The 72,089-nt window shown below is 47.3% G+C and overlaps 1 pseudogene; it reads right to left on the bottom strand.

The window, feature by feature from the left end:
• Positions 1–17,167: 17,167 nt before the first annotated feature.
• Positions 17,168–30,450, bottom strand: LOC147658879 (uncharacterized; annotated as a pseudogene).
• Positions 30,451–72,089: the final 41,639 nt, after the last annotated feature.

Below are 72,089 nucleotides of genomic sequence, written 5' to 3'. Positions count from 1 at the left end.
ACCTTCTCCTGTTTGAATAAAACGATATATCATATCTAATTGTTCGGGCATTCCTGGTAGTGTATCCAGAAAGTCTGCAACACGTCTTAAACGTAACGAAGCTAACATCATGAGTCCTGTCTTGCCAGGTACTGAATCATATCTACAATCTGTAAGATATTCTTTGAGTTTTTCGGCAGGGGTCGCTTTCGGGGTACGCAGTGTAGCCAATTCTCTCATTGTCAGTCGCTGTACTTGTGGCGGGGTGTGAAAGGGACCTCCTGTGGCACCTCCTGAGGCGGAAGCATGGGCATAACCTGACTGTAAGGTAGGTGTATGTAACGGAACTGAACCTTGGGCTCCATCTGTCGAAAAAGGATTAGGGGGGGGGACAGTAGGAGACGTGATAACAGGTGCGGGAAAATGCTGACGTGGAGGGGTCGTGGCCTGTGGTAATCGATCAGCAGGATTAGGCTGTGGCGGATTATTATCAGTAGGTCGTATGTTGGTATATGCGGGAGCTACATCGTCTAAATAGGAAGAAAGGAAAATATCTGCTGCGGTCTTATGGTGACGTGCTTTAGTCGGGATCAATGGAAGGGGCAAGTTACTGGATACTTCCGGGTTGGCCTTAGGCAGGCCCTCAGCAAGTACTGGATACATGCCTGTAATGAGTGCATTTCTTTTTCGGTCTAATTGTTCTGATCTGACTTGTTCTCCTTCCTCTAGTAACTCCTTTTCTTTGGCTTTTTCGGATTCTTCTCTACTTCTATCTGCTTTTCTGAGGGCTTTTTCTGTTCTTCCATGCGATTCTTTACGCCACAATTCTATGGCATCTTTCGGGGATTGTCTGGCTTTCTTTTTCCATAATGCTTCTTCTACTCTCATGATGCACTCGGCATCCCATGTCCCTGAGACAGGCCATCTAAACTGCTCTTCTAAATGCTTAGTGTAGTCCACCCATAAGTCTAAATACAACACAGCGTCTAAGCCGTGCTTGTGGTACATAAAATATCCTGGAGTGTCCCTAGGTGGGACAGGCACTGCTTCTTCAAGTATCCCTTTCCTAGTTCCTATCTGACGCAGTTTCGAGAATAACGGCATTTTCTACTGTGACACGAATACAATAAACACGGCAACAAAAAGCAAACAGTCATTCATACCACAACATGAAACGCATTAAAACATTTCGAATAGATACTGCCTAGTACATAGAACACAATACGTAGAATTACGTGGGAATAATACTAGAAGGCTTGAATCTTGAATCACAGACTTACTGGATGCACTGCTAAACAGTACAGACCGGTCCCATAAAGAGACACGTCATACCGCACTCACCTAAGTGAACACGTACGGACCAGGACTGTGTACCCAGACCGGTCTTTACCGGACACAAACTAATGCACCCGTCTAGATGCGTCCCTAGCAACGGTACTCACCGGGAGCAATACTTGAACTTGAACTTGAAGGCCTCGGACTGGACTGGACGTCTACTTGTACTGCTACTACGCATGCGCCTCGTCACATCGTAACAGGTGGGCCTCTGGATACCTCGGACACTGCTGCTCTCGGCTGGGCTCTGGTCGGGATCCTCCGCACTCCTCACCGCCTCGTCTGGATGTCAACCGCAGTCTCAGTCACCTCCGTAGGCCTGAGGGAGATACAGGAAAACCTGCAGATGCGCATGGATGTCCGTCACAGCTGTGGCAGGGGACAAGGCCTGCGACGCATCGCCGGCGCGTGGGGTGGGGGAGGGGTCCCTATTCAGGCGCCAAATTATGTGGCAAATAAAATTACCTGGTTAGTTTTTCCGTATAATTATCATTACAAGACAGCTCATGAAAATGAGAGGCAGAGTCCGTGGTATCTGAGTTTTACGGGGTTTATTAGAAAAACCTCGAGGTTGGAGATCATGTTCCGTCACCACTAGGGTTCGGGAAGGGAAAGTCAACGATTTATTTATTTATTTATTTATTTATTTTTGTGATTTGTTGAGCGCGGCGAATACCCGTGGGCGTCTCGGCGCTAATTGATTCCATTAAATTCCCTGATCGCTCATGGCAGGCTGTGTTGGACTACTGATCGAATAGCCAGGTTTTCAATAACTTTCGAAATTGCATAAGTGAAGGAGAGGACTTGATGCAGATCGGCAAGGAATTCCAGAGCTTTGAGGCCGCAACTAGAAAGCGACGGTCTCCCCAAGATACTGTCTTGGATCGAGGTACCACTAGATGATTCAAAGTGGTGGATCGAAGCATTCTGGTTGGTTTGTAGGGTATCAGATTTGCCTTAAAGAATTGGGGAGCTTGGTCATGTAATGCTTTATACACTATGCATAGAGATTTAAATTTTATGCGGTTGCGGATCGTTAGCCAGTGATAGTTTTTGAGGGTGTCAGATACTGAGGAAAATTTAGGTGTTCCAGAGAGGAGCCGTGCTGCAGCATTCTGTAATGACTGAAGTTTGTTTATAATCCTGGTTTGGGCATTTAAAAATAGCCCGTTGCAGTAGTCAAGAGAAGTTAGCACTAGCGAACTAACTAGTGTTTTTGCAGCAGTAGCTGGGAGAAAAGGAAGGACCTTCCTAATCAGCCTCAGTTTATGGTGGGCAGTTGCCGCTACCTTGTTTGCATGTGCCATGAAATTTAGGTCCACATCAAAGGTTACTCCTAAGTTCCTGACCTTGGGTGTTGGTTTTGGAGGCTCACCCATTTCCAGTGGCCACCAAGTTGATGACCAGTCGGGTCTGAGGGGTCCGAAAATTAGCACTTCCGTCTTTTCGGCGTTTAGCTTAAGACAGTTGCCAGCCATCCACTCACTGATTGCGAGCATTCCGCGCCGAAATCGGTCAGCCACCTCAGGTCCATTATCTTTAATACCCAGAACCAGCTGGGTATCGTCTGCATAGGAGGTTACGCTCATCCCATATGCCTTGATGACATTGGCAAGGTCCGACACATAGATGTTAAAAAGTGTCGGACTTAGGGATGAGCCTTGAGGAACCCCACATGGTAATGACAGATTAATGGATTGGTGAGGGCCGATGGTGACAGCTTGTGATCTGTCAGCTAGAAATGAGGCAATCAGTTTGCTCGCCGATTGGTGAATGCCCATCTTTTCGACACGGTCGATTAGAGTGTTGTGGTCGACCGTGTCGAACGCCGCCGACAGGTCCAGCATGACTAGGACTGCTGTTCCACCAAGATCTCGGATAGTCCTAATGTCGTCCGCAGCCTTGATTAAGGCGGTTTCGGTGCCGTGGTGTCTTCGAAAGCCAAATTGTGAGTCATCCAGTAGATGGTGTGTCTCGATGTACTCAACCAGCTGTTGATTCATGGCCTTTTCGACCACTTTGGCTAAGAATGGTAGGCTTGCTATTGGTCTGTAGTTCTTTGGATCTGTCTTGTCCAAGCTGGCTTTCTTTAACAGTGGCTTCACAATTTTATTTTTAAGGGATTCTGGAAAGATTCCAGAGCCTAATATTGTGTTACAGACTGAAGTGATCATCGGGATGAGAGTATTCATCACTGGGGGGAGGACCGAGAATGGACATGGATCCAGTATGGATCCTGTCTTAATGGAGGAGACTATGTTTGTGGTTTGTTCCATGGTCAGAAGTTTAAAACTCGTGAATTCATAGTCCGGTACTGATTTAGGGGGAGACGGGTTTGAGGGGTTAGAAGAGAAAGCCTGATAGATGTCATTGACTTTGGAATAAAAGAAATTAGCCAATTCATCACAAAAGGATTGAGAGACAGGCGGGGTAAGATCTGGGGCGTTGCCCGATAGTGTTCTGGTGATATCGTATAGTTGTCTGGATGAATTTTTAGCTTTGTCAATTTGTTCTGAGAAGAAAATTTTCTTTGCTTCCGTAATCATGTCTTTGTACAATGATAGTGACTCTTTATATTTCACTTTCTCGTCGGGATCATAATTTTTTCGCCATTTCCTTTCCCTGGTTCTGTTGAGCTGTTTTTGTCTCCTAAGCTCGTCAGTATACCATGGTGCAGATGGGGTCGTTCTGTTCGTGGAGACTTTTTTTGTAGGAACTAGGATGTTAGTGGCATTTCTTAGCCAATCATGAAATTGTTGTGTGGCAATGGATGGATCGGTGGAAAGTAATGGGCAGGAGCTGTCCAATAGATTGATTAATTCGGAATGGTTAATATTTTTCCAAATTTTAAAAGTGGCTGGGTTCGACGGCAAAGCTTTTCTCTTTGAGGTATCTGTTAGCGTCAGCTTATTAAATATGACATAATGATCTGTCCAAGGCAATGGCAGGATGTCAAGTATATGTAGGGTCTCAACATTAGAAAAAATACCGTCAAGAATGTGTCCAGCTTGGTGGGTCGGAGACGTGATCAAATGTGTGAGTCCTACCATGTCCAGATCCATAATCAGGGTCTGGGTATCCTTGTCTTCTTTCATATCCAGGTGAAAGTTCATGTCACCCAGAATTGTAAAAGATTCCTCCATGACAAGTGATTCCATGATTGTACTAAGCGTGTTTATAAAAGGCTTTCTATTTCCGGGGGGACGATATAAGAGTAGTCCTTTAAAAGTGTATATGGCTGTGAAACGAATGCTAAATTGAAGTACCTCACATGTGGTTTATTAACATTACACATTATATATAGTACAGTAACATAACTGAATCGAATGCAGTAGGCGTAACAGGTGGAAAAGAGTGAGATAAGAACACATGTGCGTAATAGGAGGCGTGAAAATAGGCGTACACGAAGGCGTGCACAGTACATGTCAGAGGGACGTCACAAGAATCGTCACATGTGGGTAGGTGCATAGAAAAAGTTGCGGAATCAGCAGAAAAGTGTGGATGCGCGCGCAGCTAGCATGACGTGACATGGATGTGGTAACTGGGGAGAACTTTAGCACTAGTAGAGGAGACAGAAGTCTGGGATGTCAGAACGACCTGGACCTATAACATATCTGGTATCTTATGTTTGGAGGATGTATTATCTGGAGTAAAAGGTCTCTCGGGCAGAGGCTATTCTATACTGTGGCTAGTGCGTGCATATGTGTCTACGTGTCTACGTGCAGGGCCATGGGCCTACTATGGCAACCGGAACTGTAAATTACTTGAATGGGGGCAGGAAGGCTTGCTCTTTGCTCTGCAGCCGGGGAGGTGTTTACCTAAATCACTAGACAGGAATGTATTTTCGAGGAGGCTGAACAGATAACTTGAAGGCAAAATACGGTTTTGGCAGGCAGGCCAGGTTGAGCCAGGCACCGCTTCGCTTGGCAGGAAGTAAGGCAGAGGTCAGGGATACGTGTCCATGCTGTAGCTTTCAGAGGCAGTAGGCAGAAAGGGCTCGGAGACAGAAATCAGGGCCTAGCTCGGCAGAGCCAGGAAAAAGGAAAAAATGTACCATGTAAAGACGTTGGCATGGTATGGTTAGGAACTGAATTATCGATCCATTCATGGTGGATCTGAAAGAGGACATGTTAACGTTGGACGCAAATGTATTTGCGTCTTCATATTCGGTCATGGAGGGAAATTACATGCACTTTAAGCACGTACATGGAGACGTTGGGGTACACGTTAGGGGACACTTGACCAAAAAAATGTCAATTACCTCAGCAGAGCGGAGTTGGCCAGCCCCTGCCTCCACCCCCCTATTCAAAATTAATTAGACATTAATTAAAGTAATAAAAAAACTCTTACCTGTACTCCGGCGTCCCCGGGCTGCCCTCTTCCTCTCTCTCCTACTTTGGGTGATAATTGCAAAAACTGCACATGCGCTGGCGCGCTCCCATGCACAGTTTTCCCAATTATCACCCTACGTAGGAGAGAGACGGCAAGGAAGAGGACAGCCCAGGGACGCCGCAGTACCGGTACGTATTTATTTATTGTTTTAATTAATGGCTAATTCATTTTTAAAAGGAGGGGGTGGAGGCGGTTGGCGGAGCAGAGTTCCACATAGTTTGTTCCCAACTCTGTGGACCCCGACGTACTCCCGCTCCGCCCAGGGTTAGTTTTTAGTACTGTTAATCATGGTTAGTGTGCACGTGCTTTATGGTCAAAATTTGGCTGAATAAAGTTTGTGTGACTTCAATCAATCAGAACATTTGTAGAGCGCACAACTCACCCATGAGGGTCTCAAGGAGCTGGGGGGGGGGATTGGGGGGGTGCTGCTCCTGCTCGAACAGCCAGGTCTTGAGGAGTCTCCTGAAGGCCAGCAGGTCCTGGGTCTGTCGTAGGGGATGGGGAGGGTGTTCCAGGTTTTTGTGGCGAGGTGGGAGAGTGATCTACCGCCGGCGGTCGCTCGAAGGATGCGGGAGACGGTGGCGAGGTGAGCGGAGCGGAGCTGTCAGTACAGGGTGTAGAAGGTGAGTCATTCGTTGAGGTACGCTGGTCCGGTGTTCTGGAGAGCTTTGTAGGCGTGGGTGAGGAGCTTGAAGGTGATCCTCTTGTTGACGGGGAGCCAGTGAAGGTCTGTCAGGTGGCCTGCGATGTGGCTGTGGCGGGTATGTCGAGGATGAGGCGTTCTGTATGCGTTGTAGACGTTTCTAGAGTTTGGATGAAGTTCTCATGTAGAGAGTGTTGCTGTAGTCCAGTCTGCTGGTGACAAGGGCCTGGGTGACTGTCCTTCTGGTGCCAGTGGGGATTCATCTGTCGATTTTGCGTAGCATGTGGAGGGTTTTGAAGCAGGAGGAGACGGCGTTCACTTGCTGTGTCATTGATAGTGCGGAGTCCAGGATGACTCCCGGGTTGCGTGCATGGTTAGTGGGCTTCGGTGCAGCTCCCAGTGCAGCCGGCCATTATGAGTCGTCCCGGGCGGAGGGGCTGGATCTGATGAGGAGGACCTCCGTCTTCAGTTTCAGGTGACTGATCGTCATCCATTCGGCGATGGCCTTCATTCCTTCATAAAGGTTGGCTTTGGCGGTGGTGGGGGCCTTGGTGAGGATCAGCTGGGTGTCGTTGGCGTATGAGATGATGTTGAGGTCGTGCGATCTGGGGATGTTGGCAAGCGGTGCCATGTAGATGTTGAAGAGTCTCAGGCTGAGGGACGATCCTTGGGGTACACCGCAGATGATCTTGGTGTCTTTAGAGCGGAAAAGGGGAGGCAGACACTCTGGCTTCTGCCAGTGAGGAAGGAGGTGGTCCAGTCTAGTGCTTTGTCGTGGATCCCTGCGTTGTGGAAGTGTGTGCTGAAGGTGTGGTGGCAGACGGTGTCGAAGGCAGCCGAGAGGTCCAGCAGGATGAGGGCCGCTGTTTCTCGGTTGTCCATCATGGCCCTGATGTTGTCGATTGCGGCTATGAGGGCTGTTTTGGTGCTGTGGTTGCTGCGAAAGCCAGATTGGGACGGGTCCAGGATGTTGTCCTTTTCGAGGAAGGAAGTCAGTTGCCTGTTGACGATCTTCTCGATGACTTTCACTGGGAACGGGAGAAGGGAGATGGTCCGGAAGTTCTTGAAGTCCTTGGGGTCTGCCTTGGCTTTCTTGAGTAAGGCGTTGATCTCGGTGTGCTTCCAGCTCTCTGGGAAGGTGGCCATCTCGAAGGAGCCGTTGATGACTTTGGAGAGATGGGGTGCGATGGTGGAGCTTGCTTTGTTGAAGATGTGGTATGGGCAGGGCAGGGGTCGAATGGTGAGCCAGAGTGGATGGTGTTCATGGTTTTGATGGTGATGTGGCTGGGGGCGGTAGGTCTGAGGTGTCTGTTTCAGTCAGGAAGGCCTGGCTGCTGAAGCTGTCGTGGATGTCTGCGATCTTGCCGTGGAAGAAGGTGGCTAGAGAGTCGCAGAGGTCCTGTGATGGTGGGATGTCATTGGAGTTGGAGCTGGGGTTGGAGAGGTCCTTCACGATGTTGAAGAGCTCTTTACTGTTGTGTGCGTTGTTGTCAATGCACTCTTTGGAGGAGGTCCTTTTGGTGGTACGGATGAGGTGGTGGTGTCTGCGGATGGCGTTCTTGTAGGCTTTGTTGCCGTCTGGTGTCTGTTCGTGGTGCCACTTCTTCTCGAGCCTATAGCAGGCCTGCTTGGATGCCTGGAGGTCGGTGCTGAACCAGATGGCTTTTCTGTTAGAGCATCTGTTCGAGGGTTTCTTGATCGGGGCGAGAGTGTTGGCGCAGTCGTCGATCCATTGCCTGAGGTTGAGGGCAGCGGAGTCGGTAGTGTCCGTTGGTGGGTTTCAGGCGAGGGAGGCGACCAGCTGGTCTTCGGTGACTTTGCTCCAGCTGCGCTGGGGGCCCGTTGTGTACGGTGATGTGTTGTCAGCTCCACAAAGGTAAAGTGGACGCAACGGTGGTCGGTCCAGCGGAGTTCGATGGTGTGGCTGCAGGGGACATGGTTGCTGGCTGAAAAGATGACGTCAAGCGTGTGTCAGGCAGAGTGGGTGGGAGTCGTGACGAGCTGTTTGAGGCCGAGCTTGGCAAGGTTGTCAAGCAGGGTGGTGGAGTTGCTGTCGTTGGTGTTCTCGAGTTGGAAGTTTAGGTCTCCGAGGAGGATATAGTCCGTGGACGCAAGGGCGTGCTCGCTGACTAAGATGGTGATGGAGTCGCTAAACTGTGGCCGGGGACCGGGTGGTCTGTAGATGAGGGTTCCTCTGAGGGTGGTGTTGGGGTCGGTGTGGATCTGGAAGTGCAGGTGTTCAGCGGTGGTAAGCGTGTCGTTGGTGCTAGTTGAGATTGAGGGTGTTTCTGTGGACGATGGCGATACCGCCTCCTGATCCTTTGGTGTGGCCCCTGCGGGTAATCTTGTAGAAGTCAGGGATGGCTATGGCGATGTCGGTTGCCGAGGAGGGGTTCATCCAGGTCTCCGTCAGGAAGGCGACGTCTGGGGAGGTGGCGTCAGTAGGTCCCATAGTTCATTGGCGTGTTTGCGGACGGAGAAGGTGTTAAGTAGAAGGCATTGGAGGCTGTTGCGACCTACCCTGGTGGGCGTGATGGTCGTTTGGAAGCTGGTGTAGTGGATGTTCCGGCAAGAGAAGGTCCATGGGTCCGCTTCGGGGAGGCCTGGAAGCAGATGTGGGATCGGCCGGTGTTGAGTGCGTGGAGGCTGCTGGTGTCGTAGAGACGTTTCGCCAATCATGGGGGCCAGGGGTTCTGGCACTGGGCGCAGTCCAGACGCAGAAGGGCACAGACGGGCTTGCCTTAGGTGTGCCTTTGGCGTGCCCGCTGCGCGTGGCAGCCATTATAAGAGGAGAGGGGAGGGAGGAGCAGCTGGGAGGCGGAAGGGGGAACAAATGGCCAAGCAGGGGGGCGGGGATGCTGTGGTGGGAAAAACAGGTGTAACACGGGGAACGGAGAGAAGAAAAAAGGCACAAAACAGAACAGAAATTAACAAATGTAAATACCAGAGGCACACAACCCAGGCTGAGGGGCCTAAGCCAACGGCGGTGTCAGAGCAGAGCAGGGGGACACGGTCACACAAGTGGTGCTGTGCACCGTGGGAGAGTGATCAACCCGAGTCAGGGTCAAGGGTCGCTTGAAGGGACTTGGAAGTTTCTGCTCAGATGGAAAGTCATCAGGTCACTAAACGCCTTCCTCCTTCACCTCAAACATTACCCCTTCACATATAGCATGAGTTCGAATAAGATACCCATTTAGTGCCAGAACTGAAGGGTGAAAAACCCCGGGACCAATCTTGGCTTCCCTGCTAGACCAAATTGTGTGATCTTAGGCAAATATTTTATGTACCTGCGCCTCCTTTTTCTTCATTATTGCATATAAGAGCATCTTTGAATATGCAAGATGAGGCTGTGTCACATCAACTTGACTATCAAGTTGCTATATGAATATAGGCCAATACAGGGTGTACATGACAACTGACTTGCCTCTTAGTTCACTAATGACACTGTTATCATGGCCGGAGGATTGACTGTTTCTATGTTCATAATTAAAAACTGTCAGTTGTATTAAATGATTTTCAATGCAGTGAATTATTCTGATTTACTAAATGGAAATGCTTCCGTATGTTAAAGAAATATTCTTTCTGGAATTTTGGAGACGTTCTCATATTTTTGTATTACGGTTGCTGCATAATTTACACACCAGACATTATGAGGACTAGGCTCGTGCAAAGTCTGTTACAGCCAAGCAATACACTTGCCTCAGACCACCTTGTTGACCTTTACACCTCTTACACTTCACAGTAAAAATCTAGACAGCTATGTGTCTCCTTTGATCCAAATGGTACAAATATGACTATCACACTGTGCTCTACAGAGAGGAAAAAGATTGCATGAGCATGCCATCTGAACACCTTAACGACCAGCGATAGGCACTAGGAGGCACTGGGGAGAGGATGTAGCCTTCCGGCTTGAGCAGTCGACGTCCAACCTGGGCAACAGTGTTCGAGTCTCGGCAACAACGTTCACCATCCTGTGATTCTGGGCAAATCACTTAATCTCCCCATGCCTAACAAAAATGAATGTGTCCTCATGTAACGAAACTGGTGCTAAGTAAAGGGCTCTGATACTCGCTATCTTCTGGTCTAGTTTGTGCTATATAAAATTCTAATAGTCCTCTGCACACACTAGATTAGAGTGTAACCACAACCAAAATCAAAAACTGGATCCCAGATACTCTGATTTGAGGACGTAGAGCAAGGAAATACATCTGTACGCCTAGCAAGGGACATTGGAGCACCCTGTTGGGATGGCAATCACCCCCCAAGACTTTCCTAGAAAAGACAAACTGGCAGATGCATCAAGCAAAATACCTCTCGTTAAAATACTGAATCTGTAAAACAGGCCGATACTGAATGCAAAACCAGAAAATGCAATGCATCAACCTCAAATCGGTAAAAAATAAAGAATCGCTAAAAATACCCCCCGGTAAATTACCGAAACACGAATCAGACAATCGGAAATAACGAACACCAAAGCTGACCTCGGAAATACCGAATCGCAAATAAAGAATCGCAATGGAATGTATAAAAAATCGCTAATACCGAAAAACGCAAAAATCGCTATTTAGCATGAGCAAAATAAGGGGAATCTCAAAAAGGAGGTAAAATTATTTGAAGGATAGGAAAAAAAAGAATTCTACTTCGCAGCAGGTGCTGACAATCAGTAACCCTTCCCAAATGCCCTGGGAAACCACACAAGTCTTCCAAAATGGCTGCCCTCTACGTGCTTGCTAGGAGGAGGAGGATCAACGCCCAGGCTCAGCGCAGGAGGATGATCCAGGACAGGGTCTTCAGGGTGCGCATCACTTTGCTGGGGCAGACAGAGGAACAGGTGTAGGATAAGTACAGACTCAACCATGCCATGATCATGCGCCTAATAGCAGATCTGGAACCAATACTGCAGCACGGGACCCGTAGGACCAACGCCATACCAGCCCATGTCCAGGTCCTATGCTGCCTGCACCCGCTGGCGTCTGGAAGCTTCCAGGGGGTAATAGCTGAAACTGGAGGCGTGTCGCAAAGCGCATTATCACGCTTCTTCCACCGGTTCCTAGAGGCCATGCTGACATTCATAAATCGCCACATCACCTTCCCCACAACCCCCCAGCAGCTGACCCGCACCAAACGGGAATTCTACCAGGTGGCACAATTCCCCTATGTGATAGGGTGTGTTGACTGCACGCATGTCCCCATCTGTCCTCCATCAGCCACCGAATACATATACCGCAACGGGAAGTCATATCATTCTATTAATGTGCAGGTCGTGTGCAATGCTAAGTACATCATTACGGACCTTGTAGCCCAATTCCCCGGGAGCACACACAACGCTTACATATTCCGTCACTGTGGCATCCACAGGCGCCTGATCAACGGTGAATTTGGAGAGGGACACCTACTAGGTACATATTGATGCATCATCGTTCACTCCATCCCCACATGTATAATTGCATTCATGCTGATGACCATTCTCTCCCCATCCTGCAGGTGACAGCGCTTACGCATTGCGCGAGTATCTACTCACTCTCTACCTCAACCCAGCAACACCGCAAGAGCAGCGCTACAACAGAGCACACATCAGCACAAGGAATGTGGTGGAGCGTACATTCAACATCCTCAAGAGTCGCTTCCGAATACTGCACAAGACTGGAGGTGCCTTGCAGTACAACCCAGTGACCTGCTGCCAGATCATAGCTATCTGTGCCATCCTGCACAACATCGCCACCCGCAGGGGGATACCCATAGAGGTGGACGGAGAGAATGAACTACGTGCACAGCAAACCCCCCAACACCAACAGGCGCATGTGCCCAACACATTTTGGGTGGTTGGAGTGACAACCAACAGCCTGGCGTGGGACATTTTGGGGTGCTGTACTCTGCTCCGACTCCATCTCGTGCAGGGAGGGAACATCTGCCCTGCGGAGTTGTCCGCACTGGTGGTGGTGGTGGTGTCTTTGTCCGCATGGATGGTGGAGGTGTTCTCCGCGGTGGTGGTGAAGGGGAGGACATGGCTTCATGTCCCTGTGAGCACTCCGCATCGGTCAACACTGGTGTCTCAGAGATGACGAGGCGGCCACTGTCGTCTGAATCCATGGGGGATGCATCTGTGTGTGAAACAGTGCATAGTTAATATTTAGTTGTTTTATGTGGATATTGCATTATTGTCTCTATATAAAGCTCTTTTTTGGACAGACATTGGGCCCTTTGCTTCATTCACCTCTGGGGTCAGACATGCACTCATTCATGTATTGACTACAACTCCCATGGTGCAACACTGTGGTGAGGGTATGTGTTTTTGGCACGGCTACATGTGCACTGGGTCTGGCATGGGAGTGTGGGTAGGGATTGACTACACGCTACATTGCTACGCTGCCATGCATCTTACCTTGTCCTCCTTCCGCAGCACCAGAGGTGTCCAGGTGTGTGACCTCCACAACAGCTTCCGGTTCTATAGTAGACTCCACTAGGTCCTCCAGGGCTGTGTTCGGTATCACATTGGATGTGCCCCCACCTGTGCCTGCAGCATCCTTGACCCTCAAACGATCCTCTCCTTGGCCCTTTTACGCAGGTCATACCAGCGTTTTTTTAAATCGTCAATGCTGCCGTGGGTGACTCTGCAGGCATTGACCTTGTCCTTGATGCGCAGCCACATCTTTCTTTTTTCCACCTCAGGCACCTTCAGCGACAACTTCCCAAAAAGTTTATCATTATTGCTGGTTACACACTCAATCAGGATTTCGAGTTCCTTATCTGAAAACTTGCGCTTTCTCTTCCTGTGTGTGTCCTTTCCCTGCTGGGGGGCCTCCTTCTCCATCTTGACCTGCTTGCCTAGTCCTGGTTGCTGCTGGTTCAGTCTGGCTCCTCAGCTCCTGTGCTCTGCCTCCTCCTCTGAGCTCCTCGGGCACTGAATGGAGCATGGGCTGTCCTACTTCCTGGTTGTGATGTCATCAGCCTGCTTCCGATGCGTTGCGTAGTTTTCCCGATTTCGCTATTACCGAATTCGCTAATACCGGATTCACTAATACCGAATCAGTATTTGCTAATTTGGTATTTGCTAGTCTTGCTAACGTACTTTCGCTATTTGATACCGAATTTTACCGATTCTATAGCTGTCTAGCAGCTCCACCAGGCATCAGCCCTGTTGCTCAGGTCTCAGTGTTCAGGAAAAGCAGGTTATTGGTGTCAACGTATAGGGTGGTACTTGCAAAATCATATAAACTCAACTGTACAGGCTTAAAAAGGAGTAGGATATTTTAAAACCATTTTCTACAATGATAGCCATGGCTCTGAACATCTGAGACCAGAGGGCGCACATTTAATCAGGCTAGATTACACCCGATTAAGTATAATATGCTTTCCAGAATTGTAAAAAACAAGCTTGGTCATAACCTCTTAAGAGTAAAGGCGAGATCTCAGAACCAAGCTCATACAGTCCAGTTTCATAGATATAGATGAAAACTAAAACACAAATATCTTAGATCATATAAATGAATAGCCATAAGAAAAAAAATTCTAAACCTAATGCAAGGCAGCTTCAGAGGTGGTCTATTGACAATCAGTCAGATGTTCAATCTCCAACATTCTTTCTAGGAGTTTTCCACATAGAGAAAAATAACCTTGTATAGTGCTTTTTGGGACTTTTCACAGAGTTTTAGTCTGATCTTCCACATCCACGCTTAGAAATAACAGCCAAATTCTAAACCGGTTCTAAAGCACCTTCAGGGTAGGCCTAATGGCACAGGATGCACAACATTTGCACAGACAAAAGTACTCAACCAAGGTTGCATCTTGATATTCTTCTGTTCAATTTCTATAGGAATGACATGCATAGCAAACTGCTTACAGCATTTCCTGATGTCCCTAAGAATAAGCAACGCAAGCAATCCACTGTTATTCTATGTAGATGTCCCAAGAAATCTCTGTATATCAAAATCTATAATCATGATCTGGGAATCAATATGCAGGACGCCATGCAAACAATTTAATTTAAGTAACCAAAGATTAGAAAACAACAAAGACTTTTAGATAACTGGTTTGATAATGTCCAGCCATTTATCTTGACGCAACGACGTGGCTAAGGCCTTAGCAGAGGAACGGCTAAAAGAAATCTACAAGCTGCTAACAGACAAAACCAAAAAGCCTAAAAACATGTGACATGATTGATACCTGTCAGCATTATGTCGACTAAAGAGGAGTTTGTGGAATAAATTACTTGGCTTCTTCCAATCAACAGCCATTTCCGCATTAGAAAAAGATCTAGGCTATGCATAAACCGAAGAGACACAAATGCACACCTCTTCTAGGCCGAGGACATCTCATCCACTTTGTGCTACTATGTAGAATTTGACATTCTGCACACAAAAGTTCAATATGGCTGCTAGTAAAAAAAAACTATGGTGAGGAACATTAAATGAGCAATGATGTAATGTTTGTTTAACGTATCAGAGGAAGCTGTGAGAAAATCCTCCCTTCATGGCAGAATCTGTCACTAGTCACACTGGAGAAAAATCAAGTATTAATAAATCTAAAATGATTTAAAAACAAATTGTTCTCAGTTCTGTTGAATAATGACATGGGCAGATTAGCCACATTTTGTGGAAAGATTCATTTTTGTTATAACCACTGTCGAACATTTACCAAATGTGGGTCAGAAAGCATGAGTGCCCAAATGTAATCATACTTTATTCTTCTTTGAATACTTGTCTATGAAGTGTCTCAAAGTGTTCTTAATACAAATGTCACAAACTTGTGTATAATAAAATGCGATTCTTTTTCAGAACTATTGGTGTCTATGCTCTAGTCAAGGGCAACAGTAATGCTGTTTCTACAGCAGCAGAACAGAATGTTCCTTCACATCTCTCAGTTACATCTGATCATATCATTGCCAACATCGTCATACACATTAAATAACCGTTCAACAATACTGTAGCTTTCATATCTCTTTAGCACCTTCTCTGTAAACTAGACCTACTCTCCGCTTCCAAGGCGGAGGCATGTACAAAGTACAAAATATATCGGGACAAGGATCTTGTAGTGCATCTGAGGCGGTTTTAAGTATTACTACCATCTTGCCATGCTCTTTGAGATGGGCTGTTCAATTTTATTACACTAACCACATCTAAAGGCGATGACTCACAAATTTTCAGAACAGAGATGGTCTTTTTGTAATTCTGTAAATGGCAGATCTCGAGAGAAACAATTGTCAAAATGCAGTGATGCAATAAATAACAACAAATGCACTCAGGAAGGGTGGCTGGAGGGAATTACTCAGTTTAAATTAATTTCCAGGATCAGATCTGTCCCTTTGTTTCAGATTTCTTGGTCCCATATATCTTTCCTCGTTGTGTACCTCAGATCCAGAAGTGGCCTTGCAAATGAAGGACTCTAATGAAGGGAGTCACTTCAGATCCACTTAAAGGGTTCATGCTAATCCAATAAAGTCTCCTCTAAATTAATTCATGTTCACAAAAATATATGTAGCACCTTAAAGTAAAAAGCTGTTTCCAGCATTCTTAAGGTACAGAGATGTATTATGTTATATATTTGACTTCGCTTAGCTACAGAATGTGGTGGTTAAACAGCAGTTTAGAAATAATTGCAATTTCATAATTTTCTCTAGCTCAGTGGTCCCAGTGTTTCTGCCATACTGTAAACTGTACGTTATGAGTAATCTATAATGTCTGGGTTTCATTTTGACTTTTCATAACCACATTTAACTGTTTATGCCTGTACTTCAATCAGTATGATGTTTCTGTAGTACCTTGTACTTTTCACTTTATGTTAAATTCTGCCCAATTGTCTAGTTTTCTTCTGCTTGATCTGTTGCTTGAATGGTTATTCAGTTATTCTGCATGTATTCCTGATTTCTCTTGGTTTACTGGATGTGTTCTAAAACAGTTGTGAAATTTACATTGTATGGCCACATGAAATTATGATAAGAGCACTTACTCTCATCTCCCCATGCTGTACAGTATTCTGAACATTTGGGTCACTCCTGTTGTCATTACCTCTGTGGATGAAGGATGGTTTACTGTACACATGAAAGATTCCTTACTATCCAAGCCACTGTCAGTTATTTTTCAACTGGATTCTTTTTAAAATGCAAATTATTTACAGGAGTGCCTCATTTGCCTGTTCTGGACTTCCTGAAGCAATGAGAGAGGACTTTTTTACTTGAATTTCTTACCACGTTTAGAACATGCATGCGGTTTCTCCTGTGTATTATTAGTGATATCTCAGTAATTAATATTTTGCTGAATTCAAAGTATTTACACAATTTCCATCTACGGTGACTGTCATGATGACCCTATGTAGTTGAAGACTTTAACACTTAGAGCTTGAGTATGAGCTGGTTGTAATTTCCTGACCCATGTTCCAACACCCGTTTACTCATAGGTTGGAATTACGAGGTTAAAGGTATTCAACGCATCTGATATTTATTGGATGAGTTAAACATCTCCCCCTTTGTTAAATTTCAGCAGGTCAAACCTGCCGAAAGTTACAATGGGAAAACATACGGTATTTACTGTATCATATGGTTTAGGTGTGCTAAAGACCAAAACATGCATGTTATTCCCCATAAACTTGTAATAGGTGTACCTTATGGCACCTGATAAATAATGTACCACATGGCATCAGTATTTATCAGGGGCAATAAATAATGACTCAACCCGTAATCAGACCCTTAGTATATTAATATGATTTCTTTCCTTTAGCTCTTCTCAGGTGGGGTGAAAGATGATACTTTTCCTTGAAAGCGTTGTCACATTAAGTGAATGTACATGCTTTCTCTGTTGTAAATTATCTGAATTGTTCCTGGATCTACACATTTAGTGAAGGTGTTTGGCTTCTCAGATGACGCAACAGATGACCTTTTCGATTGAAAGCTTTATAACATATAAAACATTTATATGGTTTCTGTTCACTTCGAATCCTCTGATGTACCATCTGGTTTCTCTTTGTAATGAAAGCCTTGTCACATTCAGAACATTTATATGGTTTCTAAAAGTATGGATTTTCTGATGAACTGAAAGGCTACACTTTTGGCTAAAAGCCTTGTCACACTCAGTACAATTATATGGTGTCTCCACCGTGTGGATTCTCTGATGTGCGCACAGATGATCATTTTGACTGAAAGCCTTATCACATTCAGAACATTTATAAGGTTTCTCTCCAGTCTGAGTTCTCTAACGTATTGTAAGCCTTTAGTTTATAACGTATGACTTGTCACATATAGAACATCTGTAGGGTTTCTTTCCAGTGTGATTTCTCTGGTGTACTAATAGTTCAGTCTTCAGAACGAAAGCCTTGTCAGTCAGTACACTTATATGGTTTCTCTCCAGTGTGATCACTCAGATGGCGCTTGAGAAGAAATCTGGTTTTGAAACCCTTATTACACTGAGAACATTTGATATATCCTTTTTTTTATACTTTTTTTATTGTTTTCTTTTGACCATACAATACAATAGAAAGGATCTATGTTGAGATACAGTACGAGATAGCAAGGTACATTCCATCAAAGTCATTCCAATTACAATGATCGGCAAAACGTCAGCAAAAAAATCTTTACATAACCACCTAGCAATGAAGTGCTTCGTAGGACAGCGGGCTCCCAGACAGGCAGAGGCAGGGGAAGCCAACTCAAGGAAGATGGAGGCGAAAGGTCAGCCGTGAGGGATACAATGGGGTGCTTAACACAAACCAGCACCGGCAGCCGCCGCGGACTAAAGGCCGGAGGGGGGCACGGGAGAAGCACCGTCCGGATCTGATCCGAAGCGGCCGCTCCCCCCACGCTCACTCACTGGCCATTGACTCGACCACGCTGGTGTCTGGTATCGTGTGCATTTCAGCCTATTTAGCGCTCCTCACCAGATTATAGCGCCTAGCATCGCGCTGCAATCACCCTTAATAGCGCGAGTTTGCTGTTGTCTGTAATTGCTGCATTTGACTATTATACATTGTGCGCTGGGTCTCTGAATGCTTGTCTGTAATTGCTGCATTTGGCTATTGTACATTGTGCGCAGGGTCTCTGAATGCTTAATTTCTAAGCTATCTGTACTACTTTGATAATATTTCCCTGCTGTTGCTCGGACCCTTAATCCTCCTGCCCCCCCGTTTCTTGACTTTCTATCCCGCCCTCCATTTCCCTGTTGTTCATTCCCCTGGCCCACCTACCCTCCTCGCTACCGCCTCCCTGCTGCCCCTCCCACCCACAAACAGAGAGATCACCTCCTCCTCTCTACAGCTGTGACCGTCCGGATCTGATCCGAAGCGGCCGCTCCCCCCACGCTCACTCACTGGCCATTGACTCGACCACGCTGGTGTCTGGTATCGTGTGCATTTCAGCCTATTTAGCGCTCCTCACCAGATTATAGCGCCTAGCATCGCGCTGCAATCACCCTTAATAGCGCGAGTTTGCTGTTGTCTGTAATTGCTGCATTTGACTATTATACATTGTGCGCTGGGTCTCTGAATGCTTGTCTGTAATTGCTGCATTTGGCTATTGTACATTGCGCGCAGGGTCTCTGAATGCTTAATTTCTAAGCTATCTGTACTACTTTGATAATATTTCCCTGCTGTTGCTCGGACCCTTAATCCTCCTGCCCCCCCGTTTCTTGACTTTCTATCCCGCCCTCCATTTCCCTGTTGTTCATTCCCCTGGCCCACCTACCCTCCTCGCTACCGCCTCCCTGCTGCCCCTCCCACGCTCCGCCCCCCCTCTCTCCATTTATGACCAATGACCCAACTCGCAGCGTCCACGCGCTTCGGACACGCCGAAGGTGCGCCAAAGGTAAGCCCGTCTACGCCCGTCCGCGCCTGGACCGCGCCCAGCGCCAGACCCCCTGCCCCTCGCGCTGCCCAGCCCCCCCGTATTACCCATGATGCCGCCACCCTCCTAGCCCTTAACCCCGGTCGCGCCCCCAACTGCGTCCAAGCCGCTCCTGGTCACACCCATGGACCTTTCTCTTGCTACTCCTGCAAATTCGTCGGCACTGTCAACATCTCCGCTACGCCCACAGCACAGATCCCCGACCCCAATCACCTTCAATGCATCCTTCTCAACACCCGATCAGTCCACAGGCATGCCATTGACCTTTGGAATCTACTAGACACCATTTCTCCGGACATCGCCTTCCTGACGGAAACATGGATGAATGCTTCCTCCGCACCTGACATCACCATTGCCATCCCTGAAGACTATAAGATCACTCGCAAAGACCGTACCAGCCACACAGGAGGAGGAATCGCTATCGTCCATAAGAAATCAATCCGCATCTCAACCAGCTCTGACGCCAACCTCGCCAACTCCGAACACCTCCACTTCCAGATCCACATCGACCCCAAAACCACACTCAGAGGCACCCTCCTCTACAGACCACCAGGACCCCGCGCAAAATTCAGTGAAGACATCACAGACTTCATCACCCCACACGCGCTCCCCTCCAAAGACTACATCCTTTTGGGAGACCTCAACTTTCACCTTGAAAAGAGCTACGACCGCAACACCACCACCCTCTTGGACAACCTCGCCAACCTCGGACTTAAACAACTAGTCACTTCCCCCACCCACATCGCAGGTCACACACTCGACCCCATCTTTACATCCAGCAATCATGTCTCCTTCAGCCACACTACGGATCTCCTCTGGACTGACCACAGCTGCGTTCACTTCACCTACAACAAACCAAAACCCAACATCCACCTCCAACCTACCCTGCAAAGAAACTGGAACAAAATCACCACGGACCAAATCTCCGCATCGCTCCTTCGAAACTCCCCAGCCCTCTCTTCTAACGCTAACGAAGCCGCCGCCAACCTCACCCAATGGCTATCCAACACCGCCGACACCTTAGCTCCTCTGAAAAAACGTCAAAGTAAACCTGGCAGCAAGAAGGCCTCATGGTTCAACGATGATCTCAAGAAGTCCAAGAAACTCTGCCGTTCCCTCGAAAAGGCCTGGAAAAAAGACCCAACCACCAGCACCAAGGACGCCTTCAAAAGCGCCACCCGCACTCACCACCAACTGATCCGAAAAGCCAAGAAAACAGCATTCAAGGATCGACTTGACAACAACGCCCACAACAGCAAGGAACTTTTCAACATCGTCAAGGAATTTTCCAATCCCTCGGCCAACTCCAACGACATCACCCCCTCTCAAACCCTCTGCGACTCCCTAGCCTCTTTTTTCCACAACAAGATTGCAGACATCCACAACAGCTTTGACAACCAACCCGGAAACCATCCCACCCCACCATCTGCTGACCATCTTCCCCCCGTGAACACCCTTAACGCCTGGAACCCAATCTCCACTGAGGACACCATCCGCCTGATGAATTCCATCCACTCAGGATCACCCACAGACCCATGCCCTCACTACATCTTCAACAAAGCAGACTCCGTCATAGCACCGCACCTCCGAGACGTCATCAACTGCTCCTTCAACTCCGCTACCTTCCCAGAAGACTGGAAACACGCTGAACTCACCGCCCTTCTGAAAAAACCAACAGCGGACCCCACCGAACTCAAAAATTACCGCCCCATCTCGCTTCTTCCATTCCCGGCCAAAGTCATTGAGAAAGCCGTCAACAACCAGCTCGCCGCCTTCCTCGAAGCCAACAAATCCCTCGACCCCTCACAATCTGGCTTCCGAGCAAAACACAGCACTGAGACCGCCCTCATCGCAGCAACAGACGACATTCGAACTCTACTGGACAATGGAGACACAGTCGCCCTCATCCTCCTCGACCTCTCTGCAGCATTCGATACAGTCTGCCACAGCACCCTTCTACAACGCCTCAATAACATCGGAATTCAAGGAAAAGCACTTGAATGGATCACCTCGTTCCTCACCGGAAGAACCCAGAGAGTCCGCCTTCCTCCATTCAAGTCCGAGGCCTCTGAAGTCATCTGCGGCGTACCCCAAGGATCCTCACTCAGTCCCACCCTCTTCAACGTATACATGAGCCCCCTCGCGGCCATCGCACGCCAACACAACCTCAACATCATCTCTTACGCGGACGACACTCAACTGATCCTTTCTCTCACCAATGACCCCAGCACCGCCAAAACTAACCTACACGAAGGAATGAAAGAAGTTGCCGAATGGATGAAACAAAGCCGTCTGAAACTGAACTCAGACAAAACAGAAGTCCTCATCTTAGGTACATCCCCCTCTGCTTGGGACGACTCCTGGTGGCCGGAAGCCCTCGGAAAAGCACCCATGCCGACAGACCACGCACGGAACCTTGGCGTCATCCTGGATTCTTCACTCTCAATGAACAGACAAGTCAGCGCCGTATCCTCCTCCTGCTTCAACATTCTTCGCATGCTCAGAAAAACATTTCGCTGGATCCCCTCCGAAACAAGGAAAACAGTCACCCACGCTCTGGTCACGAGCCGACTGGACTACGGAAACACCCTCTACGCAGGTACCACCGCTAAACTCCAGAAGAAACTCCAACGAATCCAAAACGCCTCAGCCAGGCTCATATTAGACATCCCACGCAACGAACACATCTCTGGTCACCTTAAAGACCTCCACTGGCTACCCGTCAATAAGAGAATCACTTTCCGACTGCTTACCCACGCACACAAATCACTCCACGACATCGGACCAGATTGCCTCAACTCTCGACTGTCCTTCTACACCCCCCCCCGCCAGCTACGTTCTTCCGGCCAAGCCCTCGCCACTGTACCTCGCATCAACAAGACCACCATGGGAGGCAGATCCTTTTCATACCTGGCTGCTAAGACTTGGAACTCACTCCCCGCTTACCTTCGCCTCACCCAGAACCACCTAGCATTCAGAAAGCAGCTTAAAACGTGGATATTTGACAAATAATCCTCCTCCCCTTCCTAAGCGCCTTGAAACCCTCTGGGTATGTAGTGCGCTATACAAATTTTTTTGACTTGACTTGACTTGAAAGGGAATAAGAAGGCAGCGCGGGTAAGGGAGGGGAGCAATAGAGGGGTCTCACATCATTCATCTCCGCGGCCGCCACTGGCTCGGAGAAGAATGGGGGCGCAGGGGAGGCAGCTTCGCCAGGAGGGGAGCAGGAAAGAAGATAGGTGACTAGGGGGCCCCAAATGTCAGCAGGCAGCGATCTGGCAAGCAGTAGATCCCAAAATTCAGTGAGCAGCGTCTGACAACAGGAGGCAACCGCAGGCCGATGGCCCCAACACATAGCAACCCTGCGCCTGGCGAGTACCAAGAGCATCGCAACCAGCCGGCGCGAGGCGCCAGCGCAGGGTTTTACAAACCCGAGGAAACAGAGACGAGGGTCCGGACAGACCGCGGCACCAATGATTTCAGATATAGTAGAGCAGACCTCTAACCAGAACGCCTGTACCTTAGGACAAAGCCAGGCCAGGTGGCAAAGTCTGTGGCCGAAGCAGAACATCTCACACAGGTGTCATCAGGGAGAAGCCCCAGATGCTGAAGGCGCACTGGGGTGCGATAGAACCTGTGCAGAAACTTAAAATGGATGAAGCGGAGCCGATAGTTCGGGGGGAGTTTTATGGTTTGATTGCAGCAGTAAAGCCAGTCGGCATCTGAGATGTCCACGCCAAAATCTGCACTCCACAACTCACGAGCGCGAGTCAAGGAGATTGGAGATGATCCCAAGGCAAGAGCATATAATTTGGTGACCAGCTTATGTTGGGATGCAAAATTATAAACAAAATCTAGAGCTGGGGAGGATGCGGAAAGGTCGGGTGCAACTTCCGACAAGTGGTGAGAGCTCGACCGGTCAAGCGCCGAAGAGAAGGTGACATTAAACCCCACCCCCCCCCCACCCCAGATCACGGCCGCGGGATCCGATGCCAGACATTATGGAAGAACTCCGGATCATCAGTGTTCGGACCATAGACCGCAGTGATGGTGACCGGTTGAGCAAGCAAAAGACCATGCAGAATTACATATCTGCCCTCTGGGTCAATGAGGGCGCAGGAGGTCTGCCAACGAATGCCGCGGCGCAACAGGATCAAGACCCCCCCCCTCACATAGGAGAAATAGGTGGATGAGTGGGATCCCCCCCAGTAGCACGCGTGGAACCCTAGAGATCGAGCTGGGGAGCAGGTGAGTCTCCTGCAGGAGATGGGCATGGGTCAAGCAAGCCTTTCGGTGATCGTTCAAGCCGCGGACATTCCATGTCCTGCAGGTTAAGTTAGCCATAGGAAAGGAGATGGGGGAGGGCACCCCGCCAGACAGGCGGCAGAGGACACAGTCGCGCCAGACAGTGGAATGCAATAGGGGGAGCAAGAACCCTGTATGGGAATGCAGATTTAAAGGCAGCCCAAGGGATGATGTGCCATCCTAAATTGGCCGTCTGTGCGCATAAGTGAAGACAGGTGCAAAGGGAGCCACAGTCAAACCCCCCAGGATATAGCGGCATGGATTAGCAAAATTAGCGGCACGAAAAAGGAAATTTAGCGGCACAAATATGGAAATTTAGTGGCAATTATACGGCATTTTTTGGGACATTTTTCCTACAACAAACACAGATATCTTTGTTTTTGAGTTATTTAGCAACATGAAGCTATGAGACTCTATTGCTGCTGCTTTCTGTCCCGAAGGGAGACAAGAGAAGACACGAGCGTACGGGAGATGGGCACGCGTACGGACAGGAGATGTGCATACCATATGCATGTACATCTCCTGTCCCCGGAGGCTGGCAGCGCCTTCAAACACATTTATGCAACAAGACTTCATTTTACTACACAAAATGAACCCCTTCTTCTCAGGTTGTACTGCCCATTCGTCTAGGTGATGGAACAGTATTTTTGGATTTCAAGGCTATTTGTGAGTCCCAATTAGGGAATTTTAAGAAATCGCAAATTTTTTAGTGATTTCTTCATGCATAGCATTTTGCTATTCCTTATTAGCGAATCCTTATTTTTCGCTAATAAGGAATAGCAAAATGGGTGCTTGATGCATCTGGGGCTTAGTTCTTCCTACCCTTAGATGCCCCTCAAATATGGTGGCAATAATGGATGGTTTTGTGGTGCAACAAAGTTGTATTTAAAAGGCGTACAAACCCTCAGCCACAACAGGAGGCATGCTTTATCAATGGGTTTGCTGTTGTGTGAGAAAATGTATTGACCTTAGCCATCTCATACTTTTTTATTTATATAAAGTTTTATATAGCGCGGATATGACCGAGGCGGGTATCAAAGCGCTTTACAGATCATCAAGGACAAAAAGAGATAAGCCAGTTGGTCAGTAACAGCAACAGTGATAAGCAAGATACTGGAGAAAAAGATGAACAAAGTATAGTGACATTGTGTAAGCAAGTTCCTTTCACAAACTTCACCTAACAATTAATCCTATTGGCTAAAGTTCTGTAAGGATGGGTAAAATCCACTTTATTCAGAACCTTCCCCTCTCCGAATTAAAAAGGGTAGGGGGTCATGTATTAGCCCATTTTATGTCATGATGTCAGCGAATTTCTGCACCTTATATTGCAAGTGCCAATTGCATTCTTCAGAGAAAAACAAAAAAAAGAGTTATGGTGATTGTTATTCCATTAATCAATCGGGACAACATAACTGTTTAGTAACAAAAACATTTCTCCCATGACTACTCTTCCCTTGTGACTCAGATTGGGTCTGTAGCACCTGTGGAAGGTAGGAAAGAAGCCCAATCATTTTGCTGCATAGCCTTAAACCTTAAAGTACACATTTTTTTTTCTATGTCATTGGACAATATCTTTTAAAAAAAAGCAGAGCATGTAGGTCCTTTTTGCCTTTTTCCATCTACACTTTTCATCCGTCACAGGGAAGTAATGCTCTGTTTTACCTCTAGGAAATAGTACACGTTGCGGTATTATGCATTCTTCATTATCTCAATCCTGTAGCATTGCACTTCTGCTTTGAAAGACTGGGAGTGACTATAATGTGTTGGTATCCTCTTGTATAAGCAAAAAGGAAATAGAAAACACGGCAATATTGTGTGCATTCAGTTATTGTTGTTTTCAGTTTTCTTCTATTTCAAGGTATATTCACACACTGAATTGCAAAGGAGAATGCTTAAAACTATAGCAAATCAATGAATCCATTCTACTGCCTCTGTGGCATATTGTCCTGAAGCAGTGGCTAGGTGCGAGAGAAACAAATATTCTTCAGCCCCCCCTCCCTCCCCCAGAGTGTTTGTGAGCCCGGGCTGAGACAGCCCCGGGCTGGCGTCTTGTCTTAAGGCAGCTGCAGGGGGGGGGGGGGGGGGGGGGGGGGGGAGGGGGTGTCAAGTTCCTACAGCAATAGGCAGAGTGGAGGGGCAGGGGGCTCGAAGGGGTGAAAACAGAACAAAGGCTAGTTAACAAGTGAATGGTCTTTTACAGACCTATTAAGTACAGCCAGCCCGGGGCTGTCTCAGCCCGGGCTGACAAACACTCCGGGGCAGGGAGGGGGAGGGAGGGAAGCCTGCCACTGTGGGTAAAACATGCATGCCTTCAGTGTTTTGGGCACATTTTCTAAATTTCGCGGCCAGTTTTGTAAAAATCGCAGCATTTTTACAAAACTGCTGATTTCGCGATTTTTTTGCAAATCGCGAAATCCTGGAGGGTCTGCACAGTCGGTCCAGGGGATGACAGCCGTCAGAGTGGAGAAGGAAAGGAGCACCGTCAGTAAGACGAGTACATGACGTGTAGTAAAGTACCTTGCATTAGGATCAAGTACACAAAGTATGAAGCAGTTTAGGGATTCACAAATAACAACTTGAGAAAACAAAACAGCAATAACCCGGGGCCATCTCAAGTCCAACAAGGTGACAGTGTGAAGGCAGAAGATAAAGTACAGCAATGGCCCGACGGCAGAATGAAGCCACCTCTTCGGTAGAGGACACAGACAACCCCCAACCCTCCTCCCGCCCCTACCCACACCAACCATTTCCTATGCCACCATCCCGAACCACCCTACACCCACTCCAACCCCCCAATCAGGCTGAGCATGCCACCCCACCCTCCCCAGGGACCCACAACTAGGAATTAAAGGACAAAGGGAGAAATAGGGAATCATCCAGTGGGGGCACAGCATGGCCCAGCATACTCCCCTGTAACACAAGCAGGGTGGCCAAGCGGCTGAGGACAGAAGAAGACATCGATCAAAAAAGGAACTCTACTCGGACAGTTAGTGAACAATGCACTGCTCAGTCATTCTCACCGAGGTTGCCGGCTCCATCAGACTGGGGCGTGGAGGGAGAAGAGCGGGTATTCCTGTCCAGTTTTTTGGCAAACGCCAGGGCCTCCTTGGGGTCTGGGAAAACCAACGTCTTCGCTCCTTGACGAACTCGCAGCTTCGCCGGATAAGCCATAGAAAAAGAACCTTCATGTTCGTGGAGGATGCGTTTAGCAGGAAGAAATTTCCTCCGGGCAGCCTGCACTGCGAGGGTGCAGTCATGATAGAAGGATAGGGTGTTACCTTGGTGGGTGATAGCGCCCCTATTGCGAGCCGCCCGAAGGATTGCGTCCCGGTAGTTTAAGATCTTCGCTATAATGGGACGCGGGGTAAGCCCAGGGCATGGGCGAGGCCCCAAGGAACGGTGCACCCGCTCCACAATGAAGACCGTGGACAAAACTTCCCCAAAGAGCTCCCTAAGCAGTTTCTCCACAAAGTCCTCCATTTTTTAAATGCTCGTGGACTCTGGAAGGCCGGCGATTCGCAAATTATTCCTTCGAGAGCGGGCCTTTAAGTCCTCATTCTTGTCCCTAATTAAGGCTAGTACCTTATCCATCTGCAGGAGCCTCTGTCGGTCCTGGGTGGCAGCATCCTCCGCACCCGAGACCCTAGATTCCACGTGTAGAAGTCGGATGTCATGGGAGTCCACGTGGGCCTTATCCTTATCAAGACGAGCCGACAGCTGGTCCAACTGGGCGGCTATACCAGTGACAGTGGACTTAACATCAAACATGACGGTTTTTAGATCATCCTCGTGGGACAGTGGGGCCTCCGCACTCCCAGCAGCAGAGTATGCCCCCCTCCGCACCCGCGACATCCTGCCGGGAGGAGCAATCTTAGGCTGTTAGGGATCACTCTTCCCCATCTCAGGAATCACCGGTCAGCCACGACCGCCCGGGAGGGAAAGCGAGGGCAGCTGATGAAGCTTTCGCACAGCCCTCCACAGAAGAACGAGGGCAGGAGAGAGGAGGCACGGGAGAGGGGCGAGAGCCACTAGCCTGCACACAAGAGAGAACAGAAGCGATCCAGGAACAACCAGGGGTGGCATAAAGCGGCCAGGGGGAGTCCGGGTGCCACAGAGTAGGTGTCTGAGCACTGCAGGCTAGCGCTTTGTCGTGCGCGCAGCGTATGACCAATGGGTGTGTGGCACCAAGTAACTCAGGTGTGAGGCCACCGCCGCAGTCCACCAGTTCCTAACCTCACAAAGACCTGACAGTCTCAAAGAGAAGAGACAGCGCAGCATCCAAAGGGGCTGGATCCCAGCAGAGCACACCAAACCCACAGAAGAACCCCTCCAGAGGATTGCGGCGCTGAGCAGGACGATCGGGCACACCAGCCATGGTGCAGAGCACGGGCAGGAGACAGTACAGGGGCCACCCCCGGAGCAGTCTGGTGGGGGGCAACAGTGCAAGGGTAGACAAGATGTGGGGGCCAGTCCAGGAAGCCAAAGCAGACCAATTGGGATAGGAGGCCACCCAATCAGGAGCCAGCAAAGGAGGCGGCTGAGAGCAGGGACGTTCCTCCAGAGGCGTGCACACAGCTGTAATTACGAAGCCCCCCCAGGACACAGTCTGCCAAAGCCGTGAGGAGCGGTGCCCGCAGGAGAGCGGAGAACAAGCAGGCAGCACTAGTGTGGGGAAGGCGGGCCGCCAGAGAAGAAGCCTGGCCCAGGCCGCGCGTACAGCCGGTCCCCAGAGGCAGAAGCAAACCCCCCCCCAGGTGGTTAGGTCATGCTGCAGGCAGTGTGGTCCCTAGTAGCCGGCTCGTAGTCCAACAGTATTCAGCGGGCGGCCCGCCCAATAGCAGGCCCAGGAGTAGCACAGAGGAGGCAGCAGGCAGGTCCCAGGTGGCACCGTCGGGAGTGGAGAGAGGCAGGTCTCAGAGCCCCCGGCCCCCTGACATCCGCGCCCGCCACAATAGGAGCGCCTAAAGAGGGAAGCGCAAGGGTCCTCCACAAGCACGGCCAGGCACTGGCAGCGCAGCGGCCCGCTAGGAGGGCGAAAGCGAGGAGTTAGGCCCACCCTAGGCCGCAGCCCACACCACCCGGACGCCCGTCAGGCGGCCCCCACCCCCACAGGTACACTCTAAAGCAGCAGCACGACTCACCGGGGAGCACGGGTGAAGATCGGTGGCGTCAGGGCCCAGCAAGCAGCAGCAGGACCGCCCACAAGCAGCAGCGGTCCTAACGAGGAGGTGGGCAAGCAGCAGCACAGAAGCCCCGGCCTCACTACGAGGCAAACAGCATCGCCCCACGGATGCCGGATCAAGCCAGGTAGGTGCGGGGCAGCCTCAGGAGGGAGGAACTCAAGGAGCAGTGCCCAAAAACATACGATGTCCACTGGATTGTGTCGGATCTTTGCGCTTGGCCGGCAGAGCCCACTCAGAGTGTGGCCATCTTGCAGCCGGCCAAGCCAGGCCCCCTAACATTTGATGTATCCTTAACAATCCATTAGTAATGAAAGCCCTCTCACATTCAGAACATTAGTAAGGTTTTATCCCAGTGTGAACTCTCTGATGTATTATCAGCTGTGACTTTGTACTGCAAGCCTTCTCACATTCAGAACATTTATATGGTTTCTCACCAGTGTGAATTCTTTGATGTATTATTAGCTTGCCCTTCGTGATGAAACCCTTGACACACTCAGTACATTTATGTGGTTTCTCGCCAGTGTGTGTTCTCTGATGTCTTTTCAAACTTGCTTGTTGACGGAAAGCCTTATTACATTCAGAACATCTATATGGTTTTTCCCCAGTGTGAGTTCGCTCATGTGATAATAATTCAACCTTTTGCTTGAAAGTCTTGTCACATTCAGTGCATTTATATGGTTTTTCACCTGTGTGATCATTCTGATGTCGCATTAGTTGAAGTTTGGTTCGGAAACCCTTGTCACACTCAGAACATTTGTAAGGAGTCTCTCCACTGTGAGACATGTAATGCATCCTTAAATTTGTTTTTATAGTGAAAGCTTTTTCACATTCAGAACATTTGTAAGGTTTTGTCCCAGTGTGAACTCTTTGATGTATTATCAGTGGTCCCTTTGACCTGAAAGCCTTCTGACATTCAGAACATTTATATGGTTTCTCTCCTGTGTGGATTCTCTGATGAACTAAAAGACTAATCTTCTCTTTGAAAGCCTTGTCACATTCAGTACATTTATATGGATTCTCCCCTGTGTGGATTCTCTGATGTACATGCAGAGTATCAATTCGCCTGAAAGTTTTATCACATTCTGTACATTTATACGGTTTTGCTCCAGTGTGTGTTCTCTGATGTGTTATCAGACTTGCATAATGACTGAAAGTCTTATTACATTCTGAACATCTATATGGTTTTTCCCCAGTGTGAATTCTCTCATGTGATGATAAATCCCTCTTTTCCTTGAAAGCCTTTTCACATTCAGAACATTTGTAAGGTTTTGCCCCAGTGTGAACTCTTTGATGTATTTTCAGCGGTCCCTTTGACCTGAAAGCCTTCTGACATTCAGAACATTTATATGGTTTCTCCCCTGTGTGGATTTTCTGATGATATGAAAGACTAATCTTCTGCTTGAAAGTCTTGTCACATTCTGAACATTTATATGGTTTCTCTGTAGTGTGATTTCTTTGATGTAGTGCTAGTTCACCCTTTTGATTGAAAGCCTTATCGCGTTCAGAACATTCACAGGGTTTCTCACCAGTATGAGTTTGTTGATCCATCTTCAGCTGTGCCTTTGTAATGAACGTCTGGTCGCACTCACTGCATTTATATGGTCTTGGTTCAGTGTTGCCTGACTTTTGTCCAATGAGAGAGACATTTGTGAAAGAATCTTCACATTTGAGATAGTGAAATGTTTTTTCTTCTGTATGATTTTGTTTGCCTGGCATTAAATGGCTTTTTCTAACAGACGGCTTGGTAAACATTGCAGATTTATTTGTATGCTGATATCTCCTTGATGTTTTCCTAATGGGTACTTCTAGAAACCTCTGTCACATTTAGAGCATTTGTGCGCCTCCTCCATAAAGAACACATTACGTTTAAATAATTAATTCCTTCTAATAAAATCCTAGAGACTCTGGCTAAATGAGTGTAGCTTCTCTAGTGTCAGTCCACGTTAGTACTTTCAAGTTAGGTGCAGTTTACTTACACATTTAGATGAAAAATAACCTCTCTACCTTTCCTGGAAAGATGTACCACATGCCATACATTTCTGTGGCCTTTCTCCGTTGTGGGTCCATTGATGGATTAGAGTTCATGAGATAATCCTTACTCCTTTCTTGTGTCGTACTATGTCCCTTTCATGAGGCATCCATTGGTGTCTGCTACCAATTTCAACAGAAAAGGTTTATTGCGCAAAAAGCGCATATGGCTAACAATTATATAGAGATTTTTTAGTGGAATAAAGTCTCCAAAAACTGTTTCGTAAATTTCAGTGGGCTACAGTCTCAAAAGTTGAATTGCAGTTCCTGGTGTCCACGATATTCCTTTGACCATTGCTTTTTTCTGGTTTTCTTTCACTTAAGGGGAAAAAAAATATATATATTAGCATTTCATGAGCCAAAAAATACAAATATCAGCATTAAAAAATCAATTTGTTTCTATTCTGGATATGAAGTAACAAAAGCCAAGAATACTTCTGTAAGGTATAAAATGCATTAGCATAGAATTAGTATAAAGAATCTGGCGACCTGGGTATGTTACTCATTTATTAACCAAAAGATTTGCAAATTTGTAATGAGATCCAAAGCACATGGTTAGTCATCCACTAACAATGTTCACAACACAAACTATAATGGACACTGAGATATCTGTAATCCGATTTCCAAACACATAATAAGAAACATGGGTAAAATTGATAAACATGACTGCTGACAAAATGGATTAAAACAAAAACTTGAATGTCTTATCCAATAAGTACAGCAAGAATTGACAAAGAAATTATCATTAAATAGTGATATCAACAGAATGTATTTGGATGAATAAGAACACTTCTAAGACATTTAGTCCAGTTATTTGAGGAGCATAGCAATACCAACTACAGTTTTCTAGTCTTTTGTACAAACATCAGGGATAGAAAGGAAGAGAATTCAACAGTTTGGCAACAGTGACTAAAAGGCACACACACTTTGTTGGGATTTGCAATTGGAGGGCTGAAGAGGAACGAAGAGTTCAGGTTAGAGTACGAACACAACAGCTCCTTGATGAATGTTTCCATGTATATTTTTGTGACAGATCGAAGGTCCCAAAAGCACAGTATAAAACACTAATAATGATAAAAATGTGATCTAAATTGCTGAGCGTGGATATACCAAAAACAAAAATACCTTCTAATCCATTGATTAGAGCTTTAATTAACACGGAAATTAAGGGCCTGATCTAGTGAACTACTTTCTGCCAAACTTAGAGATCACTGCCGGCCATACAGTTACAGTCAACATACTAAAGGTTGGTGGACAGCCACTGTTAGTTCTAGCATTCATTCACCAAAATGTATTTAAGTTTTTTTTTTCAAAAAGTGGGAATATGTGATCAAAAACAAAAAACTATTCACCACCATACGCAGGGATTTTTTTCCCCTCAGTGTGGGAGTCATTATGTGGTTGTTTTGTCCTTTCATTGCCAAGTTATACTGCCAGGTAACAGAGACAAAAACACATCACATCGTTTACCCTAAATAAAATGGGTAGTGTTATGCCCTTCGTCGACGGCCCCTTCTCTTTTGTGTTGCCTGAGGGTGCTTTCCGTCAACAGAGCCAACGGGGGCTTTGTTCACAGAAAGTTGTCAATTCTCCTGACTAATTAGGGTGGGAAGACCGTTGGGTTGGGTAAAAGCATACTCCGTCACTTTTGTGACTAAATAGTTTTCTTCCCCAAACTATAAAATCGGCCCACAAGATGCCTGTGATCAGATGCGCACAAAACTGAATTACACAGAAACTAAGATATCTGTAATGTAATTACTGTGTCAACAGCAATTACTCCTAACCTGAACATCTTATGACTCCGTAGCACAGAAATTGAATTAACGTTTTATTTATTAATGGTTATATGAATGCTGTAACTATGCTTTTATGGTTTCAACTGAAATAAAGTATATGATTGAAACATAAAGCCGTAAACAGATTAGCACAAATTCAAGTCTAACATAAACAAATCCAGCAACAATGTAAAAAAATAATAAGCATAGCCTTAGTAGTTGCCTCTACATAAGCTTTTATCACACACTGCAACCCTCTGTGTGATCCAAAATTGTATTCCTTCATTGGTGTTGGTAAAATATGATTAGTGTTTTTAGTATTAAATGTTTTTTATTGATAGGTTTTGCAGCATACCTCTAATAAAAGAGAGGGACCCAAAGTACCAAAGGGGTAGGGTACCACAAGACAGTCTGTCATCAAAGATAGTCCCCTTTGGAACGGTAATCAACAATCAAACACACTTACATGCAGCGCCTTACTAGTTAGAGCAATATTCTAAATATTCTAAATAAGAGGAATGCTGAAAAGATGATGCAAAAATTAGTCAGAAATTATAAAAAGTACACAGTTTAATAGTTTAAAAAAAAAAGTTTTTACATTAAAAAAAGGACAAACCATATATCCTAATACAATATATGCAGAAAATGATAACACGGTGGGAACAAAAGAACAACACAATGGTTAAAAGATAAAACAGGGATACAGTAGTATAGTCTTCTATAAATCATATTCCAATTTTGTAATTCATATTTATCCAATTGGAAGCATAGTATAATCCAATGATTTGGTGTATCCCAATATACAAGGGCATCGACGCGTTTCGGTTTTGGCAAATTAAATTTTCAAGCCAACACCTTCATCAGGATGAAATTTATATAAAAAGTTCCCACAATATAAGATATATCTGCAGAGAATATAAAAGAATACAATATCAAAACACTGGCACTAGTATACTATTACCAACCAAATACAGCATCATCATAACATAGTTGCTCGAAGAAGAGGAAATACCTAAAGAAATACATATTCATCTCTAAGACACATACATATTCATTCGAAGCAGAATCTTCAATATGAAGAATATAACGAAATTTATCATACATTGAAATAAGATGGTTATGACTATTCTAGATATGTCAACGCTTATACATCAGACATACGATATGATCACACCTTACAACAGTAAACACTAATACATTGATCGGCTAGGGGGAGAAAGGTTGCCACATGGGTGTCATTTGTTACCACATAAACCCATCCACCGTATATTGAACAGGAATTACCTCATATAGTAGGTATCCACAGGCCAGAATTTTGGTCCTTCCAATATTGGGTCACAATGTAGGAGGTTGTTACCAATAAAGCAACGTGATATCACCTGCGAAATTATTACATATTATAAATTAGCCACAGACGATTCATTCTTCTTTTTATTGGCATGATATATATTAACATCAGGATGCTCACCCGTGAGGACTGGATGATATATTTAGTCTCTCAAAGTTTGGCTTGTAACACCTTAGCGAGGTAGAAGACAGCTTATCGTCTGTCTAAAGATAAATTGCAAATTGCAAGTTGTCAGAATAAGAATCTCAAAATAAGGCATATCACTAAGCCAGCAGCATATACACAAGAATCCCGACACGTTGATAGTTTATATAAAACAAAGGGCATATGGTAAAGCAAGAGAAAATACCATAGGCATCGACTCTCACGCAAGTAATACTTAAGGTACATGCTTTGCGCATTATACGCCTGTTGACAGTGGGGCAATGTGTAAAATATGCCGATGGTGTTTTCTCTTGCTTTACCATATGCCCTTTGTTTCATATAAACTATCAACGTGTCGGGCTCATATAGATGTCGCCTGCGATGCGCTGTAGATAAAAGGGAACATGGTGATATGAGCACTCTGTACTCTAATTAATGATGTATGATAAATTTCGTTATATTCTTCATATTGAAGATTCTGCTTCGAATGAATATGTATGTGTCATAGAGATGAATATGTATTTCTTTAGGTATTTCCTCTTCTTCGAGCAATTATGTTATGATGATGCTGTATTTGGTTGGTAATAGTATACTAGTGCCAGTGTTTTGATATTGTATTCTTTTATATTCTCTGCAGATATATATCTTATATTGTGGGAACTTTTTATATAAATTTCATCCTGATGAAGGTGTTGGCTTGAAAATTTAATTTGCCAAAACCGAAACGCGTCGATGCCCTTGTATATTGGGATACACCAAATCATTGGATTATACTACGCTTCCAATTGGATAAATATGAATTACAAAATTGGAATATGATTTATAGAAGACTATACTACTGTATCCCTGTTTTATCTTTTAACCATTGTGTTGTTCTTTTGTTCCCACCGTGTTATCATTTTCTGCATATATTGTATTAGGATATATCGTTTGTCCTTTTTTAATGTAAACACTTTTTTTTTAAACTATTAAACTGTGTACTTTTTATAATTTCTGACTAATTTTTGCATCATCTTTTAGGCATTGCTCTTATTTAGAATATTGCTCTAACTAGTAAGGCGCTGCATGTAAGTGTGTTTGATTGTTGATTACCGTTCCAAAGGGGACTATCTTTGATGACAGACTAAGTTTTGCAGCATATACAACAGAAATACTTGCAAGTGTGGGCATTGTGTTATCAAACAGAGTAAAAACCCAGTATTCTAGGAACCAAGCTAAGCTCATCAGCTCTAAAACAGACGTGTGCCGCAACGAGGAAGTATTGTATATGCTATAGGCTCCTAAATAGAACAACACCCTAAGAACCCACCAGCCACCCGTGTTCTAAGTCCACCACCTATACCTTCTAGGCTATTCACGCCTGCCAACCCTATGTCATCTACTCGGAGAGACGCAATAATCGGAGGTATCGAGGGTAAGTGACTTCCCGGAATTCAGAGGCCAACAAGAACAAAAAGGGCTGCTACAGATCTCTATACTTAGCTCCCTCCTCTGCCATAGTCAACGTAAGCTTTTCCATTCCAAGTATCTGCCACAGAGCCAGCCACTGAATATCGGAACGTGGGCTGTCCGCCAGTACGTAAGTATATTTTGCACAGCTGCGCTCAGCGCAATTGCTATCAGGCGGCCTCTGCGGGATCGTAAGGGATAAGTTAGAGGGTTTGGGAAACCCAGAAGGACATATGAGGGAAAGCGTGAAATCTCTGTGTCAAAATGCACATCTACTTCATCTAGTATCTGTTTCCAATATGCCTGGAGGTGAAGGCAATCCCAAAGTAAGTGTACCAAAGTACCCACCTGTCCGCAGCCTCTCCAACATGTCACGTCCTTAGTGTGGTCCATGGCATGGATACGTTCAGGAATGTAGTACCAGTATGTTGCAATCTTAGTAAGGGTGTCTGTGAGCCCCATGTGATAACAATGTCATGCTCTATAGTATATGCCCTCCCACTCCTTATGACTAAGTGACCTGGCCAAGTCCCTCTCCCAGTGTGCCTTCCCGGAGCTACAAGTGTGAGCGAACTTAACCTGCAGCATCTTGTATAAATAGGATATCAGCTTCTTGTCTGTCTTGCGTGTAATAAGCAAATGCTCATAAGGAAGGAGGTGTCTATCAGCCGCAGTGCGGACCTGGTCATTAAGTGCCCAATGTCGCACTTGCAAGTATCGTAGCTTCTCTGACTCTGGCATCTCATAGTCTTGCTTGAATTGGGAGAAGGGGATAACTCCTTGGGCTGTATACATGTGGTAGAGGTATCTACACCAGGAGGGTCGCCATCTCGCAAAAGCCACTGTATCCATACCCGGATAGAAATCTGGGTTGTCCATCAATGAAGTAAGTAGGGACGGGAAGAGGGTAAGTTCGTGTTTAGTATTGGTTTGATCCCAAATGTCCATGGGGACCCTTGTGATATATGAAGCCTGTAAATTAGGAGGTCTATGTTGCTTGCGGAGAAACTGAATTTCCTGCAATGGTCTACCAGCCACTGCCTGATCTTGTAATAACCAGTGTTTCTCTGACTCCCATCGGCTCCACTCTACCAGGAGTCGCAATTGGGCCGCTTGGAAGTAAAGCAGTAAGTCTGGGAGCCCGAAGTTGCAAGCACTTGGGCAGTGTGCAACTGGGGTGCCGAAACAGCCAGATTAAGGGGCATATCCTCTGTGTCTTTTTTTACAGCACGCCATATAATATAAACGGGGTGACTCGGAAACGAATTTCTGCATACATCAAGTTTTAGTCGCTGCACAGCCAGTATCCGTAAGTTTACTTTGACATGTGATGTCTTAGTTAAAACGACGAGACTTGGGATCACATATAGTTCATATCCTTTGTACCTTTCAGGATCGACTATCCTGTTGGTGAAAACGTGTTCACGAAAGACGTTACTTGTAGTTGGTAAGAATATTGCTATACTCCCACACACAACATGGTTGGGCAAGCATGAATAAGGGTACTTGTCACTTTTTATCACATTCGGGAAACAGAATGCTAATTATCACTCACGCGCATCACTAGAGCCGTACTTAGGATAAGGATCACGCAGGGAAAGCCTCAGGTCAACAACATTTTGGTTATGTGCACAATCCATTAATAATGTATGATGATCTTTGAGCTGGTGAAAACGGTGTAACTAAATTCGATAATACAGATGCCTTTTGGAATGGACATTGTAAAAGAAAATCTTGTAATGAATTTTCATTTCTGAATGTATAGCCATGATCGTTTTATGTTATTTTGACTTTAACAGTGTTCCCCTGACGAAGGGGCAATGCACCGAAATGCATTGGGAGTCAATTGAAGCACCCATTGAACACGTGGAATTTTGGAATATTATGTTATTGATTTTGGAAGATTGCAATACAGATAATGAATGCATAAATTGTCTGAAGCCCTAGTCGGTTTTTGTAAAGTATTTTTGAAAAGCATTTCCTTAACTTTTGTTGTATATACAAATTATGTTGAAAACATAATTGTGTTTGTATATGATAACGCAAATTACAAGTTATATTGACTCATGATATTAAACATGAAATTTTGTGAAGTATTTAGATAATTCAAAAGAAGATGTTGATAATTATATACTGAAGAAAATGAGCACCTTATAGGGCAATTTGAACAGTGCACCCTAGCACTCAAATACATTTGTGTTTGACGAGATAGGCATTTACTCAGGTAAATACATTACAAGCGTTAGTGGAGCACGGAGTCTGATACTATCGAGGCACAAGGCGCAACAGCTCTAGAACCCATAGGACAAGTCCCTACGCTAGCCCTGCAAGTCAGGTGGACAAGGAACACTGAAACCCTCCCCCGAACGACCCCCCCACTTAACAAACGCACAATAAGAAAAAGGGAAAACCAAAACATATTGTCCATCATCCGCAGGTGATCGGAAAAGTAATGAAATTGGGTAGTCTGTCAAAGTCTGCAAAGCCCCCCTCCCACCAACAGCCTGGGGCAAAAGACCCAAAGGATCCGTTGGCCGTATGATAACGTGATGTTCAGCCAGGTTGGATAGTGGACAATTCCGTCGACGCTGCCCCCAGTGCGGCCTGCTGCCCCTTTACAATCTCTGCTGCAGGGGGCCTCCGAGCTTGACGCCTCCGTCCCTGTTGGCGCCACCGTGGCTTGGAGCTATCCATTTCTGCTGTGGGGCTCGCTATGTCATTATCCTCGGCCGGAGGGTCTATGCCCAACAATCGACAGGCCTCCTTCAGGGATCGGAGCTGATAAAGTTTGTTGTCCAGTCGGAACACTAGACAAAACGGGTGACCGCAGCTGTAGGAGATGTTGCGTTTTTGTAGGTAAGCAGTGATGGGTTTAAAGGTTCTGCGCTTCTGCAGAGTGAGAGCCGACAAATCCTGATATAGTACCGGCTACTGATCCCGAAATGTTAGTGGATGCAACTGACTGGCTTTTTGGAGGATCTTTTCCTTGATGCGATAGTCCTGCACACAGACCAAAATGTCCAGTTGTGAAGCGGAGGAGGCTCGTGGGGGGCCCACCCTGTGCGCTCTGTCCAGGCGGAGCTCCGATTTCAAGGGTCTCCCTAAGATGTGATTGAAGAGCTCCTTTGTGTATTTGGAAAGGTCTGTCATGTCCTCTTGGATTTTCACTCCACGGATCTGTACATTATGGCGCCGGGATCGATTTTCCAGGTCTTCAAGGTGGGCCTGGAGATCAACTTGCTGATCTTGGATCCGGATGATTTCCTGCTGCAGTGCGGCTATTTCGGTGTCCTTCCCATCACTTAAGTCCTCGAGCTCTGCCACTCGCTCTCCTATGCTATCCACATTTTGACGGACCTCCTTTATTTCCTCAATGAATTCTTTCTTGAGAGTGTGAATGTCCTCCATCAGTGCTACAAACGTTGACTCCAAGAATGCCTTGGTAATCGGCTCTGTTCCATCCTCCCTCTCAGGTACAGGCCGAGCAGCGCCAGAAGCCATACCAATAGGCTGTTGATTGCCTGTGCCTTGGCAAACAAATCTTTCAGAGATTTATCTCTCCGTCCTCTGGTCTTGGACATTCCGCCCTCCAGACACCACAGGATATGCAGGCTGGACACTCTCTCGAACCACAAGGCCAAAGCCTCCGTGACCAGCAACGCTATCGAACCTGACTTGTCCCACTTAATCTGCGTTAGTGAGTGAGCAGGGGCCACGGTCTGTGGGGCCAGAAGATCCAAAAAGCATATTATTTGTCAGCTTGGGGTCTCCCAGTGAATCCACTCGCCTGACCCAGTCAGTGATCCCGAAGTGTTGATCCACTCACATCTCAGCCGTAGTCTCAACCTTCTCATCAACAGGCACCTTAAGTACTGGCTGCTCACCGCCAACCAAATCTTCGGCTCCTGTACCTACATCGGTGTCCCGAAAGGCTGGTCTTGCTATCTCACCTCCAAGCAGCTCCCAAGGGTCTGTCAGTAGGCATCCAGTGCTCCCCCTCCAGACTTTCATTCAAGGCCTCAGTCTGCCTCACAGGTTGTACCTCCCCCTCAGGGCTTCTCCCAGCCAGTTCTCACAGGGTTGTAAATTTCGCAGGGGGCACAATGCATTGGAGTCGGGCCTTCGTTTGCGTCAGTTGTCCCCCTTCGCTACCAAAAACAGTCCAGTGCCGCCCTCCGTGCGATCTGGCACACAGTCCGCTAGGTCTCTCTCCAGCGCTTACGCTCCCATTCGCGGCTTCTGGACTGGGCACAGGCTCGAACACTGACCGCCCTGTCCTCCACCTCTCAATGCCAACAGGACCACACCCAGCGTCTCTCTCCCCACACAGTACCTGGCGTGTAGGAAGTACCTTAACCGTAGATAGCTATGAGAGGATGGCCCATTCACTGTAAGGCCTCCTGTAGCAGCCGCCTGGAGTCGGGTCTGCACAAGCACCAACACAAAATGGCGTTCTCGCGCTCTCATCCACCCTCCACTTCCCGGAGCTCCGAAGCTGCTCCACGGTCTTCCTTCAGGTCGCAATCACAGCAGGTGGCGTCTTTCCACCCTTCATTCCCAGTCTCTCTATCCAGCTGCAGTGAGGCCGCCAAGGTCGTGTCAGGTCTCCGATTTCCTTTCCCTCAGCAGCCTAATCTTGGTGCTACCAGCCACAACGTAACAAAGCAGCCCCCCCAACACTCACCAATCTGATCTTCAAATTTGGGTCAGAGGCCGCCCGCTAGGCTGTGCATCCTTCAGCCAGCTTGGGCGGGAGGGGGGCGCATGCCCGGCCACCGTCCCCGGCTACTCCGCGCAGCACACTCTGTTCTGTGTATGGCGCAGACCCCGATCTCACCGCCACACTCCAGCCGTTAGTAGAAGTCACTGTCACGCCTTCCGCACCTCTCCCCTAAGGGCGCCGCAGACACCGAAGAGCCCGCTCGCGCCCCGAGTCAGTCTGGGAACTGCAGACTCAAAATGGCAACCTATAGAAGGTACGGGACCTCAGAATCAGCAGACGCACCTGCCAAACTATACGGGCCGATGGGCCGCTCCCCAGGCTACTTGCGGCCTGCCATTAGGCCACTCAGGTAGGCCTCAGCGGCGCGTCTGGGTCCGCTTCACTGTCGGGAGGAGTACGGCTGCCCAGCCATCTTCTCAGCCTTAAAGGAAACTCACTGCATTATCAGGATGGAGACCACTGTTGAGACATCGGCCGACATTATCTGAAAACGGCCAAGAAGCCGGTGCTTTGGCAGGCCGTCGGCGGGAGCTCCGGAGCAGTACGTCTGTTCACGCCGCCATCTTGGCCACGCCCCCTGATTAGTGTTTTTAAAGGTGTTCCACTTTACACTCTAAAATGACATGCTGCTCATGATACAACTAGTAGTCTCACTTCCCTTCAATTCCTCTAACAACCCAGAAACGTCATTAAAGGGAGCTGAACCATGTACTGAGCATGTGCAGAAGTCCCTCAACACATATGCAAGGGAGTGACTCTGGTGTACCACAGGCAGGTCTGTCTGTGCTTGTAAATCAAATCGTAAATCATACGTTCTTATATAGCGCCTTTACCCGTAAGGTCTCAAGGCGCTTGCTTTGGGAACCCGTCCTGGCTTTTCCCTGCGAGATAACCCCTAATAGGCATCCCCAAGGTGAAAGCCAGGCATCCCATCGCGATGTGGCCGTAGTGGAGATTAAGCAAGCTATTGCCCAGAGTTGCAGAGTGTGAGCCCATGATTCGAGTAGGCACCGAGGCGCGAATTATCGAGTCCGTGGACATTTTGAGCTCAAGACCCTGCCGCGTCGAGGATTGAACCCTGGTCCCGGGTCTGACCTCTGCATCAGGGTATGCCTCCTCTAACCGGTGAGCCACACTTCTCCACAAATGCCACTAATTACCGCTTGAAATGCTGCTTTTTTTCTAGAAGGTAAGCTGGCTTTTCTTACTTACCTCTGAGGAACTACATTCACTGGTAAGCGCTGTCCACTCCCATTCTCAGATGACTGTGCCCCATTCAATTTCCCCATCATCTGCCCAGCATCATATTGTCATAAAATTGAACACCAACACACTATCCACATACCTGAAAATTGTAATATCATAATAACCAACAGATCACATGGGAGGCTTGGTCGCCATTGCCTACCGTTCAGACCTTCAAATCCTTCCCTCCTCATACCCAGACTCTCTACTTCAGGATGGCCTGGCAAGTTCATTACACTGGAATAATAACTCTGTACAACAAATTCTGCCATATCGCCAATTAAACATTGTAATTTCCAAGCTCCATGAACTATACGGGCAACTAAACGTTGCTATTTCCAAGCTCCATGATTTAAAAATCTTCCTCTTCAAATTAGTCATCAATAAAGACCTCATTATTGTGATTCAGGACTTTAATTTGTCGTGTGTCTGAAATTTTCTACACCACTCTAAATATAGACAGACCTAAACTTAAATCTCAACAACCCTCACATTAAGAAGGTAATTTCATGGATCGCCAATTCAGTACAGACTACCGTGTGCACATTTTAAAGGCCCTTCAAGGTCTCTCGTCAGGTCATTTTACTGTTACATTTGAAGTCATCTTTCATCCTTCGCAAATAATATTACTGTTCCTGTCCTAAACCTACTGGGACCTGGAAAAAAATTGGGATGCCTCTCTTTTTAAAACCCTCCTGGAATTAATTGAAAAAGAAAAGTAATTTCCAGTCAGACATGGACTGCAAATGGTGTGTATGCTTTTCCTAAAATGCTTAAGGAGACACTAGCCAAAATTCTTAACCTTCATATTCTCTTACAATTCTCTTCCCCTTGTTGGACAAGCTACTTACCTTCTGTCATGCCTTATCTGGTATAGACATGATCTAGCCACAGATTCCTTACCTTTGAAATTCCAGGCGTCAAGCTGGGTCCGGAAGATTTTTGATAGCAGCATCCCTGCGTGCCGAAAGGGGGGCGTCGGCAGACTCATGTTACATTGTAGGCATCGGGTTTGTCATGACATCAGCGTCATCTATATAGGAGCCACCCAGGTGCGCTGACATCAGTACTTTTCATGACTTTTCATGCCAGAAGCCCGGAGCCATGATGTGACTGACCATGGTGTGCCAAAAACAACTAGGGCCCTGAAGGGGAAACAGCCCTAACACTAAGAAACCGATGTAAGAAACCGGAACACCACACTGGAGAGCCATGGTGGCTGCTTATGACCTGGTAGAATGGGCTCTAAGGCCTTCAGGAGGTTGTTTCTTCGCCAAGGTGTAGCATATTTCTATGCAAAGGATGACCCAGCGAGAAATAGTCCTCACTGAACTGCTCACCCCTTCTTTGCTCTCACATACCCTATGAAGAGTTGGTCATCCACCCGGAACTCTTTTGTACAATCAAGCTCTTTTTGGGGCCAGGCGGTGGAGACGCTCTTCTTCCTTAGAAGGATGCAGAGGCGCATAGAAAGTGGGCAGAGAAACAGATTGGGCCAGATGGAAAGGTGTTACCACCTTTGGCAGAAAAGGTGCCCTTGTGCTGAGCACTACTTTGTCTGGAAACACGGTCAGGTAAGGAGGTTGAGATGACAGTGCTTGTAGTTCGCTCACCCTCCTGGGAGAAGTAATTGCCACTAAAAAGGCTATTTTAATACTGAGCAGCGGGAGGGGACAATTGTGTAGGGGTTCAAATGGTGCACATATAAAAAAAGTAAGGACCAAAGGAAGGTCCCATTGCGGCATAATAAAAGGCGAAGGCACCCGACGTCAGCATCGCCACACCATACCGATACAAGATAATTTACCAGACCGTACCAACAAATAAGGTGGTGGAATAGCCATCACCCACAAAGAATCCCCCAACTGCTCGCTAGATGAATATAAATCGTCCGCACCCCACCTTTCACCTCGGGACCAATAACATAATCTTTGAAATTCCAGAAGGATTCTCTCTACTTCCAATCCTTTTCAACACTTACATGGCACCCCTGACCACCATGGTCAGATCCCACTGCATGAACATAACCTCCTACACTGACTAAACTCATTCTCTCACTCTCCTTAGACCCGATTAACACCAAATCTAACTTTCACAGGTGCATGGCCAATGTTGCAGGATGGATGCATAGTAGAAGCCTCAAACTCAATACATACATAACAGAAATACTCATCTTCGGGAGCAGCATCTCCCTGTGGGACGACTCATGGTGGCCAAGGGAGCTTGGCTCGCACCCACGCAGCATGCTAGAAATCTCAGAATAATACTTGACAGCAAGCTCTCGACAAAGAAGTAGATAAACTTATCCTCTTGAATTCTCACCCTCCACTTACTCAAAACAATCTTCAAAGGGCTCCCCTTCTAAATCAGACGCCCCGTCACCCATGACCTCCTCACCAGCTGCCTGGACTATGGCAACTCCCTCTACGTGGGAATCCCCTCTCAACTACTAAATAGATTCCAGACCATACAAAACGCAGGAGCTGGGCTCATCCTCCACCTCCCTAGGCAGACCCACATCTCCCCCCAACTCAAAGCCATACACAGGCTCCCCATCAGCAAACGGTTCCAATTCAAACTGCTGTGCCACGCCTACAAAGCCATTCATAACAAGGGCCTAGCCTAACTCAACCACAGGGTGGACTTCCACCAACCCACATGCATACTTCGTTCCTCATCCCTCTTCCTGGTCCACACTCCCTGCATCCACAGAAGCAGGAGCGGTGGCTGCACATTCTCAAACCTGTCAGCCAAGTCCTGCAATGGCTGTCCCCTCCACCTCCATACTTCCCTACCCTGCAGGAGTTCGAAAAAGACTTGGCTTTTTAATGAACTCATATCAACAGTAGCCTCCACCAAGTGCCTGGATACACAGCGATCTACAAATCCTATTGGATTGATTGTTCCCCGCATGGACACCAACAGTAAAATCATGATGATCCCCGACTCTAAATAAAGTGAACAGATCATTAGTTGGGTAGACTTTTTTGGCAGAGTACCCTGCCCATCAAATTCAAAATGAGACTTCAAGTTCATTATTTGACGTCCACATTAGAATCAAATTACAAGAATACTGAGGACATTCTATGTGTATTTAAATGGTTGAGCACGCGCCTTTGGTGTCTCAATAACCTTTTAATATTGGTGTAATAATGAATACAGGTATTGATTGAGAATATTATTGTGAATAAATACTGTTAATGAATGGAATTAGCCCATACGCAAAGTTCTACATTATTGTTAATGCTGCCAGTGTTATAGTTACCAGAGAGGCTAGAGACACTCAACATCCTGGGATACTGGGCAAATCACGTAATCTCACTGTGCCTAACAAAATGAATGTGTCCATCTGTAAAGCAAATGGTGCTCATGTAATGTGTTCTAATACCTTTGGGTCGGGTTCGCGTTATATAAAGCTACAAACAAAAACCTCTTGTGCTGTAATAAAAACACTCTACTGTGCCTGAAATTTTAAGCTGTGTACTTACGGATTTGGAGTTCTGCATGAAAAAGAAGAACATGCCGAAGCGGATAACTAGGCACCAAGTATTGTGGATAAGCTTAACTAAGAAAATCAGCCCTGCCAACTGCCACGCATCGCGCCTTAGTCAAACGCATTTTAAGGAAAGTCCCTGCATCCAAAATAATTATCACGCATTCTAGTGCCTCCTCGGCTGTAAAGCTGGAGCCCTGCAGTATGGTAATTTAATTAGCACTGTCGGATCAAAGCTGGCAGCCCAGTTCGTTCTTGCTGTTTGCAGCTTGGGGGCTGGCTCCGGCATTGCTTGCATTGGAAATATTTACCCAACATTCTCATTTACGTGTTCTAAAGCTGCTAGAGGCACCAGATATCACGTGGCATTACCGTCATTAGTTTCTATAAAGACATTGTGAGTCGAGTGAGGCACACTTGAATGTAGTTAAACTCGTGTTTCCAGAGACACGAGTAGGGGCGGGCAGCATTTCCAAGGGTTTTAGAGTCTGAAAATGGTTTTAGAGTCTGCACTAGTGTAAGTGCTGATGGTGGAATGATAGCCAGCTCTTAACACGCTACAGAATCCTGCGACGTCAGGGACTCAACCCCTGGGCTCTTGTTTGCCTATGCGGCACACACTTCTGCCACAGCAATATGGCAGAGAGCTGCAGGTATGTGCTATCCGCAATCGGACCGACCCCACCGGCCGTACCCTGAGACTGTGTGTTTACCCAGGGCATAGAAAAGGAATATAAGGGAAATAATCATGCTGTGTTAGGAGTTGTTGCAGCCACTAAGGCCGGATGCCAATTTTACTGCCTGGTGTGCCTATTTTCATACGAGGAATGTAGGTACTTTTGTGCAGTGAGTGAAACTGTCTGTGCCATGAGTGAACAGCTATACCTTGCACCTGCGCCCGTTTGTCTGTGTGGGTCTGAGCCTGTCTGGCTTCACTAAAACAACTTCAAGTTCCTAAATGTTCACTGCGCTGGTAAAAACATTTTAATCTTAATGTTGAGTTAGCCTACCATTTCATTGTCAGGGGACTCTCACAACTTGACTGGTTGAGAGCAATGGCCCCGAAAATTCTGGTGGTACTAGGGTGTGTTTGTGGTACTAAAGAATGACACTTCTAGTGCGCAAGTAAAAACTGTGCACTGAACAAAGGTCAACTTGATAAAAAAAAAACTGACCGCCTAAACCCCTGATCCACATTTTACTGAACTCTGGTTATCAGAGATCAAAGCCCACCCCCACTTTCTATGTGTCGGAGCATTCAAGTAATCTTTTATTAGGATTAGGACGCCTTTAAAGGGTGCTGGGTTATAAATACAAGCCGTGGAGGGTGGGGCCCACCTTAGCACTGGCAGAATGGCCTCAGATCAGTGTGTGAGTAGACAGGAGCACATTTTATTACACCTTTTTTGTACATTACTAGTTCACTATACTTTTCAGGAGCCCTGAGCAGCACGACATAGTTGAAGTCGCACTTTACTCGCCAGGGACGGTGGAGAGGGTCTGGTCGGTGGTAATGGAGATATTGTCACTCACAGTTGTTGAAATGCCACTCATAATTACACTGAAATTCTGAACATGTCACACTTAGCAATCTGAAACCTTGGCAGCTATGCCAACCTGCTCTTTAACAAACAGAGCGAACAAAGGCTGAATTGAGCTCTTGGCCTTTCCAGGATCAGCCCCAGCTCAGGGTCGTCCTTGAATCAGCTCAGGGTCGTCCTTGAATCAGCTCAGGGTCGGCCTTGAATCAGCCCCAGCTCAGGGTCAGCCTTGAATCAGCCCCCCCACCCCCCTCCTCAGGGTTGGCCTTGAATCAGCCACCCCTCAGGGTTGGCCCTGAATCAGCCCCCCCTCAGGGTCGGCCTTGAATCAGCCCCCGCTCAGGGTCGGCCTTGAATCAGCCCCCGCTCAGGGTCGGCCTGTTACGACCTCTGTAGTTGTGTCCCTGCGTGGACACCGTTGTGTCATTGCTTTCTTGATGTCCCAGCGCGGACACCGTACCAGCCGTGAGGTCATCAGCTGACAACTGTCCATTGACAGCTGATCTCTGCACTGCATTGACGTGTTTCGCTCCAGCCCCCTCTGTAGCCTGTGTTGGCGATTATAAATAAATAACTACTTTACTTCATACCCAGCGTGAGCGGAGTTCTTTACAAAGTGGCGACGAGCGCGAACGTGAGAACCCACGACATAAGGAAAAATATAAGGACATAGTCAGCGCAAGAAAATCGGCTTCCTGTATTTCGCATTAGGTGGAATTCCAATCCATTGTGAAGAAGAAATCGGTTTATAAACCAGAGTGCATAAAACGGTCAGTGGACATTGACATATAATACAAAAGTCAACCAGTCAACTCAAAGTGAATTTATAAAAGGAAAAGAAACATAGGGTATTGAAACAATACAGAAATGAACTTTGACTACACTACATAATTGAAACTTTCAACAACAAAAATAAAAGAGAAGAAGTGACAGGAAAAGGATATCGCCAAAAGCTGCACTTCATCAATGAAACTCATCTACAAGATCAGCGCGTGACGAGCTGCACCTCATCGAAGAAACTGACTACAAGTTCCAGCTGCTATCTTCTTATTACAAGGTAAAGGTCGCTATTTGACACACTCGTTACCTGAAGATATCAAAGGAATTTTACTTGTGACGGGATAAAACACTTGCTGAGGTAATCCAACGGTCGTAACAAGCACTCACCAACCGCCTTAACTAACAGCTGCTTCCTACGTCATCAGCTCATCAGAGGAAACGTCAGCGACGTAGACGCACGTCCTCAATGTCAAGTGGCCATCTTTAATGTAAGAAAGTAGCAGTCCAGCTTACGTGGCCATGCATGTAAGTGCCATTTAAAAAAAAAAAATGCTTCACCTCTACATAGCCAGAGCGGATTTGAGAGGAGCATGTCTAGCGAAAGCGAACCTCAGAATATTAAGGACATTTACAAGTCAAGTAACAGTAAACACGCTTTCAAGCGTCGCGCGCGTATATATTTCTGAAGTGGATGAGGCCACCGTTGCAAAAGTATTTGAACAATCCAGCGGAATCTCCGAAGAGGAATGGTTCAGGGAACAAGACAAGGACAGTACCATCGGTCAAGTGATACTTATGTTGACCCGGGAATGGATCTGTAAAAACAAGAAATCGGAACAACTCAAACACTTCTGGGAGGTGAGAAATGAATTGTCACATGAAGACGGGTTCCTTCTCAGAATTGGAAGATTTGTACCACCCCACAATATAAGGAGCAGAATACTTAAGCTATGTCACGAAGGGCATCTGGGCATTTTGAAGCCAAAAGGAAGAGTTAAAAACATGTACTGGTGGCCAGGCATAAGCTTAGATGTAGAGAGAACTGTCAGGGAGTGCACTCTCGGCATGGACTCTGACAAGGCACAAGTAGCATTCAGACCACCTCTACAACCCAATTCCCAGCCCAGGCATACCGTGGGAGAGAATTGGTGTGGACATAATGGATCCGGTATCTGATGAGCAAGAAAAATGGTACATAATTGTTATGATTGACCACTTCAACAAGTGGCCCGAAGTTACATGTATTACCAAACCGGATGCGTTAAGCATTGTCAAGTTCATGGATGACATTTTCACTCGGGAGGGGCTACTCTAAACAAATCGCAAATGACAATGGAGCTCAATTTATGTCTGATATTTTCAAACATTACATGGCAAAAAACAACATTGACAATATCGATAGATGAGGCGTAAATCTGCCCCAAACCAGTGCACAGCAGTGTAGCGCCTACATGGCTGATATGTTCAACTATTCATCCATCATCTAGTCCATCTTTTCCAGTTACTCCAATTTTTATACTCCTGTTTGTTCATTTACTTAATCAATGCTCCACATACGGGGTTTATTTGACGTTTTTCCATATTTCTCATGTAGAAACTGTGCCCATCCGACCCTCCTGTTTAAACACGACAGATGCCAAGGTTCGTTCCAAGCTGTGTTTATTTATAACCCAATGCATTTCGGGCGGGATACGCCCTTCGTCGGGGGCACTATAAAATAGCAATAAAAACATAACAGTGATATATTACACAGCTGAATATTGTAAATGTAAAAATGTAAATTGATACTTGTATAGCGCACTACTCACCCGCAAGGGTCTCAAGGCGCTTGTACGAATACCGCTGTGGAACCCATCCTGGCTTTCCCTGTGAGGCGTCCACTCCTGGGCACCCCCAAGGTGGAGGCCAGGCATCCTTAGGGTTGTGGGGGCCGATGTGGAGATTAAGCAAGCTATTGCCCAGAGTTGCAGAGTGGGACTCCATGATTGGAATAGGCACTGAGGCGAGAATTATCAGGTCCGTGGAATTTTGAGCCCAAGACCCTGGTCCCAGGCAAGACCTCTGCATCAGGGTCTGCCGCTCTAATCATTGAGCCACACTTCTCCACATTATGGTTGCGCTCATGGAATACAATATAACGTTTAAGAGAAATCTATGCTCATGGAATCCATTGTAAATGTTATGCTAATAAATTTATGCAAGCCGCAACTAGATGAATTCAATAGGTAATGATTCATAATTCGTAATACACCTCCCACTATACTGTGCAGCTTTCTTGCTTAATAATAAGTGTAATCTGTTTTTGACCTCACCTTCTTAAGCCCTTACTGAAAACGTGCGGTTCACCAAACACCTCTACGAAAACCGCAATTTAACCTCCTTGTTTACCTTGCGGTTCTATTCTCATTAACATTCTAAACATATCACCTCTGGATACCTCCTCTACCCCATCGTGTAATCAAAACCTCCCATGAAGCTTAAACATTAATGCGGTGTGCGTCTTGCACTGTCCCCTCCATTATCGATGTCCGAATGTTGAGTGTGTAAACTTCATTAAAGAAACCTTTCTTAACTGCCACATTCTTATGCTGAAACCTCCCTTAGTTCAACCATCACTCTCATACCTGCTAAGAAGTTAAAAGGAAAAACAACATTGAACATAAAACGACATCCGTTTATCACCCCGCCGGAAACGGAGATGTTGAAAGATTCAACAGGGTTGTGAAAGGAATAATCCTGTTAGCAAACAGCAACAACCTAAACTGGAAACAAGAGACACTCAAGACAGTGTGGGCCTACAGAATCACACCGCGTGAGACAACAGGACACAGCCCTTTTGAACTGATGCGAGGAAGAACTCCTCTATCAAAAGGACAAGGTGGGTTGGATTAAAGCTGCAAAGAGGGTATACTGGTCGACTCAGCAATTTAAAGAGAGGCTAAAGCAAGCTCAGTCCAGAGGCAAAGAAATTTATGACAAAAGACACAGGTGCAAACCTGTACAGCTCAAGACTGGAGACATAGTCAAGATAAAAAGAAGTGGCCATATTGGAAAGGGCCAGGACAAATACACACCTCCTCTATCTGTGCGTGAAGTGTACTGCAATTCCGCACTCCTGAGTGACGGTAGAGTGTGGCACTTCTCCAACCTCTCTGCCTACAGACACCCCTTGAAGAACACCGAAAACACCTCGCCCAATGTGTTTGCAAGAGCACATTTCAGGAACACAAGAGAGACACTGCACAACCATGTGCATCTGACTATGAGACTGACTGAGTTCCCCACGGCGCAAATGTCAAAGGACAGCCAGGTCATGCAGCCCACCTCTGGGCACGTGGATGCACCAACCATTCAGGCTGCAACAGGAAGAGTCAGACGTATGCTGCCCGCCCCACCCGCGCAGTACAATACTGAACCTGTAGGTAGAAGCAGGGCAGGTAGGCTGTTGGGCCCACTTATAAAATTCAGAGACTACATCTCTATCCATCCTCTACCTTCTCTCCCCCCCCCTCCTCTTCCATTCCTCTCTTAAGAGGGAGGATGTGTTACGACCTCTGTAGCTGTGTCCCTGCGTGGACACCGCGGTCATTCCTTTCTTGATGTCACACCGCGGACAGCGTACCAGCCGTGAGGTCATCAACTGACAACTGTCCGTTGACAGTTGACAGCTGATCTCTGCATTGCATTGACGTGTTTTGCTCCAACCCCCTCTGGAGCCTGTGTTGGCGATTATAAATAAAGAACTACATTAGTTCATACCCAGTATGAGCGGAGTTCTCTAAACGGCCTTGAATCAGCCCCCCTTCAGGGTCCTTGAATCAGCCCCAGCTCAGGGTCCTTGAATGAGCCCCAGCTCAGGGTCCTTGAATCAGCCCCCCCCTCAGGGTTGGCCTTGGATCAGCCCCAGCTCAGGGTCCGTGAATCAGCCCCAGCTCAGGGTCCGTGAATCAGCCCCAGCTCAGGGTCCGTGAATCAGTCCCAGCTCAGGGTCGGCCTTGAATCAGCCCCAGCTCAGGGTCGGCCTTGAATCAGCCCCAGCTCAGGGTCGGCCTTGAATCAGCCCCAGCTCAGGGTCGGCCTTGAATCAGCCCCAGCTCAGGGTCGGCCTTGAATCAGCCCCAGCTCAGGGTCGGCCTTGAATCAGCCCCAGTTCAGGGTCGACCTTGAATCAGCCCCAGCTCAGGATCGACCTTGAATCAGCCCCAGCTCAGGATCGATCTTGGATCAGTCCCAGCTCATGGTCGGCCTTGGATCAGCCCCAGCTCAGGGTCGGCCTTGGATCAGCCCCAGCTCAGGGTCAGCCTTGAATCAGCCCCAGCTCAGGGTCAGCCTTGAATCAGCCCCAGCTCAGGGTCAGCCTTGAATCAGCCCCAGCTCAGGGTCAGCCTTGAATCAGCCCCAGCTCAGGGTCAGCCTTGAATCAGCCCCAGCTCAGGGTCAGCCTTGAATCAGCCCCAGCTCAGGGTCAGCCTTGAATCACCCCCAGCTCAGGGTCAGCCTTGAATCACCCCCAGCTCAGGGTCAGCCTTGAATCAGCCCCAGCTCAGTGTCGGCCTTGAATCAGCCCCAGTTCAGTGTCGGCCTTGAATCAGCACCAGCTCAGTGTCGGCCTTGAATCAGCACCAGCTCAGTGTCGGCCTTGAATCAGCCCCAGCTCAGTGTCGGCCTTGAATCAGCTCAGGGTTGGCCTTGAATCAGTCCCAGCTCAGGGTCGGCCTTGAATCAGCCCCAGCCCAGGGTCCTTGAATCAGCCCCAGCTCAGGGTCGGCCTTGAATCAGCCCCAGCTCAGGGTCGGCCTTGAATCAGCCCCAGCTCAGGGTCGGCCTTGAATCAGCCCCAGCCCAGGGTCGGCCTTGAATCAGCCCCAGCCCAGGGTCGGCCTTGAATCAGCCCCAGCTCAGGGTCGGCCTTGAATCAGCCCCAGTTCAGGATCGGCCTTGAATCAGCCCCAGTTCAGGATCGGACTTGAATCAGCCCCAGCTCAGGATCGGACTTGAATCAGCCCCAGCTCAGGGTCAGACTTGAATCAGCCCCAGCTCAGGGTCCTTGAATCAGCCCCAGCTCAGGGTCCTTGAATCAGCCCCAGCTCAGGGTCCTTGAATCAGCCCCAGCTCAGGGTCCTTGAATCAGCCCCAGCTCAGGGTCCTTGAATCAGCCCCAGCTCAGGGTCCTTGAATCAGCCCCAGCTCAGGGTCCTTGAATCAGCCCCAGCTCAGGGTCCTTGAATCAGCCCCAGCTCAGGGTCCTTGAATCAGCCCCAGCTCAGGGTCCTTGAATCAGCCCCAGCTCAGGGTCTTTGAATCAGCCCCAGCTCAGGGTCTTTGAATCAGCCCCAGCTCAGGGTCTTTGAATCAGCCCCAGCTCAGGGTCTTTGAATCAGCCCCAGCTCAGGGTCTTTGAATCAGCCCCAGCTCAGGGTCTTTGAATCAGCCCCAGCTCAGGGTCCTTGAATCAGCCCCAGCCAAGATGGACGCCAGGTAGGAGCTCAGCCTTGGGAGCTCCTGGGTTGAGGATCAACTAATCGGTAAATATCCTCAGCTAACCCAGTCATCCACTCCACATTGTCATACTATAGTGTCACAAGTCTCACCTGGAATGCAAATTTCTGGATTTGAGTCGCTCACCTGCACCTGGAAGGTTCGCCGTCCCTGACTCGAGGCGCTTGCCTATTCGGCCTCAAAACCCACGAAGGGCTACAACTGCGAGGAGGTTACAGGAAGCCCCAGCGTGGAATCGTCTTGAAGCGCCTGCCCATTCTGCCACTGCATCCACGGAGGGCTGGAACTGTGAGGTCGCTGCTGGAATACCCCAGCGTGGAATCGCCCTCGTCGCAGTCGCCCTCGGAGAGTTGCAGCTGCGAGGTGGCTGCAGGTCGCAGCAACACGGAGTCGACCTCATCGCCATTGATGCCCATGGAGGGCTGCAACTGCAAGGAGTTCGCCCTCGACGATCGCGGCAGATCAAGGCCCTGGCAAAGATGGCGACAGTGAAGGAGTTCAAGGTGCGTCCGTATCCTCAGTCCGCGGAGATCTGTGCGGACACAGGTACTGTTGCAGCGGCTGCTGTGCGGGACCCCCCGGGGAAGAGTCAGAGCTGGTCTCCCGTCTCAGGAGTGGTGGTCTTGGTTGTGCGGGATGCCCGCACCCGAAGCTCTGCATCGAGGCGACAATGCTAAGGACCTGGTTGGTGGAGCGGTGCTGGTTTGCTCGGAGTGCGATTGGAGAACAGGTCAGTGGATTGAGGCTACCAACCCCCAGGAGCAGGATTGAAACACATGAAATGCTACAGTGAGGTTGACTGCAGGGGAAATGGTGGCTCCTTGCTTCTCCCACTCTTAGACGGTATGACCGTATTGTACTGATTTCTAATTGGCACCCATTTTGAATCTCCTGGTTGCTGGAACCCATTTTCTGCTTCCTCGACTATTAATAGAAATAGAAGAGGTACGCACACATTGCAATTGGATGGAAATAATTCTATAGAAATAAAAATAAGAATGGTCTATCATCAATCTATGGAGGCCATCTTGGATAGGGCAACTTACTTCATTACCTTCATACTAGAACTAAGGGATCTCATTAATGACACTTGTTCATTGTCTACTGGATTCACCTATAAATCCTCTACCCTCAACGCCTCTCCTATGTTTACAGTCAATTCAGAATTCAACTTCACCCTTGACTACCCACTAAGCCCTCCAATGTTATTTATATTTTATCTTTGCTCCTTGATGCTGGGGGACACAGTGTCTTGGGTGCTTTGACGCTCCTTTACTCCCCACCTTGGCGGGACTGCACTGCTGCCAATGTGGCACCGCCGTTGCAGCCATCACTGAGGTGGACACGGGAAGACAATGTGAAGATCCATATTATCGTCCCTCACTTGCTTCGTCATTTTTCACTTTGCTATTTCCAGCAGCGGGCTCACACTTCTGCGGAATCAGTCCTGCCTTTCTCTCCGTAAAATGGCTGCGACACACCCTTAACTGTGTAAATTTTATTTTATTTTATAATCTCCAGTGTGCCCTCCTCCACCCTACCTTCATGGCTCCTCAAGAGTGTGTCCAGCATACTGATTGATTGCTATTTACGTCTCTTCATTCTTACCATTCAATCATGCGCCCATCTAACCCCACCCGGAACTCTAATCTTGTGAGTTACGGACCCAACTCCTGGTACATTAATTACCCTAACAAAATGACCAGTGATTCAAAAAAGAACTTCAAGCATAGCATTCTAAAACAACACCCTAAAACGCTCATTGTAGATAATTATCACTCAGCGACCAATGGCAGCACAAAAACAAGCTTCATTTTCTACACTAATCGCCCGGCTCAATGGAAAAACAGCTTCTCTCTTCACCTTCAAGTCGCCAAGTCAGTAACAATTCCCTATGGTGAAAAATTCTCCACTGCCATGTCCCTGACCTTCAAAGAGGATCTCACCATTTCCATTTACAGAACTGGAACCATTCTCATACAAGCCATCGACCCTTACATCACCACTTTTGACCGCCACTTCCCCACACTTCTCTCCTCGCTAACTCAACTGAGCTATCAAACCCTTTCTCCCGTATCCCCCAATTCCCTCACTAATATCGGGGAACCGATCCAACCTCCTTGCCCTGACGACCCTCTCCTCAACTCATGGACTTCCACCATCACTCACTACTATCGCACTACCCCTATTCTCACTGTCCGTTGCCAAACACTCACCATTCTCTCATCTACTGATCCCTCCAGGAGCATCAAACTCACAACTAACAATCCCCCAAAGGCCAATATTAACAGCTTGGTCTCTAACCTCTGCCCGCCTGCGATGTTTATCCCCACAGACACTCCCCTCTCCACTCCTGAGACTCTGAACCCTCCCCCACAACCTTCCCCTACCACCTACACAGACCCTGTTCCCACAACCCTTAATTCCCCCTGGTCTTACGTAATTTCCAATCCAGTAGTCTCTACCCTCCCTTCTACAACTGCAGAATCCTCCTCCGCTGTCACACCCCCACACTCGGACACGCCCCAGAACTCCGATAGCCTTTCTTTAATTTCTCATCCTCCTCACCTCTACTCAAGTCCCACCTCTCCTCCTCTGAACTCCGGGATTGGGAACATTACTAATCCGGCACCCTGTGTCCAACCTCTCCCCTCTCCTAATCCCAAGGACCTCACAGACCCTCCCCTCTCTACCCCTGATAATCGGAACCCTTCCTCAAAATCTTCCCCTACCACCTACACTGTCCCTGTTCCCCCGACCCGTACTTCCCCCCTGTCAAACGTCATTTCCAATCCTGTGGTCTCTCTCCCCGCTCCTACCACTGCATTCCCCCCCCCCTCCGATGTCACACTCCCACATTCACAACCTGCCTCCACCACCAATCTCGCTGACAATGCCAGGAACCCTGACGTACGTCCCAGAATTTCTCTCCCTCCTCACTTGGACACCAGTCCCACTTCTCCTACACCGAACTCCTCGAATAGGAACATTACAATACCGACTCCCCGCATACAACCTCCCCCTCTCTCAATCCCATGGACTCTATCCAACCCCACATCCCTGCTCAACCTCCCTCCATAGACCCCAGTCATCCTCGACCCCTGCCTAAAACCTTAAACGTCCTCAGCTCTATAACACAACAACTGAACAGAATGGAGCAGAAAATTAACTCCCTTGCTGCTGATTTCCTTCACTTACAACAAGACCTTCTCAACAGGGCCAAGCCACCGTGCTCCCTCCCCCGAGGTGTTGTGCTCTTACTTCACTCAATACATCTCACATAGCCCCACAGAGCACCCCTCAAGCCTCCAGACCATTATCGAGTCAGGTCCTTAGTCCAAACAGGGATAGCCAACCCTTTTCAGTACCAAAACCTATTGAACGCTACGGCCCTCACCTCGCGTTGGACCAAATGTCAGCCCCTGTCTACATCCCTGTTATTATCAGCTCTAACAGAATCCCGAAAACTGTCCAATCGCCTAGACCCCCTGCTCAATACACCTCTATCCATCTAACTCCCCCCATTATTGAGGATTCCCGTCCTCTCTCTTGCATGCTCCTAAACTGCAGATCAGCAGTACAGCACGCTACTGACATTGCTGAAACTCTTCTCGCTAAAGAAATTGACATCACCTTCCTCATAGAATCCTGGCTCAATACCCACTCCACCCCCATTCTTGATATTCTCACCCCCCCCAGGGTACAACCTCATTAGAAAAGACAGGCCGATCAAAACTGGGGGGAGGGGGGGGGGGGGGGTAGACTAGTCATCAATCATAGAGATAGAATACAGATTACCAAACTCAAACCTGAAGATTACCTATCGTTCGAATACCTAGGCGTCGAACTCACCACCAAGGGCACCCCACCCATCAAATTCCACAACATTTACCATCCTCCTGGAGAGCGTACCCTTTTTCCCTGAAAAACTAACAGACCTAATAACACGATTCTCCTTGACAGACACCAAAGACGTGTTCTTGGGTGACCTCAATAGCCACTGGATCGACCCAAAAGACTCCACTGTCCTGAACCTTTCCAAACTTCTAGAAATATATAACCTCAAGCAACTCTGCAATAAACCAACTCACATCAATAGTGCAACACTAGATGCGATCATAACAAACAACGATCTGAACTTCCATTGACCGGTCCGACCACAACCTCATTCTGTTCAAGATTGACACACTTGCCAGCCTCCACTCTATTTGTGTTGTCAAACCTAAAATCTTAACCAGAACCATCAAAGAAATACCTTTATCCGAACTTGAAGCCAAGATTCATCCCCATCTTCAACTCCATCCCTCATCATGGACTGCTGATGACCTCACTTCTCACTTCAACTCAAGAATGACAGAGGTCTTAGACCAAGTAGCCCCTCTCAAACTCAAACAACTGAGGAGAACCAAATCAAAACCCTGGTTCAACGTGGAGCTAAATGATGAACGGTGCCATCTCAGACAAACGGAAAGGTCCTGGAGACAAAACTCCTTGTCCCGCACCTAGCACATCTTGGATCTGCTCGACGGTCATACAAAAAACACATCTTCAGTGAAAAGGCATCTTTTTTCCGCAGCCAACTAGATCTGGCGAAAAATAGACCACAAGAACTCTTCAACATTGTTAAAAGCCAAACTAACTGCACTCCCTCTCAAGAAATCGAAGCAACCAATGAGCGATGTAAAGAAATTGCCACCTTCTTCACAAATAAAGTCTCTAAAATTGATCAATCCTTCTTACAAACTGCTAACCCCCCTCCCCTTAACCTGCCCCCCTTCAATCTCCCTGGACCACTTGGAAAGAGCTCTTAACATGGACAATCAGACCTACCTCCAGCTAAAAAACAAGGCGCATTGGTCAGACTTTGAGCCAATGTCGGTAAACAAGGTCTACAATATAATTTCCAATCTAAAACCTTCCTCCCACACCATGGACCCCCTCCCTTCCACAATCATAAAAGAACTCAACCACACCATTTCCCCTTTCTGGACAAAAATCATCAACGCCTTTCTCACCTCAGGCTGTGTCCCAGACTCCCTTCAACTAGGACAAATCACACACATTCTCAAGAAACCTGGGGCTGACTCTAATGATCTTAACAACCTCAGACCTATCTCTAACCTCCCATTCCTTGCAAAAACATTGGAGAAATGTGTTCTCATCCAACTCAATAAGCACATTGATGAGTTCAACCTCCTTGATGCCTTTCAATCTGGTTTCAGAAAAGGCTGTAGCATGGAAACAGCTATGCTCAACGTCGCCGACGACATTCACAAGGCCCTAGACGAAGGTGATGCCGGTCTACTCATCCTTATTGACCTATCTGCGGCATTCGACACAGTAAACCATCCAGCCCTTTCGGAGACCCTGTCGAAACGGTCCGGCATTAATGGCACAGTACTAAAATGGTTCACCTCCTTCCTTCAACACCGCTCGCAACAAATGAAAATTAACTCCTGTCTCTCAAAGCCAACTAAAGTCACACTTGGGGTCCTGCAGGGCTCAATCCTCTCCCCGTCTCTCTTCAATCTCTTCATGGAGATCCTCACAATCATATTGAAGAAAGCCAGAGTGAATTACAACCTTTACGCGGACTACACCCAAATCTATTTCAGGATCAAGTCTCCCAGTGACATCCAACTCCTCAATACCACCCTAACCGAGATCCAAACTTGGTTCTACGTTAACCACTTAAAGCTCAACCCAGACAAAACAGAACTAATCCTATTCTCTCCAAAAAGAAATCATCGTCCAATCCAAAAGTGGTTCAAGAATCTGGTAGCCCTAAACTGCCCCTTACCCTATCCGACTCAGTTAAATCTCTAGGCATCATCCTTGACAAGAACTTATCAATGAAGGATCACATCAAAAACTCTGCAAAAAGTGCTCCCTTCTCTCTAAAACACCTCAAGAAACTGAAACCTTTTCTACCCCATGATGACCTCAAGACAGTAGTCCAATCCCTAGTTCTCTCTAAAATCGACTACGGGAACGCCATCCTTACAGGGACTCTGAAAGCTTACCTAGCCCCTCTAAGAGCAGTGCTGAACATGTCCACTCGACTCGTATCTGGAGTTAAAAGATTTGAACACATCACTCCAGCTCTCAACTGCCTCAATTTGCTTCCCATGGAAGGGAGATGTATCTTAAATTGGCCTGCATCATACACAAAAACCGTCAATCTCCTGACCCAAACTACTTAAATAATAAACTGAGTAGAGCAGGTCAATCAAGAACACTAAGAAGCTCCAACTCACTCCGTATTCCTCCGAAATTGAAAAAGAAAACAACCCAATACCGATCGTTCTCTGGCAACGCTCCCAGGATATGGAATGCTCTTCCTGGAGTCCTCAAATGCAACCCCTCCATCTCCTGTTTCAAAAGGGACCTGAAACTCCATCTCCTAAACAAATACTTTCATGACCAACGTCAACTAACCTAGTCTTCTTTATCCGAGCTGTCTCCTCTCGCTCTGGACTTTCATGGGTAGTGACTGACCGGACTATGTCCTCACGCCTTTTCTTTTATTGCTCTCTCCCCCTCCGCTGCACTACTTATTTATCTCCTTGCTGTATTTTTTTCTGTGGTTTGCTTCCTTACTGCCGGCCTACTATGTAATGTAATGTCCTTCTGCTGCTTACTGTGTGTATATAAAGCGCTCTGATACTTACGGGTTAAGCTAGCGCTATATAAAACTTTTAAAATAAATAAATAAAATAAGCCCCAGCTCAGGGTCGGCCTTGAACAGAGGTCTTCAAACTTTTGTAGGTTGAGCCCCCCCAGCTCACTTTTTTCTGCTGTTGGGCCCCCCCCAAAACCTGACAGAAATTTCTGGAATCTGGTACACTACATAACTTACCACCGCGCCAAACCCGGGGCCATATCCAGCATATAATGTCCAACATAATAAGAGTGTTTAGTTAAGTGCAGGTTTGTGAGTGGGGGTGCTGAAATGACAGATTATTACATAGCTCAAACCACCATTTTCCTAGATAAAATGTGCGCAAATTGTTTTTACTAGGATGCTTTGTTTTACACATGACATTGATTGATAACACCACCAACATAAATGTTACGGGTGTGCCCGTTTTTCATCACAGACACTCAATCTGTGGATGTATTTTTGAGAATGAGAAGCGAGTTGTCTGAATGCAAGGTGCATTCCAAGACACTTGAAGTAACTCAGAATGTTATTGAGGGCAGAGTAGGGTTTCAAACGTGTTAAACCATGGGCAGTCACAAACTTTCTCTCGGGGGCCAAATTTACAGTGTGGTTTGTGTCCGAGGGCTGCACCGGTGGGGGCAGGGTAAGTGGGGGAGGGGGCGGGGCTAGAGAAAACAAAAAAAACTGAGGTTGAACAGAGGTCCCTGCAGCAGACGCCTTCGTCCACTGAGCCACCAGACCAGGCATACACACATCTCTCTCTCACTCCCTCTTCATCTCTCTCCCTCTGTCTCACTCAGACTGTCTCACTCCCTCTTCATCTCTCTCCCTCTGTCTCACTCAGACTGTCTCACTCCCTCTCACTCTCTCCCTCTGTCTCACTCAGACTGTCTCACTCCCTCTCACTCTCTCCCTCTGTCTCACTCAGACTGTCTCACTCCCTCTCACTCTCTCCCTCTGTCTCACTCAGACTGTCTCACTCCCTCTCACTCTCTCCCTCTGTCTCACTCAGACTGTCTCACTCCCTCTCACTCTCTCCCTCTGTCTCACTCAGACTGTCTCACTCCCTCTCACTCTCTCCCTCTGTCTCACTCAGACTGTCTCACTCCCTCTCACTCCCTCCCTGTCTCACTCCCTCTCACTCCCTCCCTGTCTCACTCACTCTGACTGTCTCACTCCCTCTCTCTCCTTCCCTATCCCTCTCTGTCTTCCTCTCTCTCCTACCCTCCTCACTCTGTCTTCCTCTCTCTCCTACCCTCCTCACTCTGTCTTCCTCTCTCTCCTACCCTCCTCACTCTGTCTTCCTCTCTCTCCTACCCTCCTCACTCTGTCTTCCTCTCTCTCCTACCCTCCTCACTCTGTCTTCCTCTCTCTCCTACCCTCCTCACTCTGTCTTCCTCTCTCTCCTACCCTCCTCACTCTGTCTTCCTCTCTCTCCTACCCTCCTCACTCTGTCTTCCTCTCTCTCCTACCCTCCTCACTCTCTCCTACCCTCCTCACTCTCTCCTACCCTCCTCACTCTCTCCTACCCTCCTCACTCTCTCCTGCCCTCCTCACTCTCTCCTGCCCTCCTCACTCTGTCGCCCTCCTCACTCTGTCGCCCTCCTCACTCTGTCGCCCTCCTCACTCTGTCGCCCTCCTCACTCTGTCGCCCTCCTCACTCTGTCGCCCTCCTCACTCTGTCGCCCTCCTCACTCTGTCGCCCTCCTCACTCTGTCGCCCTCCTCACTCTGTCGCCCTCCTCACTCCGTCGCCCTCCTCACTCTGTCGCCCTCCTCACTCTGTCGCCCTCCTCACTCTGTCGCCCTCCCCCTCCCTCCGTCTGTCACCCTCTGTCTCCCTCTCTCTCCCTTTCTCTGTCTCCCTCTCCCTTTCTCTGTCTCCCTCCCTCTCCTTGTCTCCCTCCCTCTCCTTGTCTCCCTCCCTCTCCTTGTCTCCCTCCCTCTCCTTGTCTCCCTCCCTCTCCTTGTCTCCCTCCCTCTCCTTGTCTCCCTCCTTCTCCTTGTCTCCCTCCCTCTGTCTCCCTCTCTGTCTCCATTTCTCTGTCTCCATTTCTCTGTCTCCATTTCTCTGTCTCCATTTCTCTGTCTCCCTTCCTCTCCCTCTCTTTGTCTCCCTCTGTCTGTTTCTCTGTTTCTCTCCCTCTCCCTCTGTTTCCCTCCCTCTCTCTCTCTTGGTCTCCCTCTGTCTCCCTCCCTCTCCCTCTCTTTGTCTCCCTCTTTCTGTCTCCCTTTCTCTGTCTCCCTTTCCCTCCCTCCCTCGCTCTCCCTCTGATTGCCTCCCTCTCTCCCCCCTTTCCCACCTCCCTCGCTCTCACTCTGTCTGCCTCCCATTCCCTCCCTCGTTTCCTTCCCTCCCTCGCTCTCCCTCTGTCTGCCTTCCTTTCCCTCCTTCCTTCCCCTCCCTCCCTCGCTCTCCCTCTGTCTGCCTCCCTTTCTCTCCCTCCCTCTCCCTCCCTTTCCCTCCCTCGCTCTCCCTCTGTTGCCTCCATTTCCCTCCATCCCTCTCCCTCCGTTTCCCTCCCTCGCTCTCCCTCTGTCTGCCTCCCTTTCCCGCTCCTCTACTTAAGCACACACAAGCAAGCATTTGCAAACATTTGTTCCAACGGAGACACTTCGGTGAATTGGAAAGCTGAAAGCCTTGCTATATTTAGTACGTAAATATAAGGTAAGGTACTTTTAATATTATAATTTAAGAACGCATTCTTGTTAGCTTCCTTAACGTTTTTAAAAATATATTTGTATATTTATCAAAAGTACACTAAAAAGTACATCTATCATTGAGATGTGGGAATTGTTACAGTACTTAGCTGCAACCCTCCAAATAGAGGTGTCCTCAAGGCAGTTAAATACAGCTTTGTTATTGTGCCCATTCAAATGGTGGCCTCTCAGCTGATGCTCCTATTCTGCGGGAGTCAAGCAGCACGAATGTGTAAATTCGCCCCTAATGCATCTGGACTAGCTTGCCTCAACAGTCAGATGTACACCTTGTAGCACTATCATGGACCCTTGACTTGCTTTAGCATTTCTCACTCTTTTAAGATGGGACTTTGCCTGAAAGCGCCTCAAGGTCATCATGATTCGTGTGCGCTATATCCCAGCTGACCCCTCGTAACTTCTGCCAGAGTGCATGATGGTGGTAGGAGGTAACTGAGCGGGTTCACACATCTGCTGGAGAAACGTCCTCGCAGGCTGCAGAGTGTGAGTTTGAACCCTAGCAGGGCCGGCTGCGCACCGTCCTCCCACTGTCAGGAAAATGACTATCATGGAGATGCGGGAATTGTTACAGTACTTAGCCGCAACCCTCCAAATAGAGGTGTCCTCAAGGCAGTTAAAAACAGCTTTGTTATTGTGCCCATTCAAATAGTGGCCTCTCAGCTGATGCTCCTATTGTGCAGGAGTCAAGCAGCACGGAATGTGTTAATTCGCCCCTAATGCAACGTTAGAACATAGTGCTACATAAAACTATAATAAATAATGCACCACGGATGCTTTGAAAAACAAATAGATAAAAAACAATGCCATTTAAAATACCAACAAGTTCAAACTTTGCTAATACTAGACCTATTGCATTGCAAATGCTTGTCCCTTCTTCCCTCTGTCTCCCTCCCTCTACCTCCCTCTATCACCCTCTTCATCTCATCCTGCCTGTCTGTGCCCGGGCTGATACAGCTTCAGGGCACACACACACACACACCCCCGCACCCAAGCACTTCACAGGTCTTTAAAAGACCATTTGTATGTTAATGAGGCTTCTGTATCTGGGGACAGACAATCAGGAATGTGGGTTAAGGGACCATTGGCAAGCGCCACAAATCAATTGCTATAAATGTGTCAAAATGAGGCTGCAACAATATGTCCTGTTTCATGGTCTGAATGTTGTGACTTTGCCCAATTTCTGGATGATTTTGTTCTTTACGATTTTGTGCTCTTGGTATGGATTCACTTAATTTCAAAGGGAGGGCGGGCTCCGTGTCAACTTTAAATGCTTCCTGTTTGCAATTGGCGCTGCTCCCCTTTTTTCACGAACCATAATTTGCATTTGGGCTCAGTCACCTAAAGCTGCGCCTCCCACGTCACCATGGCTTCTGTGAATATCATCAGAAACCATCACAGACCTCTTTTCCTAAATTAAATGTCCTTGAAAGGCAGTTTTCGGTTTAGTAGAGGAGACTTCCTGCCTCCTTGCTGAAGCTGAATGAATTAACCCCCTCCTGGGAGGGTAAACATAATAAAAGAATGAGCACTTCGTGCCTCGTCGATTTCCCCTCCCTCGACTTGCCACAGAGAACAAAGGTGAAATTAGAGAGTAGTTGTGAAATTAGAGAGGAGTTCGCGCCCCCCCAAGGATGGTGTTGCGCCCCCCTAGGGGGGCGCGCCCCACAGTTTGAAGAACTCTGCACAAGGGTGACCAACTGGCATAGGTGCAAATTCAGGACAGTGAGTGCAAAAATTCAGGACAAAGGGTCAAAATTCAGGACAAAAATTTCGGACAAAAGGTATGTTTTGCATACACATCAGAGGAAGTCTTGCAATAGTGCATAAGTAAATAGGCAACCAACACAAGCAAAAGTCAAAATAAGTTTTTTTAGGTTGAGAGAACCTTGCACTCACTGCATCTGTTGTGTATACGAGTGAAACATACCTGCGCTTGCATATTCAAAAAAACAAAAAGTGAAGAAAAAGATCACAGCTGAAGACTTCTCAGATCTTACATTGCCATAGCTGCCAAGGTTTCAGATTGCTTACGCGTGACATTTTCATAATTTCAGAGTAATTTTGAGTGACATTCAATGACTATGAGTGACACTTTCTCAGGAGGAGCAAAATCAAGCAATGAAGGCAAGGAAAACATATAAATATCAGAAATTACACCCAGCACCACAAATGGAAGGGCAGTAGGATGTGTGAGGGGCCCCCGAGCGGAGCCTGAACCAGCCTTACTGACGCTGAACTCAATTTTGTGCAGACTGTGACTGGAGTGCAGAGCTCAGCTCAGGCACTTACTTAACTCATCCATTCTCTCATCTGCTTGCACACTCATTTGTCCATCAATACAATCGCTTAATCTATTCATCCATCGATCTGTTCATGCTCTTAGTAATTTCTGCATGCGCACAGTTATTCCTTGATCCATGTATTCTACTATTCATTCACTAATCTATACAAGTAGCACTCATTCATACATGCACTCACTCATCCATTGATTCAGCCACCATGTCATTCATCTGTGCACTCACCCACATACCTCATCTCCTCTTGCATTCATTCATCCACCCACCAATAAACTTGTTCATCTAGCTATCCTCACCCATTAATACATTCTTGCAACCATTCACATATCCCCCACCAAAGAGACTTACATGCAGAAACTTGCCAATCAATGAAAAAACACTAAACAAAAAGCTATCACCCATATTTTAGCTTGTTTGAAGTGTTCTACTCACATATCTGCCAAGTTTTCAGTTTTGTTATGAGTAACATTTCCATTTCTGCAGCTTGCTTGTGTGTGATATTTCAATTCATTCTCTGTGACACTTTAAGGGACACTTTATAATGTACTGAATAAAGTAGTTCATTTCTCTTTGGTTCAACGTATTTGCCAGAGAGGGCCTTGAAACAGGTACAGCGCTCACTCACCTACATCATGCTTCTAACATTGTAGCCCTAAAAGCGTATGATCTCATAAAAACAGCACAAGTCATCACAAGTCATTTGTGACAAGACCTCCAATGACACCTGGCTTACTTTTCCCACTTTGAAGAGTCCCCTGTGACAGCGCCTTTGCACTGATCCTTTGTCACACAGTCTGTTCTTTTTTTGGAGAGACCTTGGACCCTTCCACGTTATTGCTTTACCAACACTTGACATTCTTATCATGCCAAAGACACATTGCATATTATACTGTAACCCACTCACACAGAGATGCCCGTCACACTATAGATGTCTACCATTTTCAAGGACTCATGACAAACCTCTTCAGAAGCCCCCATTAAAGCACTAACATTGTTTTCAGCAGGCATGTAATAGTTAAAATCTCAGAGATGCTGAAAAGGTTTTATTTATTTATTTTATCAGGACGTTTCGATTCCCCCTCACCCCCACTGGAAAAAAACACTGGACCCAAAATGCGGTCACTGGGCAGAGAGACCCATTATCATTCTGTATGTGATAATTAGGGCAACATACAGAATAATAATGGGCCTGATAGCTGTCTGTGCCAGGCCAGGGAGGGGCTGCTGCAGGCCACAGATCACAGCAGGAGCGTGAGCTGCCCCCTGCAGTGAGAGTTACAGGCTGCTTGCAGGGGGCAGCTGAAATTACGGACAAAAGGCGTCCGTGAAAGAATCCTTCACGGACAACGGACAAAAGGCCCAAATCACGGGCAGTCCGTGAAATTTACGGACGGTGGGTCACCCTACTGCACACACTCTCACTCACTTGTGGTTTTTTGCCCCTCATTCCTCAGGTCCTTTCTTTGTCATTTTTACCGCGTGAACCGAGACCCGAGAGCGGCTCCGAGGAAGGAGGAGGAACAGCACCGACAGCAGCACATGGACCTGCACAGCTGGGATGGAGACGAAACACTGGATTGTGTCAAATGAATGATGAACCATTTAAAACAGGCATTGGCATAGCCAATAGGTCTCATCTTTGGGACCTTATAAGTGTTTAGCCATGCACCAGTTGATATTGTTGCACCAAGGATACTGTGCTGGATAATTAAAAACGTATAAGGTCCCAAAGGCGAGACATATTGGCTATGCCAATGCTTGTTGTAGATGGGGAGAGATTGAGTGATTTGCCCAGAATCACAGGACATTGAGCCTACATTCCCCAGCTCTAAGGTCGGCAGCTCAGGCCGTAACACCCCCTCCCCTCCCTCCCTCCCCTCTAGGGGCCACGGTTTGTTTCCGGAAGTGCCACAGTGTAACAAAAGCTGAAAACCCTTTGAACTCAGCAGCACAGTACTGAGAGTCTCTGCACACACTTTCACTCACTTGTTCTGCTTTCCTGGCCCTCATTCCTCCGGTCCCTTCTTTTTTCCGTGTGAACTGAGACCCGAGAGCGGCTCCGAGGAAGGAGGAGGAAGAACACCGACAGCAGCACATGGACCTGCAGAGCAGGGATGGAAACTATTCTAGTGCGCAGGCGCGGTCACGGCATATTATGACTGCGCATGCTCAGATATAAAACACTGCATTCCGCGCACACTCAGACGGAGAGCTTCCTTCTGTCATGCGCAGTAGGAGATGGATTTTCCCCTGGCCACCCGTGAGCGGCGATGAAATGAGAGGAACAGTATCGAAGGCAGAGACAGATGGGCCCAGCTGTGCCGAGCATGGAATCGGGATTGAGACGGGGGATGGTGCACAGGCCCAGAAAAGGCGTACTATGACTACGCATGCTCTTGGAAAAACACTGCATTTCACGCATGCTCAGAAAAAACTGGTGTTCCGCGCATGCTCAGACAGAGCGATCCATCCAGTGCATAGTTTATTCTGTACTGATTGCTCCAGCAGGGGGCGGCTCTTGCTGGACATTTCATGCGTTTTTTTGCAGTTTTATAATAACACGAACTGGACCCAAAGATATCAGAGCGATTTATTATGAACCTCAGTTACACTACGTTCGGACACGTTCATTTTTAGGCGGGGAGAGATTAAGTGTTTTGTCCAGAATCACAGGATATTTTTCAGCAGAGACTCAAACCCTTTTCATCCGTTTTTTGGTCGGCCGGTCTAGTCGTTAGGCTACGTCTTCAATCCTAACTCGGTTTGTTGGTGGTTCTAGAAGTGCTACAGTTTGTGTAAAACCCATGAAAGAAATTTAAACTCAGCAGTTTTGCTCGTTTCCTTTAAAAGTATGTTAGAACTGACTTGCATTGGAATTTGTTTAGTCGAGTTTATATGCCATGCCCATTAACCTTCAGAGCTCACCTCCAAGCGGCCCTTGACCCTTCTTAGGCAGGACACTCCCCACGCCACACAGCACCGCCTGTGTGTCCTGCCTTTAGCCCCAGCTGCCGCTGCTGAGGAGAGTTTGAGGTCCTCTTCCACCCACAGGCTGCCACCTGTGCCTCATCCCTGGTGGCCAGTGGTAGGCCGTAGGTAGGTTTTGTCTTGCTGTATTTGTATTGCAAAAAACACAGTTGATGAACAGAATGCAGAACAATGTCTTACATTCACCCCAGTACAAAGATCTGGGCCTAAATCCATCGTTTTTTTGCACTTCACACCACCCTAGGTCAGACAATGGCTATATGCAAATCAGCCTTGACCCTGTGCCTCATGGGAACAGTCCAGCCCGAACTACCAAGCCATGTCTTTCCTAGACCGGAATCAAGCATCCAAGGACCGGTTTCTGGCTATCAGCCTTCTTCAGCCTGGATAGCTTGACTCCAGTGATTTGGAGAGCCTGGGACTCACGTCTGAGCATACCCAGCCAACTCGGGTGAAAATTGCAAAAAACACAGTTGATGGACAGAATGCAGAACAATGTCTTACATTCACCCCAGTACAACGATCTGGGCCTAAATCCATCGTTTTTTTGCACTCCACACCACCCTAGGTCAGACAATGGCTATATGCAAATTAGCCTTGACCCTGTGCCTCATGGGAACAGTCCAGCCCGAACTACCAAGCCATGTCTTTCCTAGACCGGAATCAAGCATCCAAGGACCGGTTTCTGGCTATCAGCCTTCTTCAGCCTGGATAGCTTGACTCCAGTGATGTGGAGAGCCTGGGACTCACGTCTGAGCATACCCAGCCCACTCGGGGTGAAAATTGCAAAAAACACAGTTGATGGACAGAATGCAGAACAATGTCTTACATTCACCCCAATACAAAGATCTGGACCTAAATCCATCATTTTTTTGCACTCCACACCACCCTAGGTCAGACAATGGCTATATGCAAATCAGCCTTGACCCTGTGCCTCATGGGAACAGTCCAGCCCGAACTACCAAGCCATGTCTTTCCTAGACCGGAATCAAGCATCCAAGGACCGGTTTCTGGCTATCAGCCTTCTTCAGCCTGGATAGCTTGACTCCAGTGATGTGGAGAGCCTGGGACTCACGTCTGAGCATACCCAGCCCACTCGTGGTGAAAATTGCAAAAAACACAGTTGATGGACAGAATGCAGAACAATGTATTACATTCACCCTAGTACAAAGATCTGGGCCTAAATCCAATGTTTTTTTGCACTCCACACCACCCTAGGTCAGACAATGGCTATATGCAAATCAGCCTTGACCCTGTGCCTCATGGGAACAGTCCAGCCCGAACTACCAAGCCATGTCTTTCCTAGACCGGAATCAAGCATCCAAGGACCGGTTTCTGGCTATCAGCCTTCTTCAGCCTGGATAGCTTGACTCCAGTGATGTGGAGAGCCTGGGACTCACGTCTGAGCATACCCAGCCCACTCGGGGTGAAAATTGCAAAAAACACAGTTGATGGACAGAATGCAGAACAATGTCTTACATTCACCCTAGTACAAAGATCTGGGCCTAAATCCAACGTTTTTTTGCACTCCACACCACCCTAGGTCAGACAATGGCTATATGCAAATCAGCCTAGACCCTGTGCCTCATGGGAACAGTCCAGCCCGAACTACCAAGCCATGTCTTTCCTAGACCGGAATCAAGCATCCAAGGACCGGTTTCTGGCTATCAGCCTTCTTCAGCCTGGATAGCTTGACTCCAGTGATGTGTTGTATTGCTTCCTATTTGTTTTTGTAACTGTAACTGCCTTATTTGTTTAATGTTTCTTCCTCCTTGTTCTGCGCTTTTCATTCTGTGCCCCGTGCCCTTTTGCCTCTGTGTCCTCGTATTTGTAATTATATTGCCTTATTTGTTTAGCATTTCTTCCTCCCTGTCCCCCATTTTTTAGGTCTCGGCCTGCCAATGCGCAGCATTGCTGGCGAGACATATAGAGGGCCAACAGCAATCCTACCAAGAGGGTTTTGGTGTGCGGATTCCCCCAAAGCATGTGAGGCATTCAAGCGCGAAGCTTCGCCAGCACGCACTTGGCCTCACTTCTCGCTCACACCCCATATACTCGTTCCCTCCCACCCTTCCGATTTCACAGGAACGCACTTGCCATTTTCTCCCCGCCCCCCCCCCCCATCAAACTTGAAAGGAAGCCGCTCGCATACCACCATTTAGCTGCCACTCCCCGCCCTCCCGCCACAGCAATGACGAGAGCTTGTTTTTGTTCTGTACTACATACATCTTCTTCGGCCCATCACACACCGACCACCTATCCTATCTCTAAAGTCTTCCACGCACACCCCTCCCACTCTTGTTTCACTATCTCTTCACTATCCTGAGGCGTGCATTTCTTCTATTAGTCCCCGTCTCTGTTCACCCCAAGCTTTCATCCTTTCTCTTTCCCTGTTCCTGCGCTGTGCCTTTCAGTCGTGTACAACACGCACAGGCTGCGATCTTAGCAGGTGGGAGGAATCTATGAGCTCTTAATGTTTCTGCCCGGTATTATTGGACCTTAGGAGAAAATATTTAAGAAGGGCGTTTGTCACAGCTAGCATCCAGTTCACCAATCACGCTATTAGTATTGTCTCTCGTCAAGTGATTTTAGTTTTATTTGACAATTTGGCAAATGTTTCGATCTTTCCTCTTTTCATTAAACGCTTAAGCTAAATGTATTTAGTCCATCTTAGTGGCAGTTTGGATGTTTTCTCGATCTTAATGTTTATTTATCGTAGTAATATTTTATCAAATAATTATTTTTTTCTATACAGTAAAGTAGCTGCTGATACTACACTTCCCTCCCTCGACCATAGTATTCCAAAGCAGTCAGTTTATGAGCATGTTGTCTGCTGACAACAGAGGCCCATAAACAACAAATTCACCTTTTCGTGTGGTCCACTTCCCCAGCCCATCGACCCAATGACAGGCCCACTTAAGGTGCTAAATCCCTGCCACAGCTCTAGGGGGTATTGGGCTGGGCAACAAAGAAGGGGTCTCCAAATCGACCAACAGGGACAGCCTTTCATGTCTGGCTTCACAGGGAAAGGGAAACATGTGCACGCATTTGTTTTACATTTACAGTTGCACTGCAAATTACTTCATTCATGAACAAACTTTCAGAATCTGTTTGGTTGCTGGGAGCCTCTGTGGCACGAAATTGCCTGGGAGCTCGCCCTGGGTCTTGCCAAGCTGGTTACTTCCCGTTTGGAGGTCCTTCAGTACAATGCTTTTTCCCCCAAAAATGTTTTTGGGGTCGAAATGTCGACATTTCAACCCTTATGGCCGTGACCGAAAACATAGCATTCATAAAGTGTATCTAATGACTTGTGGCCGGATTAGAAAGAATATTGTCAGACGGTCTTAATCTGAAATCATTTTATACAGTATATATGATTTCACTCGTAATTCTTATTCTTCTCTGATCTATCCAGGAGTGCCCCTGTCTACACATACTTTCCACTCACTGTGGAGCTTCTGTGTTACATGAATAATGTGTCTAAGAAAGTGATTTATCTTGTATAAACAACCTTGATATTCATGCCCAAGTGTTTTATTAAATTTGTGATATCGGGTACTAAGTTATACCAAACTTGAAGAATTCCTTGGGACCTACTGTTTTTTTTGTTTCTTTGTTTTATGGTCCTTTCAAATTCACTCAGTCCTGGGTTACAAATGATCTTGCTTGGCACTCTCTCTCTTCCACACTCTCTCTTCCACACTCTCTCTCTTCCACACTCTCTCTCTTCCACACTCAAAGTCAAAATTATGTTTATTATGACCGTAGTCTTTAAACAAACAAGCAGTGAGCATAACACACTAAGAGGAGTGTATACAGTACTTCCACACTCTCTCTTACACACTCTCTCTTACACACTCTCTCTTACTCTCTCTAACACACTCTTTCTCTCTTACACACTCTCTCTCTTACACACTCTCTTACACACTCTCTCTCTTACACACTCTCACTCTTACACACTCTCTCTTCCACACTCTCTCTCTTCCACACTCTCTCTCTTCCACACTCAAAGTCAAAATTATGTTTATTATGACCGTAGTCTTTAAACAAACAAGCAGTGAGCATAACACACTAAGAGGAGTGTATACAGTACTTCCACACTCTCTCTTACACACTCTCTCTTACACACTCTCTCTTACTCTCTCTAACACACTCTTTCTCTCTTACACACTCTCTCTCTTACACACTCTCTTACACACTCTCTCTCTTACACACTCTCACTCTTACACACTCTCTCTTACACACTCTCTTACACACTCTCTCTCACACACACTCCCTCACTACCTCACTCTCTCTCCCTACCTCATTACCTCACTCTCTCTCTCCACCTCACTCACACACTCTCTCTCTTACACACTCTCTCCCTTACACTCTCTCTCTCTTACACACTCTCTCTCACACTCTCTCTCACACTGTCTCTCTCACACACACTCTCTCACACTCTCATACTCTCTCTCACACTCACTCTCTCTCCCATCCAACTCCACCCTCCAACTCCAACATCCAAATACATCCTACAACTACAACACCAGCCTCCAAATCCAACCACAAACTACAACTACAGACTCCAACTCCACCCTCAAAATCCAACTCCACCCTACAACTCCACCATCCAACTCCAACCTCCAAATCCACCCTCCAACCCCACCCTCCAACACAACCCTCCAAATACACACACCAACTCCACTCCACCATCAAACTCCACCATCAAACTCCACCATCAAACTCCACC

This window comes from Lissotriton vulgaris, unplaced genomic scaffold (genome assembly GCF_964263255.1).
Source record: "Lissotriton vulgaris unplaced genomic scaffold, aLisVul1.2 SCAFFOLD_520, whole genome shotgun sequence".
Classification (NCBI taxonomy): domain Eukaryota; kingdom Metazoa; phylum Chordata; class Amphibia; order Caudata; family Salamandridae; genus Lissotriton; species Lissotriton vulgaris.
The sequence above is the reverse complement of the archived record's forward strand: the minus strand, read 5'-3'. Positions and strand labels throughout refer to the sequence as shown.